Genomic DNA, 72089 nt, shown 5'->3' with positions numbered 1-72089 from the left:
AACGGATAGCTAAGACTACGTTTTAAAGGGCTTAAAAGTGACATTTCTTAGTGTTTGTTCAAAGTCAACTCATTACTTATAATAGAAATCCAAATTCAATTATTTATAGAGTTTTGGTTTAATGATTTTTAGAGCATATATTGATTTTGATAATTTTGGTAACATTTGAGAGAAATTTATAGGATTCTCCAGGTTTGATGCTTAGTTGTATCCTGTAGGTGCTTTTTTTGGAACCCTTTATAAAACTTTTTATTTTTATTTTTATTTTTTTATATAAAATAGATAGAAGACACAGAGAATGGAAAAGGAGAGAGTGGAAAGGCAAAACTTACAAATACCTTATTCAAGAAAAAGATTAATTCATGCCTATAAACTTACATCAAATTTGAATTAATATTCCCTAAAAGACAATGATATGTTTACACATTAATTTTTCATGTAAAGTGTTCGATTTTGTACACATATTTTTTCTACAATGTAAAGTGTACATGAACAATAAATGTAAAAACATAATTTTCATTCTCTAAATTCCCTAACCTCCTCTCTATCTCTAGTTCATGCTCTATATTGTTATAGGGTACCATCAGGTAAATGCCTCGGGACTTGGTATGTGACATTATTAGTAGGCTTTTTATTCTTGGCAGTTCCCACGGATCGGTAAGTTTCCAAATCCAAGAAGATAGTGGAGCTTGTGAAGCATGTGGAATGAGGCTGTGGTTGAATCATTCTTCTGTTGCGTGCTTGATAAATTCATAATTTCTTAAAGACATTTGACTTCTTGAGGAACGGGTTTAAAGCTTTTATGTAACGATGTTTACCAACCAATACTCTATTTTTCTTACATTTACTTTCATTGGGCAAGCGAAGCCCATTCCTTAAATTCATTGATATCCTTATAGTATATCCCTGGTTACCCACCAATCATCCTTGTTTTCTGTCCCTTGGAATTGGGGGCCTTTCATCCTTATTTCCATAACCGAGGCTTCAACAAGTGCATCAGGCAGTTTATCTTTGTTTCCCTTATTGTGAGGTGAAATAATAAATCAAAAAGTATAATTTTTAATTTTAGAAAGAATAATGATAATCACATAGTTTTTATTTTACACTTATTTTATACAAGGGCTACATATGTGAAAGGTGTTTGGTTGTGTTGTTTAAACAACGAAAACTGTTATTTAAACAACACAATCAAATACTTTTTCATCCACACGTATTTTCACAACACAACATGTATTTTCACAACACTTTTTTATGTATTTGCACAACACAACATGTATTTCTACAACACTTTTTCATCCACGTATATTTCCACAAAACTTAAACAACATTGCTAGAATAACATTATCAAACAGACATTATTTAAAACATGATTTCAAAATATAGTGCGTACGAAGTGTATTAGAGAATCTGTAATATGATTTTCCGCGTTAGAAAATGACTTGAGGGCTAAAGTAGTACCATCTCAATGTCTATTTCTACCCATTACTTTGTGTTAAGATTGATATGTTGGTGGGCCATGCTTATGATCTACATTTTCCCATACTATAAATGACCTACCCACTCTCAACCATATAAAATTCTCACTTCTTATTCCCATCCCTCCTTTAAATTCACCTTTTTTTTTTTCTTTTTTTTTTTTTTTTTTTTCTCACTTTGCTTTCTTCATTCTTCTTCATTTCCCCTTTTTTTTTTTCTTTTTTTTTTTTTTTTTTTCTCACTTTGCTTTCTTCATTCTTCTTCACTCACTCCTCAATCATAAGATGAATAATGGGCACAGAGAGGAAAACTCATTCTGCTATTTCCATCCCAATGAAGTTGCTATAGGGGTCTGCCCCTTATGCTTGAATGAGAGGCTTCTAGTCTTGGCCTCAAAACAAGGCCACCATTCCTCATCTAGAAGCACCCGTAGAGCCCAAAGTTCCATGTACAAGAAGCCACCCATCAATCTTCCGAAGATCTTTGCTCTTGGCTCTTTTCTCAGTCGTCTCGAATTCAGGCATTGGAAATCTGATAACCCTGATCATGATGCCTCAACCAGCCAAGAAGGTATTGCTTACTATTACTACTACTGCTATCATCATTGCTTTTCTTACTAGTATTATTGTCAAAATTTCCCTTTATTCATGTGGTCGCAAATATCCATCAATATAATGAAATTTTATAGCCTAAACACCTAGTTTCTGTGTGTCTGTATACCTTAAATTATTTTGTTGTATAATGACAAAATTATGGTCAAACTAGGAGTGGCAAACCTGGTATTAGTAGGAACTCTCTCTCTCTCTCTCTCTCTCTATTTGATTTCATGCTCTGTTGAAACCAGGTAATATATTATTATGTAAAGTAGTTGGGAAATCGGGGTAGTGATTGTGAACAACTTTGTGAAGGGTTATTATATCTGATTCTTGAAAGTACAACCTTTGAGACTTATAAAATAGCACAGTTGAAATTATTCATTTAGCCTCACAAACTAGGAGTTGCTGACAAAATTGTTAATAGGCTACGAAGTTTTATTGCTGTAAAATAAAAAATAAAAATAAAACTACATTTGCTTTGCTCTTGGATCATGAGCTCTTTCATTGATGTGATTATGTCATTTCCTATAGTCACTTCCTCTGTATATGAGTTAATATTTTTGATAGGAAAGAGTAAAAAAAAAAAAAAAAAAATTATGAATAGAAAATACCTCCCGAGCCTCTGCAGGAATTACATTTGGGTACAAAAATATACTGTGTATTTTTTCTGTTGGTTACCACATAGCAGACGAATTTTTGTTTTGTTTTGTTATTTATTTATTTTTTTGTTGTTTCTAAAATACACTTTATCTCTTCGAACTTTGGTATTGTAAAGTTATAAAAATTGCAATTAACTTTTAAACTTTCCAATTATTGTTACTTTGGTCTCTCAATTTTTGAAATGCTCATTTTGTCCTTCAAAATTCATTCTTTCCCTATGTTTAAAACAAAAGGCATTGCTTTGGGTAGCTAATGTTAAGTAGTTAATAGAACCTGAGAATTTGAGGGAGGGCCAAATTGATAGCAATTTGAAAATTCAAAGGTTAATTATAAGTTTTGAAACTTCTTAATTTAAAATGAGAAGCAAGTGAGCAACATCAATCTTAGAGAGACTAAAATCATTTGTTTATTTTTCAGTCTTGTTTTCTTTGGGACCTATTTTCACAGTCAAATTTAACTTTGGCAGATTCATTCATATCAATCAAGTTTGAACATAATGGCGTGGGTTCATGGGAGAAGAACACACTGTCCAAGGTCTCGCTAGAAAATTACAACATAGCATGGGATCAAAGCTTGAGCAAGGAGTCCAATAAGGAGACTAAGACTGTGATAGAGCATGGGAAACCGCGTGTCTCGCTTAGGTGGCGGAAGCGGATTGGACATCTATTCCAAGTCATCAGATGGAAGAGGTCCAACAAGGCCAACGTGGGCAGCAAGGTGGAGGGAGTCAAGGTGAGGAAGGGTTGGATAAGGACTCTGACAAAGAGAAAGACCATGGAATAAAAAGAAGCTGTATAGAAACTGACACATTGCTTTTCCACCTCTACCATACCATTCCAATCCAATTTGGTGGGTTTGGCTCAATGTTACTGTAAAGTTACATGTGTTTTGAGATTGTGCAAGTCAATACAGCTTTATCACTCTCAAAAAAAAAAAAAAAAAAAAAAAAAAATTCTTTTCATTTCATTTACTTTGGTATCTTGAGGGTCTTTTGTACTTTTATATCTTCTCTTTTTCATTTTTTTCAACGTGTACAGACTATATAATAGAAATGTTGAAATGTGCTTGGGTTTCACAATTGCATCACAAATGGTATATACCTTATACCTATTTATAAAAGCATTTTTATACTTCCTCTCCATATCAAACACTGCAAAATCCATGTTAGGAGCACATAGTGGGAAGCTATGGTGCAAGGGTCCCATATGCACAGTGCTAGCTTGTCATATAGTTGTCTTGGTGCTATAGCTTGTCATATCTCTTGTTCCTTCTCACAGAAACACTGCTCAAAATAAAAGTCTAAAGAGTAATCAAATGCTTTTAGCTTTCATAATTTTTGTCATGAATTAATAATGTTAATTTTGAATTCCGAATATACTACTGCTCACGTGTTAAGTCATAGAGCATGTGCAAATGGGTCGCTCGATTAGGCATTATTTGTTTGTTTAGTTATCCCCTTCGATGGGACAATTTGTCCCCATGTGTTAGCTCTAGCTAGCCAGGGGACCATTAATTTGCTTAGGACCGCAATGGAGGAAAGAAAAGCTTCATATGGAATGGACGAAAATGACACGACATGAATCTTCACCCAACTTCATCACCAAACTGTGCCAGATGAAGATGGTATAAATGTGGCTCTATTTGATTCATTGAATTACTTAGAAAACCTTGTTTTTTTTTTTTTTTTTTTTTTTTTTGAGCATTATGACTATTGCAAACTAGCAATAGTGCTTCGAAAAAAATTTGCATTTGTACTCTTACTCAATAATGTAAATCCAATTGGGACCTTCACGATCATGTGGCATTCGTCATGGAAAATGACGTACAACACTATTATCTTTCAATGGCAAAGGCCCTCAAAAAGAATGATGAGGATTGCACTTGTACCGACCTTAAACACTGAACCAAACAAGACAAATAAAAAGTTCAAGTAACCATGCAAATTAATCATTTATGAATTAATACAACATTGAGTTGAAAACTACTTCTCATCGTGGAAATTAATTTGAAGGGAACTTAAGAATAACATTGGTGATTTCATCTACAATATGACACAAATAGTTGTATATCAATTTTTTCTCTTATTCATTACGTGTACATCTTATCCCTATTGACATTAGTTTCTGTATTAGCTTCTTTTTGTGTGTGTGTGTGTGAGAGAGAGAGAGAGAGAGAGATGTGTGGTCGCAGGCACATGCAGGCCTAAGCAATATGATGTTACGTGTGATAAATCATAAAATACAGAAAGTAGGGATAGGAGGGAATGACTAGTGAGGATGGGGACCCCGCAACACTCTCATCCACCGACTATATGAAGTGAACAGAGTCTGAAAAATAAAGGGCAGCAGCTTTAGTTGCTTTGGTTCAAAGATAAAGGGTTTCTTTGGGAAGCATGAGTCAAACTGACCTTTTAGAGGCACGTTGTTTTGTCACATTTCATAAAGAAAGAGTGATCTTCCTATCCAAACAAGTAAAGCATCGATATATATTATAGCTTTTGAGACTTTGACAACTTGGTAGCCTTTAATAAAATCTTTTCCCTTCCCTTTCCTCATTTTTTTTAATCTACTTTCTCATCCTTTATTTTCTGGTTAGACATCCCATATGACATGATTCCTATCTTGTTTAGTCTATGGCCAATTTCTAATTATCCTATATTTTCCTTAGAATTAAGGGATTGTTTGTTTCATTGTGTCGGACCATGAATTGTGTCACTCTCCTCAAAATTAATAGATGATGAGGAAGACACGCTTAAATTTTTTATGTCATTCGACATTGTACCCCGTAGACCTATTTTTAGAGCGGTGTAGGAAGTCGATTTGTGATCCCCAATATATAATAAAATTCAACTAAAAACCTTTAAATGGAAAAATGTTTTCCTTTCAAGTATTTGGTTCCATTTCTGATAATGTTTTGAAAAACATTTTCTTGTGTCTGGCATGACTTAACATATAAAATTTTAAATTTTCTTTTTCAATTATTTTTTGGTTAACAATTTGTTAATATCGATACATAACAAATAACTTAAACTTAAAAAACTTAATTTTTTTACTCGGCATATATATATATATATATTGATTATACTTATACCTTGATTCTAAAAAAAAAAAAATTAAATACTTATACCTTAAAAACACATATAGTCACATTCATTATCCTCATTAAAAGATGAAGCATCATACAAGTTATAACATAACCATCCAAAACAATTAAAATTGTTATATAACACAAGCATATATAATACTACTCCGATTACTACATAGCCATGTATCCATAATACTACTACAATGACAATCCATGTTTTTATAAAAACATCCATGTTTCATAATATACATAAACCAAAAGACGATCACTAACATTGTTTCATAAAATATAACTATAAGTGCTAGTTATCATTAGCTTTGCTAAAAAAATTTCTCTCTAATCAAATTCTCAATTTAGCATTTCTAGCCAAAAAGATCATCCTGCCTTTTCATCATAACCCAAATGGTCAAAAGCAGTTGGAAGAATCTCCTCATAATTCATGACCTTCTCATATGGCTCATCTACATCAACGGGCTCTGCTTGAGAGCTTTAAGAGCTACTGCAACCTACTTAATTGAGTTGATCAGATTTCTCACTATAAGGACTATCTTCAATCACAGTTCCGTGGCTTCTTTTTCTATGACTTCTTCCTTTCGATAAAATTCAATTAAAAGTAGTGGTGGAGCTAGCTAGGATTTCAGTGTAGGAGGGCAAGATCCAAAGATAAATAACAAAAAAAAAAAAAAAAAAAGCCTACAAATTGATTGATATTAATAATAAAATTATAAACAACAATAATTGTCATACAAAATCTATTATTAGGAGGGCAAGATCCAAAGATAAATAACAAAAAAAAAAAAAAAAAAAGCCTACAAATTGATTGATATTAATAATAAAATTATAAACAACAATAATTGTCATACAAAATCTATTAAAATTTAAACAATCATAAAATAAATAAACAATTGTAAATAACTAGTTCATAGTTAGAACAAAATTAGGCTTTTATTAGAGGTTTTTATTATTATCAATTTTTAGAGTTTTTTATTTATTTTTATTTAAGTGTAGAGGCTTGCTAAAAGCTTTGCTAAGGTAAGGGGTGAATTTAAGTGTAGAGGCTTGTATGTTCTTAACAATACTTTAATAATTTTAGTGCTCAAGTTCTTGTGATTTTTTTATTATTGATTTGCCTATTTAGAAAAGTGTTTTATTCTGTAGAATTATTTGATTTAACATAAAGTTCATGCACGTTAAACGCTTAAGATTTTATGCAAATTAATTTACTAGTTTTGTTTTGCCTTTTCTCTTTTTCTGTCATTTTGTAAAAGAAAATGTCCAATTGTTTTTTTTTTTTTTAAATAAAAAATTCTAAATTACTGGCAAAATATATATTTAGTAAACATTATTTAAGACTGCCATTTTAAGTGTCCCAGTAGTTCTGCCGTAGCAAGATTAGTGTGAATCAAGATTAGTGTGAATGAGATTCATTTAACAACTTCCCAATGATGTGGTAACCTAGGCCAGAACTGAATACCAGTCCACCAAGGAAGAAAAGCGAGTAGCACTGCCAAGGGATAGAACAAGATGAGTTCCACCACTCAAGGCTGGTACAAAGCAAACGTTGATGGAGCTATTTTCACTTTTCAGGGAGATCGAAAAACAGGGCAGGGATAGGAGTCGTGGTTTGCGAAAGTGAAGGCTAGGTGCTGCACGGCAGCTTTGTTTGCAGTTGTTGAGGGTGTGCGGGAAGCGGAGGTTAATGTGCTAGGTTGGTGGGCATGTCTCAAAGTTTCTCTCCCCAAATGATTTTGATACAAATTTCGGGTATTGGGGAGAAGATCCGAGACCGAATTGACCAGATCAGATTCTGGAAAAAAAGACCCGCCGTCAATCGGCGGAGTAGTCGGGTCAGCCGGTAGTCGGTCCAGTTCCGGTCGGATTTACCAGGTGGATTGGGTTTGCAGTTGAGTTGGACACCCCTAACCACAATGTGGGAATCGAGTTTATTATACTTGATTTTACACAGCAAAATTGAGTTTCTTACTCTCGAGTTGATAGATTGCTAAATAGTTTTGAAACTGTGCTAACTAATGAAATTGTTTGAGTTTGTTTGAGTTTGAGTTTTATTTTGAAAAAAAGTCACAGTTTCCCTTCTCAAAGTTTCAAGTGTAGACGATGAAGAATAAAATTTCATACTCAAGCTTCCTCTACCTTGCTTGTGAATTTTTGTTATCTTCTGCTTCCTCTTCTTGTGTTTCTCCTCTTATCGTGTAGCTATGCATCTTTTAATTTATTGTCGGATCTTCCCATCCTTTTTTATAAGTTTTTATTGTTAGGGTGGTCAAAATTTTATTTTAAGGGTTCAAAAGATTTTTTTTTTTTTTTTAAATATTATATTTAATTTTTCATTTTTTTCAAGTCAGGGGGTTCATTTAAATCCCCTGTACGCAATCTCTGTAGTAGAGAGCTCATCATCAAATCCACCAACCTCAACATCATCAACAGACTTAAGAACCATTGATTTGAATTTGGAAGTTTTGGGTAGGTCAGACTCATAGGACTGAACAGATCCTACAAGCTTATCAACAGGGATGGAGTCCACATCCTTACTCTCAGTAATGGCAGCTACTTTGGGTCTAAAATCTTTAGTTAAAGATCTAAGAATCTTCCTAACAATTTTAGGTTGATCATAGATTTCACCCAAATTAAAAGCAGAATTAACAATATCATTCAATTTAATATAGAATTCATCAAAAGATTCATTATCAGACATTCTAATGCTTTCAAATCTAGAAGTTAATTGCTGCAGCTTGTAAATCTTAACTGCCTTTGTGCCTTCATGCACAGTCTGGAGGATTTTCCAAGCAGTGTGAGTAACCCCAATATTAGAGATTCTCTTAAATTCCTCTATGGAAACAGCATTAAAGATGACATTCATAGCTTTGCTATTGAAACCAGCTGCTTCTTTTTGAGAAGTTTGTTACTCACTCACAGGAGTAGTGGGCTTCTTCCATCCGTACCCAACAGAATTCCAAACTCTCTCATCAATGGATTTCAGGAATGCTTTCATCCTTACTTTCCAATAAGCATAGTTATTCCCATCAAAGTGAAGAGGAACAATGAGAGAGTGTCCATGCTCCATGACAACAGGGGTCAAGGATCAGCTCAGAGATCAAAAGATCTACAACAAGAGAACGACCTGCTCTGATACCACTTCTTAGAAATTTAGACCCCTTAACCCAACCAGATTAACCTAGTTAATTAGCCAAGTGATTAACTTAGTCAAATTATGTAATTCTAGTTTATCACAAACATACAATCATATCAAGAATATAAAGCAACGGAAATATAAATAACTCAATGATATAATCACCCAGGAAACCACACGGTAAAAACCTAGGGAGGATTTGACTTAGCTATCCTCAAGGTAAACCTGAATCCACTATTCGAAAGAATCGAAATTCATACAAAAGGACTTACAAGCTCCCCGCTTGACTTCCTAATGCTACCCATCAGTAGAACTTACTGACACGACCACGTGCAAGCTCCGAATCCACGGACTTCTTCTTTCTTGGATTCTCCAATCAGCTACAAGCACCCACGCTTGTTATTCTTTAAGCTCCAATGGCAGCAATCGAGTTGATCATCAAGATGTTGATACTATCTCTACCTTGAAAACCCTAAGCTTTGTGTAAAGGAAAGCTCCTCTAGATCTCACAAGAGATTTACACAAAATAGAAAAGTATGAGCAACAATACAACATGAGCGACTCTAAAAACGTGGCTAGGGTTTTGCCTTTTATACCTAGGGTAAAAACAGAAAACCCAAAACATTTAATGAGTTAAGGCTGAGTTGAAAAATTTTGCAGAAAAGTATTCTGCCCGAGATTCGATCGATCGAGTCTAACTTTCGATCAATCGAGGCAGGCTGAAATGCACCAATGCATCTGCAGCCTCTCGATTCCAACTTTACATAAAAAAATATAACTTTGAGCAAGCCTAAACAAGACTAACCATATTGTTTTGATTATGATTTACCAACATTACACATTAGAGTTCTAAATACATAAATTCCTAAATCTTTAGAACCTAACAGCTTTGTTTGGTTGTTGAGAAATGAAAGGAAAAAGAAGGAAAAAAGTGATTTCTGAGTTTTTTATTTTTTATTTTTAAGTTGACAACTTTTAACTTTCTCTCTTTCTTTCTTCGATGGCCTGTTTGGCTGTTGAGAAATGAATTTTGTGAAGGAAAAATGAAAGGAAAGAATAGGAAAAGTGATTTTTAAACTTTTTAATTTTTGTTTTTAAAGTTTTTAACATGTTATTTATTTATTTGGATCATATTGGGTTAAATGGGCGGGTTACTAATTAAATGGGTTAGACGGGTAATGGATAATTAACTTATATATAAACGGGTCATAAATGGATAAATGGATAATTACATACCCAACCCATTTATAACCCAATCCATTTATGACCCAACCTGCCCATTTGCCACCCCTATTCCTCACAAAGGGAGACATAGTAACTAGGCTTGAGTGACTGTTTACCATAGACATAGGTGTTTGAAAAGTCCAATAATCATGTACAAGAAACAACTTTTGTCTAGTGCCGGAAGGTCAAGGAATTTGGTGACCTAATAATGACAGGGGAATTAGTGATCGAGGTTGAGTTTCTAATCAAGAAATTTGAAATAATGACATTCATTGGTTGAAAAATGATTCTAAAATGAGGGCGAATATATGGAATTAAAATTTATTGATTTTAATTCATCCTTATTGGTGTAATGAAAGTCAATTAAAATTTTAGGTCTCATTGATTCAATTGAAAGTTTATTGATCATTACCATGCATGCATTGGAAAAATCCTACAAAATAATTGTAGAATTACTAATTATCAAACCAATCGATTTCTTTTAATAAAAAATAAAAAATAATTGCATTGATAGTATGGAAAACCTTATCCAAATTAGAATCATCCAAGTCCAAAGAAGAGTATGTTCTTATAAAAAATTGTGGATTTATATCCTTTAAGTTAAACAATTAGAAATAAAATCAGATAAGGTGTAAGAAATCAGAAACTTAGAAGACTAGTTTAGAGTTCATTGGAACTTTGACTAAGCCTTAAAGGAATGAGTTGGCTCTTCTATATATCAATTGACACTCGGAGAGGCCAAATTAGTACTCAATTTTCCCACCTTCAAACGATATTCATTTTCTTGCTTTTTCTTGTGGAATTTCCCCTAACCATTCTTTTTTTTTGGTTAAATACATCAATTTTTATTTTTTTTTAATTTTTTTTTCACTTTAAATGAGGTTTCCCAAGTTTTTAGAACTCCAAAATTTTTTCACAAAAAAGGGGAAAATTTAACAAAATTGCTCCCTCTCCCCCTTTTCCTTCCATCATTTAACTACTTATTAGAAAATTCTTTTATTCCCCATGGCCCTCCTCTAAAACCATGAAATTTCTTTTAAACAATGTAGCACGGTACAAAACATAGTCCTTCTGACCTGAGGGGGTATATCATATTTTAGGAATACACACCAGCTCTTTCACATGAGACCCACACTCACTGCCAAAGGAGAAAAAAAAGTAAGAAAAGCATTAAAGCTACTACCATATACAATTATTGGGCATTTTAAACAAAACAATGAACTTGGGNGCTTTGTTTGCAGTTGTTGAGGGTGTGCGGGAAGCGGAGGTTAATGTGCTAGGTTGGTGGGCATGTCTCAAAGTTTCTCTCCCCAAATGATTTTGATACAAATTTCGGGTATTGGGGAGAAGATCCGAGACCGAATTGACCAGATCAGATTCTGGAAAAAAAGACCCGCCGTCAATCGGCGGAGTAGTCGGGTCAGCCGGTAGTCGGTCCAGTTCCGGTCGGATTTACCAGGTGGATTGGGTTTGCAGTTGAGTTGGACACCCCTAACCACAATGTGGGAATCGAGTTTATTATACTTGATTTTACACAGCAAAATTGAGTTTCTTACTCTCGAGTTGATAGATTGCTAAATAGTTTTGAAACTGTGCTAACTAATGAAATTGTTTGAGTTTGTTTGAGTTTGAGTTTTATTTTGAAAAAAAGTCACAGTTTCCCTTCTCAAAGTTTCAAGTGTAGACGATGAAGAATAAAATTTCATACTCAAGCTTCCTCTACCTTGCTTGTGAATTTTTGTTATCTTCTGCTTCCTCTTCTTGTGTTTCTCCTCTTATCGTGTAGCTATGCATCTTTTAATTTATTGTCGGATCTTCCCATCCTTTTTTATAAGTTTTTATTGTTAGGGTGGTCAAAATTTTATTTTAAGGGTTCAAAAGATTTTTTTTTTTTTTAAATATTATATTTAATTTTTCATTTTTTTCAAGTCAGGGGGTTCATTTAAATCCCCTGCCTTTAACGTGGCACCGCAACTGGCTTCGCACAACTAACTGTTGCATGCAGTTTTGGTTGTGGCGTGTTAGTGTAATTAAAAAAAAAAAAAAAAAGTGATAAAAGGATTACAGGGAGACTTGCACATGTTTTCTTAAGGAGGGAATCATGATAAAAAAGAAGAGTAATGCTAAAAAAGAAGAGTAATGCTGTCGCCATAAACTATTTTACGACTTTTTTTTATTAATTGTAGTTGTTGCCAATTTCTACTAGTTCTTATATGGTCCACCATTAATATCACTTTTCACTTACCAATAATTACTTATTACATCTTCAATTTGTAAAACACGAGTAGTTTGTAGCTTTAATATTTTCCAAAAAAGAATATTGAAAACCGCATTATTAAAATGTGTGAAGTGTGAACAACGAAGTTGTAAGACTAAGACTGTCGTATGCTGCACATACATCCATTTAACAATGGTCTTAGATAATTGGGATGAGAAATCATTTTTGAAGATCCAATTGGTAATACTATCTTTAGTGACATGGATGGATGGTCGATGTTTCCTGCTTTGTGTTTGTTAGGATATAGATAGAACTAGACATCCCATTAAAGAAAGGGGGAAGGCTTTACTTATTGGCCATGAAATCAGAGTGTGAATTATGGTGGCTTTGGAATGTTTGGGATGTAAAATATTTTTTTCCTTGGCTTCCTTTTCTGTAGGATGACACTATGAATCGATACTCCTTTGGGCAGCGGTTATTTTTATCCACTCTTCTTTGGTTGGCTCATAGCTCAAATCAAATTCAACGAAGTAAATTAAGGTCGATTTTGATGGGCTCAGAGATTCCTAAGTAGATTATTCTTAGTCCTCTTCCTGAGGCATATGTTGAATTCATCATGTTTTTAACCATCGTGATGCTTGACATGGGGGTATGAGGTTGAGCTACTATCAGTTGGTGAATTGTATTGTATGTATGATGGGAGGGAGTGAAAGGTGCACTAAGGTATCAACTCCTACATTGGGGGTTGATGGATCTTTATAGACAACCAAAAGGTTCTTTTTCCATCACTATTATTATCTAATGCCCCTAACAACCTTTTGATGTAGCAAGGAGGGGACTGCCCTAATATGTGTATCCAGGGTCTACCTGGAGAAGGTTACAAAGCTACCTCCCTGACCAAGTCTTGAAAGATTGCCTTAATATGGTCAGCCCAATTTCTACATCCAGGTTAATTTATTTCTCCAAAAACCTCTCCTTCAGTTCCATCGAATTCTGGAACAATCATAGTACTTGAACTAAGGTGTGCACAATCTACCTTCAGTCTTGATCAATAAGTACTTGAGCTACTATCATATCTTTGGATTTGATAGTAAGTGGAGGGCATGGATGTGTCTTATCCCTTCAGGTGAAAGTTCTTCATCAAAGAAGATGATGTGATTGGTGGCAATTTATGGAACTTGTAGATTTTCCAAGCATACGTTTCATTTAAAAATTTTAGCAAAGTATTATGAGGCGTCTTTGATGTCAAGATGAAAAGAGTATTTGAGATCTAGGCAGGCAGGTTGTTCAGTCTTTGGACGAGGTTGTATTCACTTTGCATTACTTTTAAGAAGTTTGTAAACTGTTGTTCGGTGACAAGCTATTTCAACATCCCTGGTAGAGCTTATATTCTCCTTTTCTAGATCTCTATTTCATCGGATACAAAGATCGTCCCACCACTAGTTACTCCCTACATTCTATATCAAAGGTTTCCAAATTTAATTTCCTATTTTAAGGACAAGATTTTTAGGTAGTAATTCCAAGGGACTTCCCTTGTCATATGGACTGGGAATCAAGATGGTGGTTGGAATAGTACTTCTGATGCTTGTGAGATATGCAATTCCTGCCTGTAGTAGAGGACGGGTTTCCTTTGTTGGGTATTCTATTTTGAAAATTTTTTTTTTTTTTTTTTTTTTTTTTTTTTTTTTTTTTTTTTTTTTTTTTTCTCAAACGGATTCACAGAATAGTGTTCTAGCAATAGAAGAGTACTATTTAGTTATGACCTATAGATTTATACCTATGGGTTAGTATTAATCCAATGTTACCAATTAACGAAAAATTTGAAGACACATGACTTAGCATCTATATATATCTAAAAGTTGAAACGTAGCATTTATTATTGTTATGCTCTTTTTAAGCCATATCAGCGGCCACATCATTAGTACCACTAACTTTCTTTTTTTCTTTTTCTTTTCATTCCTTTTGTAAATTAACATTTTCCCAATCACGTCAAAAAAAAAAAAAAAAAAAACTTCATCTCTTAATTAACGTTTCCTAACTTTTCAACTTTTCATTTATTATTCCATCAGACCCAATTTGATAATAATTCAAACTTCCTTCAACCTTATAACTCTCCATCTTCCCAATTAAGTAGTTATGAAAACTATTCAATTGCCATTCTATTAGAATTCCAAAAAAAAAAAAAAAACTACTGATTTTTTGTCTATATATATTTGCAATTGCTCTACCTCACTCCTGCAATTTTGGAAAGTCCCTCTAAAGTGAAGGTTTTTTACCCCCCATATTCTTCAAGTTTTCTGAATTAATTTTGTTAGTGATGTACCATCGAAGATCTCGGGTGCCAACAACATTGGTTTCCATAAACCAACCAAAAAAATCTCAAAGCCATGGTGAAGAATACATTAAAAGAATCGCAATGCGGTCTTACTGCTATAGTTTATGTGGTTGTTAATCATGGATGGATTTTTTTTCCCCCATTGATGTTATACCTCTTATGTGAATTTGTGTGATGCATTCTCCATTATGGATAAATGATTCTCTTTGTATATGCGTAGCATAAATCAATTCTATTGTACGTACATATTAGTTCTGGCATGAATGTAGATACATAACTTAGCACAAGATATGTTACTTTTCTTTTTTGTACTATAACAAATTTAAATATTATTATGGGATGCCTTTGTTGTAAGACTTTTGCCAAAGTTGTAGAATTTGATGTCAATGGAAAGAAAATGAAATCAAAGGACATGTATAAAACTATATAAGGTAGCAATAGACAACCAAAAAAAAGACTAGGGTGAAAGATTATCCAAGTTTGGACAAAGCTTCAAAATCCACGAAGACCAATTGAATGTGAGAAATTGCAAAAAGATGTATCCTTGGCTATATGAAGAAATTGAATTTGGATAAAATATGAAGAAGACCAATTGAATTGAATTGAGTTTTCTATCACAAGTCCTCTCTCTCTCTCCCTCTTATTGTATTGATTTAATTTTTGTTCGAGCTAATACTTAGTTAAAAAGTCATCTCTCTCCTTCTTATTGTTTTGATTTAATTTTTGTTTGAGCGAATACTTAGTTAAAAAGTTTAGCTGTATTCTAGATATTCAAGAGGAGAAAATTCTAAAAGGAAAATCAAGTTGTTAAAGAAAATAACATAATCCAAAATCTAAAACTAAAAACCCAAATTAGGAAAATAAAATGCACTATAACATAATTTAAAGGAATATGAACCACCTAAAAAATGGATAAATATCAATCAAATACACCAAAAAATAATAGAATGATATATTTGTATTTGTAGAGATATTGAGATGAAAAATAATTTTAGAAATTATTTAATTTTTGTAAAGTACTACGTTTACAACGTTTTCACAACAAGTCATAGTTGGTAAGTTGTTATTAGTTCTAATTTAAACCTATCACTAAAATTACTTTTTTGCAAATCAATAACAATCAATGACAACCTACTAGGCATGATTTGTTGTGAAATTATTGTCAATATAAAATTTCTCTTAATTTTTTGGTAAAGCAAATTATTTTCAATAAATTTAGGAGAACAAATTATTTTTATATCAAAACTTGTGTCAAGTGCAGTGCGGATACATCTCTCTTCCTTTATGAATTAGAAATTTCATTATGAAACAACAACACTTCCTACAAATATAGCTTGAAAAGAAAATAAAAGAAAATGATAACACGATAATAAGGATAGACTCAAGCCTTGTATGATTCTTTAATATACTAAATAATTATCGCCTATCATCAAGTACCGATATTTTATCTTGGCTATTTATGCAGTCGTAACATGCAAAATCACTATTAGCACCACTGAGACAAACATCATCTGGTCTACTAAGTAAGTACTCAGTCTCTTCTAAACCCATATTGCCTTTAACATTCTCCATTACTTTCAAGCCCTCAAGTTCCAATGCCACTTCTTTCATAGTAGGCCTCTCCTCTCCCTTCAATCTTAAGCATTTGTTCACTAACATCGAAACCTCCTTAAGTTACTCAGCATTTCCCTCTTTCACCACTTGCTGGTCAAGAATTTCAAACAAACGGTTGTCTTTCATTGCTAAGATAAAATGCATGGCTAAATTTCTATCTTCTTTGGGCCTGCCAAAAGAAAGTGCATTCCCTCCAGTTAGTAATTCTGCAAAAAGAACTCCAAAACTATAAACATCACTCTTTTTAGTTAACTGGCTTGATTGAAAGTATTCTGGATCCAAGTATCTAAGTGTCCCTTGCACCAATGTGGTTAATTGAGTTTGATCTTGCGAAACAAGCCTTGAAGATCTAAAATGGGATACCTTAGTAGTGTGATTATATATCATCTAAGAGCATATTAGTGCTCTTGATATCTCTATGAATGATTGGAGTGGGAGCAGCAAAATGCATATAAGAAAGCACCCCTGCAATCTCTATAGCTATTTGCAAACGTAGGTGCCATTAAAGTGTGGAAGAATTGTCCGTGTGGTGTTATTGGTTGAAAAGGGTACCATTGGAAACAAATTTGATGATGTCAAAAATCATCAGTTAGTCGCACAATACTCACGTGCTCGAAACAAGATCTGCAAAACAAAAACAAAGAAAACCCTAGGAGAGTACCGGTGTGGTACCGGCCAAAGATCCTCCGAAGGTTAAGTCGGAGAACTTTTCTCAACTCTAAAGTACTAGAGTTAGGATAAATTATGCGTATCTTGTTTTCTGAAAGCCTTTGGGTTTTATAGTGAAGTAGAACCAACCTTCCTTTCTTGCGTGGGAAGTCTTTTCCTTACGGAGAAGATCATCATTAATGGGCGTATATTACGGGATCCTTCCCATGTTAAGATTCTATTCATATTGGGACTTTATCAACTAGGGTTAATCGTAGGACGCAATTTGTTTTCATTTAGGATTACTTGGAGGTCACTCAAACCTTATGGATGCCATGTGGCTTTGAGATCCGTCTGCCTTACGTTTGCGCATCTTGATCTGTCCACTATTTAGCCAACTAGTCAAGCACTGTCAGGTTTATTTCAATGGACCCGTCGTCCCTAATTTTACCCTCTTCAGTTGCCCCCTCACTCTTTGGGTTCGTGATCTCTGAGTGGACAGACACATGGAGTGATGGTTCAACTTGCCTTATGAGAAACACCCCCATCCTGACAGGTTGGCCTAGGGTCAATGTCGTAGGGACATGTGGTCCATCTCTTGGAACGAAGCGTCCCTTCGTCTTCTGTGTTGTTCCCTCTATATAAACCTACCTTTTAACCCTCATTTCTTACGTTCCATAGAAATCTTACAATCAGAGCGCTACCATGACCACTGATAAACGAGCATTCTGCTCACCTTGTGCATCTGTCATCAACACCTTTTTGCTGGTCATTTTCAACTGGTAAGTACTCTTCTCCTTCCATTAAATTTTTCATCTTTTACACTTTGTACTCCCGTCGTCTATTAGATCTGTTAGTGTCTTAGGGTTTACTGGCATGTGTAGGTGACAGATGTCTAGTGCGTCAAGTAACCAATCATGTGTCCGCAATGGAGCGGGCTACGATGAAGTGTTTCCGTCAGGTCAGAAAGACCCCGACACTTCAAGTGAAGAAAGGAACCCATCGGCCGCCTCTCTTCTTCAAGGGATGAGGATTTGGAGACAGATGGGTCAGAGGGTGGCTCTGATGACAGTGTAGTTGGCGATGAACCCTCAGTCCAATCCGTCATAGGTCTTGATGGACTTAAGGAATTCATAATGCTACCCTTATGGACGGTTAATGATTTTATTTCAACAATCAAAGAACCTCACTTCAAGACACTTAGGAAGAAATACTAGATGCCCGTCAACAGACCCATTCGTCTACCTTATAAGTCAGAGAAATGTTACTACGAGGATGTTAAGGGTGTTGGGGTCTATGAGCAGATGCTGAAGGTAGGGCTTAAATTCCCTCTAAGTTCACTTCACCGTCGCCTCCTTTAGTACCTAGGTGTAGTCGTCATCCAAATCTCCCTGAACGCCTGGAGGGTATTCCTTGGCGTGGAGGTCTTATATGGGGCCATGTCTGACAGAGCATGAAGATTGACGGTGGAAGAATTCTTCAATTGCTACCATCGGGCTGAGATTGCTCAGTCAAAGGGCATGTACAACTTTGTGCCAAAGAGCCCATTGTTGAGGCTTGTGTGTGAAACTCTTGACTCTATCAGAAACTGGAAGAGTCGGTATTTTTTTCTTGGAAGGGGAAGAGTGGATGTGTCGGCCTGGCAACAATGAATATATGCCCATCGATACAACACGGGGCATAATGCCTCCGTCTTGTATGAGTCCGTCTATATTCAAGTTCTTAATTGTTTATGTTAGACGTTACTCTAACTGTTTTCTTTCTTTTCCTTTTATAGTTTAGGACCATCCACAAGTCTTAATAGAGCAGTGGAGTTTTTTGGGAAAAATTTTCAGTAAAACCAAGTTAGAGGAGAGGACGTGGGCTAAGTTGGTCACCCTTGACACCTTCTTTTGGTATTGTGACGAACTAGAGCCCACAACAGCCACCTGTCGCTACGATTTGCAAATTCGCTAGCATAAGCCTATCACCCAGTATTCTCCATTTTTTTTTTAATATTTCAAAACTCCTGGCATCCATCCCCTTTGTGTAGAAATGGACGTCGCCAGGAGAAGGGCTTATATCAAGTAGCATGTTGCTTTGAAGAAGCAATAGGAGGGTCAGACCCCTAAGGGGACGAGTTCGGCCAACTTGTCTATTAAAAGGAAACAGCTAGAGAAAACTGGCCGTCTTCCAAAGAAACCCAAAGTTCTCCCTAAACTTGTTGTGGGTTTTCAAGCTGAGGCCAAGAAAACCGTTATTCAGCCTGGCCTAGGAAAGGGCAAAGGATTCATGACTGGTTTTGTCCCTATCGCAGAAAAACCACCCATCTCCCTTTGTGAGGACTCAAAGTACGCGTTGGAGCAGCTCTCGTCCATCATCACAGCCAATGATTATGAGGACTTGAGCAACCATGCAATTAAGGCCATAGGGGAGATAGAGCTTTTTTGTATTGCTCAAGTAACTACGTCCGTCCTCCTTTTTTCTTTTTCCTTTTTTCTTCCCTTCCACTTGCCTTGTTACTAATCCTTCTTCCTTCAGGTAATGTTAATGATGAAGGGGTTATGGGGCACTGCCTAAACCACAAGACGACGTTGGACTGCATAAGGGCGAAGGCAAGGTCGAAGGTTGACGAGCTGAGGGCTTGGAAGACAATCCAGGAGAAGAAACTTACTCTATCAGAGGAAGCTAGGGGTGAGTTGGAGAAGCAAACGGAACTGTTGAAGCAAGGTCTTGGAGGACAAGGAAAAAGAAATCAGTGACACTTAGAACCAACTCCGTCAGGTGAAGGAGGAAGTGATACGTGAGTATTGTGACTCCGATGCCCTTCTAGTAGAGCTCGAAGGCTCCTTTGCTGAAGGCTTCGATGACACCCTCCGTCAAGTCAAGACTTCTTATCCTGACCTGGACGTATCTCATGTCACTATTAACCAGGACCAGACCTCAGTTCAACCCGTCCAATCCGAGAGCACGGACGAGTTGTTTACTGATGATGCCCCAGTCGACGACCCTCGTGGTGACGGAGGAAATGCTGCTGAAAGCCAAATCAAACCCATTGTGGACAGTGCCCGTCACTCTGATGTTGTTCAAGTGGAGGAGGAGAAAGAAGAAAATACCCCGTTCAGTAGTAGTTTTTTTTTTTTTTTTTTATGCAAAGATTTTGAATAAAAATTAATGTTTAATTTAATTGTTGCCTTCTGTATCTAAACTTCTCCCTTTATGGGCTTTACCAATATTTCATCACTTATTTTGTTTTATTTGTCTACTCTAATGCCTTTTTATGAATCCGTTCAGTTTATGGCCATGTATGAATATAACTCTTCTTTAGGATGAATCCGTCCTCTCGTGGTTAACTCAACGTGTTGCCAAAACTGTCCACTGTATGTACCTTATAATTATCAATGAATCTGTCCTCTTATGGGCTTTTAATTAAAATCCTCTCGGATGAACCCGTCCTCTTATGGACTTATTTTTGATCCAACGTGTCATTGTATCGGTTCCACTTTGTGGATTTTTGATTATCCTCCGGGATGAACTCGTCCTCTTATGGACTTTTATTTTTAATCTAATGTGTTGTTGAATCCATCCACTTGGTGGACTAATGATCATCCTCCTGGATGAACCCGTCCTTTTATGGACTTATTTTTTATCTAACGTGTTGTTGAATTCATCCATTTGGTGGACTTTAATGATCATCTTCCCAGATGAACCCGTCCTTTTATGGACTTATTTTTTATTCAATGAGTTGTTGAATTCGTCCACTTTGTGGACTAATGATCATCCTCCTATATGAACCCATCCTCTTATGGACTTTTATTTTTAATCCAACGTGTTGTTGAATCCGTCCACTTTGTGGACTTTAATGATCATTCTCCCGAATGAACCTGTCCTCTTATGGACTTATTTTTTATTCAACGTGTTGTTGAATCTATCCACTTTGTGGACTTTAATGATCGTCCTCCTGGATGAACCCATCCTCTGATGGACTTATTTTTGGTTCAACGTGTTGTTGAATCTATCCACTTTGTGGACTTTAATGCATATGTAGACATGTAGATTTATACAAGATATTTCTAAATAACTCCTCTTATTGTGTGATAAACATGCGCGTTAAAAATTGTTCCAAAAAAAACTTGCCCTTTGGGCTTCAATGAAACTATAAATAATAAAATCTCTAGGTGGTAGGTTCCCTTCCTATGCCATGATGCAACTCTGTATGATCCTTCTTTATTAGGTCCTAGCTTTCCCTGGGAGGTATCTTTTGTGGGGCGCATCACCTTTCTTAGGACAAGATCTCCAACTTGGAAGTCCCTGTGTCTGACCTTGGAGTTGTAATGCTTGGCCATGAGATTTTGGTATTGTGTTAACCTTTGTTCAGCTGTCGCTCGTACTTCGTCCACTAGGTTAAGCTATAGGCGCATTGCTTCATCATTCTTGCTTTCGTCATGGTTCTCTACTCTGTAACTTGTAAGTCCTACTTCAGCTGGGATGACCGCCTTGCTTCCGTATGCTAATCAAAATGGGGTTTCTCTTGTAGGCGTTCTTGCCATTGTCTTGTACGCCCACAAAACACTTGGTAGTTCATCCAGCCATATACCCTTTGCCCCCCTCGAGCCGAGTCTTAATGATTTTGAGCAAGGATTGGTTTGTGACTTCAACTTATCCATTGGCCTACTAGTGGGCAGGTGACAAGTAGTGGTTCTTGATCTCTAGTTGTGAGCAAAAGTCTTTGAATGCGTCGTTGTCGAACTGCTTCCTGTTGTCCGAGACTAGCACCCTAGGTATACTATACCTGCAAATGATATTTTTCCATACGAAACTCTGTATATTCTTTTCCGTGATAGTCACTAGGGCTTCTGCTTCTACCCATTTGGTGAAGCAGTCAATACCGACTACAAGGAACTTCAGTTGTTTGACTACTGTTGGGAAAGGGCCCATGATATCCAACCCCCACTGAGCAAACGGACATGGGCATCCCTTTGCATGGTTGGCCAATAGTACCCAGCCTGGATTAATTTATGAACCAACGATTGTGATCCAGAGTGGTTTCTACAGACTCCTTCGTGGACTTCTCTTATAACATAGTCTGCCTCCTGAGGGACGAGGCACCTTAAGTACGGTTGGGAGAAACCCCTCTTATATAGAACATTCTTAATCAAAATGAAGCGAGCTGCTTGAACCTTTAACTTCCTCGCAGCCTCAACCTTCAACTTCCTCGCAGCCTCCTTGTCATCTAATAGCAGGCTGTTTTTTAGGTAGGAGGCTATTGGCATTGTCTAATAGTTCGCGGATCCTATCTCCTGCACACTAGTATCATTTATCAGTGATGATATTTGAACGAAAGACAATACCTGACCAGGGATGACCATGTGTTTTCTCCTGATCATCCTCACTCAGCTTGATCTGGTTGTAACCAAAGAAGACGTCCATGAAACTTAGCAGTTGGTGTCTTATGGTTGAGTCTACCAGGATGTCAATCTGTGGGAGAGGATAGCTGTCCTTGGGGTAGGCCCTGTTTAGGTCTATGAAATCTACCCATATCCTCCACTTCCTGTCTTGACCATTATCATATTTACCAGCCAATCGGAGTAGTATACTTCTCTATGAAGTTTGCTTCCTGTAATTTCTTAACCTCCTCAGCTATGGCTTTGTCCCATTCTTATGCAAACACCCGTTTTTTTCTACCAGATAGGAGAGAATGAGGGTGACACATTCAACTTGTGGACTATGACTGATGGATCAATTCCTGGCATGTCCTCATGATTCCAGGCAATTACATCCTGGTTTTCCCTTAGGAATGTTATGAGTGCTCGATGTATGTGTTGGCTGGCCAAAGTACCTATTCTTGTTGTCCATTCAGGCCTGGAAACATCGAGTGGTACTTCTTCCAACCCTTTCACTAGTTCTGCTACCATTCGCTGCTCTTCTATGCATATGGTCTGCAACTGGTCATCCATTTCCAACATGGCTATGTAATATTCGCATGCTGCCACTTGATCACCCCTTACCTCTCCTACTCCGTACTCGGTTGGAAACTTGATCATTAGATGGTAGGTCGAGGTCACAGCTTTCCACGAATTCAAAGTAGGACAACCCAATATGGCGTTATATGCAGATGAACAATTGACCACTAAGAAGGTGACATCCTTGGTGATCTCCTGAGGGTAATCTTCGACCGCCACTAGCAGGGTGACTACTCCTAAGAGATACACCCTTGTTCCTCAAAACCATATGAGTGGTGCGTTGGTCGGAATCAACCGTTCTCTCTTTATTCTCATTTACTAGAATGCAAGATAGTATAGGATATCAGCAGAGCTTCCATTGTCCACAAGGACCTGGTGGGTGTTATAATCTCCTACATGTATGTTGACTATGAGTGCATCATCATGTGGGTGATGGAGACGTCAGACATCTTCCTTTGTGAATCCAATTACGGGGTTGTCGATTCATGCCATCTTTGGGGTGCACCCCGTCAACTGGACATTCTAAACCATCTGTAGGTATGTTTTACGTGCCTTTTTGGAAGAACTAGAAGCCACACTACTCCCTACGAATGTCCTTATGTCTCCTAAGGGTGGCTTAGGGCGCTTGTTTTCTTTTCGGGCAGGTTGCCCTTAGGGTTATTCTGTCCTTTCCTTACCGATAAACCTTTGCAACTTCCCTTATCTGATGAGAGCTTCTATCTGCTGCTTCAAATCATAGCACTCGGATGTGTCATGGCCGTGATCACGGTGGAAGCGACAGTATTTATCTCTAAATCGTTTGGTGGGGTCCCCCTTCAGCTTGCTAGGGAATGTTAGTGCCCCTTCGTTTTTTACTTGCATTAGGATTTGATCAATCGGTGTTTTTAGGGGGGTGAAGTTAGTAAATCTTTCGGTGGGAGGTTTGGAGCGTCTGTCCTCTCTTTTGTCTCCTATCTTGGCCATCTTTTGCCCTTTGTCGTTCCGGGTTTCCTCCTGTCTCTTTCTCTTTTTAGGCTTTTCTTCGCGAGCCAACGACGCGTCTTCCGCATTCATATACTTAGCAGCCTTGTAGAGCACATCTGACATGGTTTTTGGGTCATTCTTATATAAGGAAAACAGAAACTTACCCTTTCGCAGCATATTCGTGAATGCGGCCACGAGTATCTTGTCGTCGGCCTCATCGATCGAGAGTGTCTCTTTGTTAAAATAAGCTATGTAAGACCTCAGCGTCTCGTCATCCCGTTGCTTAATGTTCATTAGGCATGCAGTGGACTTCTTATATCTATGCCCCCTGATAAAATGAGAGGCAAATTGGGCGCTTAATTCCTTGAAAGTACTAATGGAGTTGGGCGTTATCTTGCTGAACCAAATCCTTGCAAGTCCCTTTAGCGTAATGGGGAAGGCTCTGTACATGATCTCGTCTAGCACCCCTTGAAGGTGCATCAGGGTCTTGAAAGACTCCAAGTGGTGTAAAAGGTCCTTAGATCTGCCGTAACTCTTTACCTGTGGCATACGAAACTTTGGTGGAAGCAGGAAGGACGAGACAGATGCGGTGAGGGGCGAGTGAGTTCAGTGGACCAAGTCGTCGAGATCACTGGACACCCGTCCCCTGAGGGCATTCATCATGAGGTCCATCTGTTCCTTCATCATCTGCATCTCTGTAACTATGTGTGGGGGAGCCATATCTGTGCCGGAAGGACGGCTGGTATCCTGTTGCTCTTGTCTACTTGGGGCATTACTACCTTCTGGCCCTTCTTGGTTCCTCCTTTCAGCACTAGTTCCTTCTTGATCTTCCTCTTGGGTGTTCAGTGTTGCGTTTTTCTGCGCAACTGTTCCTCTAGGTCATGATTTTGCTTGGTGAGGTGTTCCATTGCTGCTGCGAGGGTTTGAACTTGTCTCTCTAGGGCAGTGGCATCCCCCTAATTGTTGTTGGTGGTTGCCATTGAACAAGTAAATACCATGCAACTTTTTGTCTGGGAAGCAGTTAGTATGGCTTATCTTCGCAGTGTTCCCACAGACAGCGCCAACTGATGATGCCGAAAATCGTTTGTTAGTCGCACAATACTCACGTGCTCAAAACAAGATCTGCAAAACAAAAGCAAAGAGAACCCTAGGAGAGTACCAATGTAGTACCGGCCAAAGACCCTCCAAAGGTTAAGTCAGAGAACTTTTCTCAACTCTAGAGTACCAAAGTTGGGGTGAATTATATGTATCTTGTTTTCTAAGAGCCTTTGGGTTTTATAGTGAGGTAGAATCGACCTTCCTTTCTTGCGTGGGAAGTCTTTTCCTTATGGAGAAGATCATCATTAATGGGTGTATATTATGAGATCCTTCCCATGTTAGGATTCTATTCATATTAGGACTTTATTGACTAGGGTTAATTGTATGACGCAAGTTGTTTCCATTTAGGATTTCTTGGAGGTCACTCAAACCTTATGGATACCATATGGCCTTGAGATCCGTCTGCTTACGTTTGCGCATCTTGGATCTGTCCACTATTTAGCCAACTGGTCAAGCACCGTCAGGTTTATTTCAATGGACCTGTCATCCCTAATTTTACCCTCTTCAAAATTCATATACCAACATAGGAACCTTAGTCTCCAAACAACATGCTAATAGTTTTACCACATTCCTATGGTTCACTTGGGAAAGCACAATCACTTCATTAATGAATTGTTCAATTTGACTACGATCTATTGTTCTAGACTTCTTAATGGCAACTATTCTATTCTCTGATAATATTCCTTTGTACACAGTTCCTTGGCTTCCCTGGCCTAGGATTCTATTTTCATGGTAATTGTTTGTTGCCTTAGCGAGTTCTTTAGCTGTAAATATTCGAGTTGTTTCCACACCTTTGTGCCTAGAAAGTTGTTGCGTAGTCGAAAGCCACCATTTTGTTCAAAAAACTTCTGTTTGAGTTTGATGTGCATTCTTTTCCGGAGTCCCATATTTAAGAAATGCCCAAAAGTAATATTAAGAGGCTAACACTTATATACCTACACATACATGTAATGAATTGAAGCTCCTCAACCAGAAAACTTAAGTTTCTATGAATGTCATTTTAAATAGAGATACTATGTTCATAATATTTTCACAACACTTTCATAGCAAATTCTTAATGGCAGGTTGTTACTAGCTATAATTGGTGAGTAAAAAGTAATTTAAGTAGTGGGTTCAAATTAGAATCAGTAACAACTTAGCACATATAATTTGTTGAGAAAATGTTATAGATGTAACACTTGTCTTTTAAATAACAAAAGATCGAGAAAAAAAAAAAATCGATATTCCAAGGAGCATTCAAAATGTTGGCTTTTTATATGCGTTGATCCCAGTTATTTTATAAGGAATGTAAAATCACTACATAGTAAGTTGTGATTGGTGGAACAAAAAATGATACAAATGATCTATATTCTATTTCCACGGACATCACAACCATAGAAAAAAAAATGCAAATTTATATATGTAACGTATTTTTATGAGAAGATATAAAAATGATTATGAAGCGATCAATGTTTCTTACCTAGCGCAATCCAATTCATCAAGGGAAAACTCTGAGACTTTGGTATCGGTTTGCAGCCCAATCCATCAATGTTTTTGCCATCATCTTCAAATCATGACCGACAGGAACACCTATAAGAACTATTTATATTGATGCATGTTGAATTTTTGTCGCAAAGGTTGGTGTTTAGCTTGCATTCATTAATACCTGTAAAAGTATGTAGAAATAGATTTTAATCAGGATAAAAAAAAAGTCAGCAATCCATTGAAAAAAGACAATGGTATTCTATAGTCAATATAACATTGTATATTGAAATTGGTATTGTAACCTTGGCAGCCATTTGGAAGGTAAGGGTTGCCTTCGAAGCCCTTAGAACAATTGCACCAATACCCTGGACCATTGTCTGAATCATGACAATCACTGTTATTTTTGCATGCGAACTTTTGAGGATGATCTTTTTTAGCTTTCTTTACAAGTTTGATTCCCTATTGCCCAATTGAGCACCACCTGGGTCTCTCATGTCTTTTTGTAAATTTTTTCAGATCTTTTGAAGAAAAATTTTAAGTTTCTTCTATATTTTTATTCTTTATCAAATGAGTTATCCATTAAGTCATTTGTAATTTTGTTTTATGTTTTGGGATGTTGATATTGTGTAGAAATAAAACTTATGTATTTTTTTTATTTACCTTCGTGTTATTTTGCTTTAGATAGCAATCTTAGGATTTGTATAATATTAAAATTATTGAATATGTATTAATAAGTTTAATTGAGTTCATTTTTTATATAAGTGGTGAATTCAAAATAATGCATTTTACATTAAGTAATGTGTTACATAACTTTCCAAATGGCAAATACATGTTGTTTTCTTTATAAAAAAAAAAAATAATAATGTGAAAAATATGGGTCAACCTGACCCAACTTGCAACCCGATTGACCTGAACCCTTTTTAACCCACTTAAAATCACCTGTTTTTGACCCATAACCCGTTTGACCCCCAACTCGATTGACTTGACCTCTTTGCCATGTCTAAAAATACACTCGAAACATAAAAATTGACCAAAATACTCGTTAAACCTAAAAATTGATCGAAATACTCCTGAAACCTAAAAATGACCAAAATACCCCCGAAACCTAAAAATTGACCAAAATACCCCTGAAATCTAAAAACTGATTAAAATACTCCTGAAATGTTTAAAAAAAAAAAAGAACCAAAATACCCCCCTTAAACCTAAGAAAATGACCAAAATATCCCCGAAATCTGAAAAAATGACTGAAATACCCCCGAAACCAAAAAAATAACAAAATACCCCCGAGACCTAAAAAATGACTGAAATGTCCCCAAAACTTAAAAAATGACCAAAATACCAATGAAACCTAAAAATGACCAAAATACCCCCCCTAAACTTAAAAAATGACCAAAATACCAAACGAAACTTAAAAAATGTCCGAAATACCCCCGAAGCCTAAAATTTTTTCAAAATAACCCTGAAGCCTAAAAATTGACAAAAATAACCCAGAAGCCTAAAAATTGACAAAAATAACCCCTGAAACCTAAGAAATGACCAAAATACCCCAAGCCTAAAAATTGACCAAAATAACCCTAAAACCTAAAAAGGACCAAAATACCCCCCCCCCAAAAACTGTAGAATGGCCAAAATGCCCCCGAAACAAAAAAGACCAAAATACCCCTAAAACCAAAGAAAATGTCAAAAATACCCTCAAACCTATAAAATGACAAAAATACCCCCAAACCTTTAAAATGACCCAAATAAACCCAAATCCTTTAAAATGACCACAAATAACCCGAAAACCTCTAAAATTCTCAAAAATATCTTGAAACCTCTAAAACGACCAAAATAGCTCTAAACCTATAGAAAGACCAATATACCCCTCAAAATATCACTAATCTTATAAGATGAACAAAATGCACCCGAAGCCTCTAAAATTACCAAAACAAGGGTTTGGGGTATTTTGGATATTCCAAGGGTATTTTTGTCAAATTAAAGGTTCTAAGAGTATTTTAGTCATTTCGTAGGTTTCGAGGGAATGTCACTAATTTTTTAGGTTTTAGACTTATTTCGTTAATTTTTAGATTTTGGGGCTATTTGGTAATTTTTCCAGTTTTGGAGTTCTTTTAGTCCTTTTTTTAGGTTTTGGGGATATTTCATTGTCATTCTTTAGGTTTTCGGGGTATTTTAGTCAGTTTTTACTTTTTTGGTTTATGGGGTATTTTGGTAATTTTTTTATGTTTAGGGAGTATTTTGGTCATTTTTTAGGTTTAGGGTGTATTTTTTTCGTCTTAGGGGTTTAAGGGGCATTTTTTTTTTTTTTCATTTTATAGGTTTTTTGGTATTTTGGTCATTTTTTAGATTTCAGGTGTATTTTGGTCATTTTTAGCTTTAGGGGTTATTTTGGTCATTTTCAGGTTTCGGGGGTATTTAGGTCAATTTTTAGGTTTTCGGGATATTTTGATTAATTTTTATGTTTTGAGGGTATTTTGATCTTTTTTTTTTTTAGGTTTGGGGGGTATTTTGCTCAATTTTTAGGTTTGGGGGTAGTTTGGTCATTTTTAGGTTTATGGGGTATTTCGGTCATTTTTTAGGTTTAAGGGGGTATTTTGGTCATTTTTTTAGGTTTCAAGGATATTTCATTCATTTTTTTTAAGGTTTAGGTGATATTTCGATTTTGGGGGTATTTCAGTCATTTTTTAGGTTTAGGGGAGATGTGTTTTGGTAATTTTTATGTTTTGGGGGGTAATTTGGTAATTTTTTGGTTTCTGGGGCATTTTGGTAATTTTTAGGTTTATGGGAGTATTTCGGTCCTTTTTTTAGTTTTTAGGGGTATTTTGATCATTTTTAGGTTTATGTAGTATTTTGGTCATTTTTTAAATTTCAGGGTATTTTGGTTATTTTTTAGGTTTAGGGGTATTTTGGTCAATTTTTAGGTTTTGGGGGTATTTCGGTCATTTTTTAGGTTCCAGGGGTATTTTGGGCATTTTTAGGTTTTGGGGGTATTTTGGTATTTTTATAAGTTTTAGGGGTATTTTGGTCATTTTTTTAAGTTGGGGGGGTATTTTGGTAATTTTAAGTAGTTTTGGGTATTTTAGAGTTAGGTGATTTGTAGAAATGATATTTGGATCATAATTGGATCTAGTTGGGTATGCAATTAAAACCAAATAAAAAATAATGTTAATTGAGTTTAATTGGGTTAGTACCCATTTAACCTATTTAATAATTGGGTGAGTTTAGGTCTCATTTAAGTGAGTGAATTTAGGTGGGCAAATAAATTTGGGTTGATTTTGCCATCCTGGCACTAATAAAATTTATTTTTTCTTGTAATATGGTCATTTGCACATGCTCATGTGTTAAAGTCATTGAGCATGTGCAAATGGGTCATTCGATTAGGCATTATTTGTTTATTTAGTTATCCCTTCAATGGGACAATTTGTCCCCACGTGTTAGCTCTAGCTAGCTATGGGACCATTAATTTGCTCTAGCTAGCTATGGGACCATTAATTTGCCTAGGACCGCAGTGGATGCAGGAAAAGCTTCATTTGTGTTAGGTCACAATCTGAATGACCCCTTGTGATTAACCCTAATTAATTAATTAATTAGCCAAGTTATTAATTAATCAATTTAACATGCAAATACGTGGAAGCACAAACAAATCACCAAATACTAATTATGCAGCGGAAAAAATAAATGACACGGTGATTTGTTTACGAATGGGGAAAACCCTAACGGCAAAAACCCCACCGGGTGATTTTCAGGTCACCACTCCCGAAACTCCACTATTATCAAATCAAGCGGTTACAAGAAAGGAATCCCAAGTACCTTACCAACCTACAGTTGAACCCTTACCCCAATACCCAATTGGACTTGATCTGTAGTGACAGTCTCCACCTTTGATGCACGGCTCCCAAGTACGTGACTAACCAATGCGCGGATCCAAGTACGCGACTTCAGAACACCAACTTGAGGAAGAATGGTTGGCTGCAAAGTTCTTCAGTTCATCCATGTGATGAATAGCAGGAAGATGCTTGGTCACAAAACCCTATGGTGCAAATACACAGCAACTTCTTGATGGAAGATGAACTAGGTCAAGAACCTTGTCTGTTGAGCACAATTTGCATAAACAGAGATTGCTCAATGATAATACAACTTGTGTCACCCAAAACGGCTCTTAAAATAATCCTTTTATATGTTTAGGGTTAGAAGAAAAGAAAGCCCAAAAACATATTCACGGATCCCAAGAAAATCAGATTGGAATTCTGACTTTTTAATTCTCGACAGATAGCAGGTGTCGAGGTAGCTATCGAGAGGTGTCGAGCTTTAAAAACTTTGCACTTCAACTTGCTTTCTCTTGGACAGACTTGATGACTTCAACACTTGACCTTGAAACATTGTTTCTTGAAGTATTAAAAACACCTAGAACTACCCAATTACAAGCAGAGTGCGTTTTGTCAAAGGATTAGCCAATTTACATAACTAAGTGACATATGTTCTTAAACAAGTTAAAACATATATGTCCTAACAATCTCCCCCTTTGGCAATCCGTGACAAAACCACAACAAACAAATGAGCATATGAGAGAAGTCATAAATCACTCAACTCATATTCACTTGTTGAATACAATAAAATCTATCCTAACACAAACTCTTGAAAAACTTTGCAAGAAGAGAGCTTATGATAAGTAGACTTTGACAACCTGTATTTCTGAAACACTTTAAACAAAACTCATCAAGGCATCTTGTGTGAAACAGAAATAAATAGATTGCATACAAGTATAAAGAACATGTGTATAAAGATAGAAAAGAAACAACACATGAAGAGAGAGGTGAAAGAAACATACATCAACATATATAAGAGATAAGATAAGTACAATGTATGTAAAAATGGTCAAAGGACCTCATATACAAGACCAATGTATCTAAGAGATAAGAAAAAAATACATATAGCCTCACTACATCCCCCAAAAAAATGACAACACTCCCCCTATCAAAAATGTCCTATACTAACTCTCCCCCTAAGATGACTACTCTCATAGCCCAAAACTACTCCCCCTTTTTGTCACGAGTGACAAAGGGTAGAGTGTCATGTAGACATCTCATCGGCAGAGCTAGCATCCCCATCATCATCATCATCATCATCCTCATCATCCTCAGAATCTGACGCTGCTGGAGTAGATGGTGAAGGAGTAGCCTCTGGAGCAAATCCACCCATGATCGCCTGCCGTCGTGCAATACGACCCACACGAACATTCACCTGATACAACTCAGCAGAGAGTGTATCAAGACGAGTGTCCATGCGCTGCAGCTGCGCCATAATATCACCAAGGGATACATCGCTCGAAGAGGAAGAAGGAGCAGATGTAGATGGAGCGGATCTGGATGGCGCTGAACGGGAGGGAGGAGTGGCACCTGGCTGTCTCGACCTGAACTGCGCCTCACTACGTTTTACGGTAGCGGCATCTATGGCAGATATGTGTGTGAAGTGGTCGGACACAGGAAAGGGAACAGAAAAATGGCGTAGAATCCGCGTGATAGCAGAAGGAAAGATGAGCTTATCACGGGACGCCGAATCAAGATAGACCTCTATGATAGATCGAATGAAGTGAGAAGGGAAGTCTATGGTAAGATGCTCAAGCAAAGAAAGCAAAAATCGAGCACGAGGCTCTGTGATAGAGTTATAGTGAGAAAGAGGATGGAGAACAAAAGTCATCACCATGTTAATGAATCTAGGACCTTTAGCAAAAGGCCTACATGATGTGAACTGATGCTCACCCCAATCAGCAGGGCGCTCACAAAAAGCAGAGATGAGCTCATCTTTGGACACAGTCCTCAGACGCTCACAAGAGGGGTAATCTGGAAACTCTATCCTAGGTACTCTAAGCACATCCGCAACAAGTTGCGGTGTGACAGGAATGCGCATACCTCGAACGCGAGTAACAAAATGAGGTACTGAAAGATCAATCCCGTGCATGTTGGAGTAGAACTCCTGTATCAGCACGAGAGGGCAAGTGACCGGGATGTCACACAGTGACCCCCATCCCCTACTGTTAATGACAGAGGGAAGGTCAGTATCGGCGAAGTCCGCCAGAATAACGTGGCGTTCTGAATGAACACCTCGTTTAGAAAAGTTCTCCGAAAATGCCTTATGAGCATCTCCATCACGGAACCGAATGTTAAAGGGAGTAGTATCTGAAGAAGTAGAAGCTCCAGAACGCAGAGGGTTCCGAGCAGGAGTAGATTTACGTTTGGGTGCCATAGACACGACTAACGTAAAAGAATGAGAAAAAGATAGAGAGGGAGACAATCAGAAAAGTCCCAACACAGTTCAAATATATCAAATATGTTGAACAACAAGTACGTATGCATGGGAATGCATGAGCATGTGACATGCAAAAAAAAAAAAACATCATGGGCTCAGCCCAATCCAATCCTAGCAGCACACAATCATAAAGCACACATCTAAATGCATGTAAATATCATTATAATGCAAATGAAATGCAATGTATGACATTTTGAAATCATCTAAGTGCAAACCCAACCCAAAATTTGAAGAAAAACTCAACAATTTTGAAAAACCCCAAATTTTTATGAAAAATCCCAAAAATTAGGTTTTCAAACATGAAATGCATGAAAAAGGAAGGGAAAAGTGATCTTACCAAGAGATTGAAGCAAGGAATGAGCAAGATCCAAGTGGGGTTGAAGATTGAGTGAGAAAATCAAGTCTGGAAGATGAAAAGCCACGGACAGATCGAGTGAGATCGAGAGAAATGAGGAAAAATCGCGATCTGCACTTAAATAGGCACCTCAGTAATTCTCGACAGCTGAGGTGTCGAGAGGTATCGAGGAAGCTGTCGAGGAAGGTATCGAGGAAAATGCCTTCGACAGATGCAGGTATCGAGAGGTATCGAGGATCAAGGCCAAATGCAGAATCAAGAAGCTCGATCGATCGACAAGGTATCGAGAAGCTGTCGAGAGGACAGAAGAAATCTCGATCGATCCACAAGGTATCGAGACAGGTGTCGAGAAAGAAGACTCAAACAGCATAAGTGAATCTCGATCGATCCATCAGGTGTCGAGAATCTATCGAGGGGACAGAGACTTTCTCGATCGATCCATCAGGTGTCGAAGAGGTGTCGAGATTGCGATAAGAAACAACTTGAGAAGCTCGACAGATGACAGGTATCGAGGAGGTGTCGAGGGAGGTGTCGAGCCAGCAGTAAAAACCAGTTTTTCAAGAAAGGAAAAACACAGACATGAATGCAATCCAACACACATCTCAACCAAAGATCCACTCAACATATAAACCTCTCAAAAACATCTCTCAACAAGAAAATAAGCACAAGGATCATGCAAAACACACACACACACTAAACAAGTCTAACCAATTTTATATTTCAAAAACAAGTTATGACAGTTTAGTGAGCATACATTAGCACATGTAAAACCTTTGTGATGGCCAAATCACATTGTACCTGCACATGTATCAAAAGTAGCAAAGAATATTGCGTGTTGTGTGTGAAAAACATCGCAAGATTGCATATGTGTATAGATGTTATGACGATCTGAGATATGAGAAAATAACTTTTAACTCACACACAATCATAACTGTTTGATGGGGACTATCACCTTCGAGGTACATCCTATAACTCCCACATCTCCTAGAATACACGCTTGCAACCATATTTAAAGCATTTTTAATCTTTTTGCTTTTTATTTTCTTTGCATGTTTTCTTTTATTTTAGCATATCATACATGGGTATATAAAAGAGAGAAAAGAAATACCCAAGATGTTAAGCATTTGACATCGCACTTTTGCTATGCCGAAGCATACGAATGTCTTTGACACTGCACTTTTGCTATGCCGAAGCATACAGGTGTCATATTATGATTGGCGGGCAACAGTGGTGAGATGGTTATTTATGCCTTTCTCTTAGGATTTTCTAGTCCTACCCGTCAAAAAGAGTGATATGAGTGTTAAGTTTTAAGAGATAACCTAATCTTACTCATCACAAACAAGAGCCACAAAGCTCACTTGCTTAGTTGTGCATAGAGATGCTCATCTAAGCTACAAGAGATACAAAGTTTAGAAAACTTTGTTTCATTGGCCATCCAAGGTACACAAGTACCAAAGTACACAGAACACACACTGTTTTTGTATTTTTCTGATTTTTCAATTTTTTTTATCAAAAACAAAATAAACAAAACTGAAAGTAAACACACAAAACATGTTAACAAAGCAAAGCAAAAACTAGACTGACTCAGCAGAAAAGCAAAACACACAAGCAATGCAACAAACAGAAAAACAAGAAGGGAAAAGAAAGTGATGAAATCACTTAAAGTCCTTTTTCTTCCACACCTTGGAAGAGCCTTTCCTTTGATTGAAACCTTGAACCGGTGGTGAGGGGGAAGAATTTAACCCGTTCAAGTTCGAAAGGAACATGAGGGCTTTCAGAAGATCTCCAAGAGGAGCAAGAGAGGATTGAAGCTGATTGTGGCTTCCAGATGCTATCATGCCATTGCTCTGTTGAGTGGCTAACCACTTATAGCAATTTGGTCTAGTATGACCGGCAGCTCCACAATGATGACAGAGATGCTGCTTCTTTTGTTTAGGCTTTTGAGAGTTAGCCTTCTTAGCTCTAGGGTTTTTAGCATCTTTCTTGTCTAGCTTAGGGGGTGCTCCTAAGACAGATTTTCCCTTGTCTAAGTTCTCACTAGCTAATTCAGTTTTAACATCAATGTTCTCAATTTCAATGTTATTAGCAGGAGGAACAAAAACAGTATTGCTAGTAGAAGCAGAATTAGAGAAAGAGATACCATACCCCAAACCAGTTCGATCCGAAGCAGGTTTCTGATTGCTAAGCATCTCATCAAGCTTTGCACTTGAGGTCCTCTCCAGTTGAGCTCTGACTTGAAACAGCTCCGCTTCAAGCTTCTTGGTCTTCTCAGCCAAAAAGTTGTTCTCAAATCTCAGTGCTCCAATAGTTTGATTCGCCTCATCAAACTTCGTGGACAGCTCTTCACGATCGAGTTCCACATCACTGAGCTTCTTGGTGGCCAGCCTATATAATTTCTCATGCTTTTCAGAGAGCTTGTAAAGCTTCTCATAGGCTGAATGGATATCATCTTGATCATCCATCTTCTCAAATTTGGACTCCACCAATTCTTCTTCTTCATCCACTTCTTCAACAATCCCTTCAGTAGGATTGACTGTGGCAGTGAAGGCATTTAAAATTCCGTCATCTTCATTGTCGGAATCATCTTCAGGCTCAGTGTCACTTAGGGTTACAGCAAGGGCCTTGCTTTTCCCAATGCTCTTGAGATATGTAGGACACTCATGTTTCATGTGTCCGAACCCATGACACCCAAAGCATTTTGGTCCTGCGGGAACAGTATACTGACCGCCCTCCTTAGTATCCTTCTTCCCTTTGTCTTGGCTTTTGAACTGAGAAGAACTGAACTGCCTGCGGTCCTTGTTGAAGCTCCTTCCATTGGCATTCTTCATGAACTTTTTGAACTGCCGAGTGATGTAGGACTTCATCTTGGAATCTTCATCATCAGAAGACTCATCTGTATCACTGCTCTTTGCCTTCAAGGCCATGCTTTTGCCTTTGTTGGACTTGCCAATCCTGGATAACCCTATCTCATAGGTCTGCAAGTTTCCAACCAGCTCAGTCAAAGGAATCTTGTCTATATCCTTTGATTCCTCAATTGCCGTAATCTTGGCATGAAATCTCTCAGGTAGAGATCTGAGCACCTTCCTTACAATCTTGGGTTCAGGGATGGTTTCCCCAAGATTGAAGGCTGAGTTCACTATGTCCTTGAGCTTGGCATAGAACTCATCAAACGACTCATCCTCCTCCATCTTAATTTCCTCAAAGCTTGTAGTGAGCCTCTGAAGCTTTGAGTCTTTGACAGCCTTTGTGCCTTCATAGGTTGTCTGGAGGATGGTCCAAGCCTCCTTAGCAGTTTCAGTTGAGGATATCTTCTTGAACTCCTCATTGGTGACTGCGCTAAAAAGGGCATTCAGCGCTCTGCTGTTGAAGTTGGCCGCCTTGATCTTAGCATCATCCCACTCGGCCGGTTGTTCTGTTGGCTTAGTCCAGCCAATCTCTACAGCTTGCCACACTTTTTCATCTAAAGACTGCAAGAAAGCTCTCATGCGTACTTTCCAGTATGCATAGTTAGTGCCATCAAATAAAGGAGGTATGATTAAAGATTGTCCTCTATCCATGACAAACAGGGGTCAATGGATCAACACAGCAAAGATTAAACCCTAATCAGAGTGTGCCTGCTCTGATACCACTTGTTAGGTCACAATCTGAATGACCCCTTGTGATTAACCCTAATTAATTAATTAATTAGCCAAGTTATTAATTAATCAATTTAACATGCAAATACGTGGAAGCACAAACAAATCACCAAATACTAAATATGCAGCGGAAAAAATAAATGACACGGTGATTTGTTTACGAATGGGGAAAACCCTAACGGCAAAAACCCCACCGGGTGATTTTCAGGTCACCACTCCCGAAACTCCACTATTATCAAATCAAGCGGTTACAAGAAAGGAATCCCAAGTACCTTACCAACCTACAGTTGAACCCTTACCCCAATACCCAATTGGACTTGATCTGTAGTGACAGTCTCCACCTTTGATGCACGGCTCCCAAGTACGTGACTAACCAATGCGCGGATCCAAGTACGCGACTTCAGAACACCAACTTGAGAAAGAATGGTTGGCTGCAAAGTTCTTCAGTTCATCCACGTGATGAATAGCAGGAAGATGCTTGGTCACAAAACCCTATGGTGCAAATACACAGCAACTTCTTGATGGAAGATGAACTAGGTCAAGAACCTTGTCTGTTGAGCACAATTTGCATAAACAGAGATTGCTCAATGATAATACAACTTGTGTCTACCAAAACGGCTCTTAAAATAATCCTTTTATATGTTTAGGGTTAGAAGAAAAGAAAGCCCAAAAACATATTCACGGATCCCAAGAAAATCAGATTGGAATTCTGACTTTTTAATTCTCGACAGATAGCAGGTGTCGAGGTAGCTATCGAGAGGTGTCGAGCTTTAAAAATTCTGCACTTCAACTTGCTTTCTCTTGGACAGACTTGATGACTTCAACACTTGAGCTTGAAACATTGTTTCTTGAAATATTAAAAACACCTAGAACTACCCAATTACAAGCAGAGTGCGTTTTGTCAAAGGATTAGCCAATTTACATAACTAAGTGACATATGTTCTTAAACACATTAAAACATATATGTCCTAACAATTTGGAATGGATGAAAATGACAGGACATGAAATCTTCACCCAACTTCATCATGACCAACAGCTGGCGCAAGTGTGTGTGTGTGTTTTTTTTTTTAAAGATAATTTCAACTTATGGCATCTATTCTAGATGATAACTCTTTATTATTATAGTGATCATAGAGGGGTGTAGGGTGGTTCCTCGCCAATGTGGCATTTTCTCTACGTAATTTTACATAAAAAAAAAAAAAAAAAAAAAAACTTTCCATATAGATGTTTCTGGAACCTTACATGCGCGCACAGATTTTTGAAGTAGGCGTACACATGCTTACTGCATGTACGCACATACTTAGGGTTTCCTATATATTTTTTTCACCAAAACATCCTTCAAAGCTAAAGATTAAGAAGATTGGGCCCTAAACCAGCCATGGTCCTCCGAGTGATGTCGTCATTGTGGAATAGGGGCTCAAGTCATAAGCGGTACAAAATGAGATGTCTATACACACGCACATATATTCTAGGTCCTCTTTACCTAGTTTTTCACGTAGATTTCATTCTTGCGTTCTATTTTTGCATTTTTTTTTTCTGTAAATGGATAAAAATGATATTTTCTTTCTCGCTCCATCAATAATATATTGGAAGGGAATAAGAACTACTTATCTTTGTCTCAAGCTATTCCCAACTTTCTTAATGGTTGCATGCTCTAGCAATATTGTGTTGGTGCACTTACTATTCCTGTCAAGGGAGTAGCTGAAGAAGATACTGCCTTCATCACTCACATGATTCTCACTTGGTTCCAAAATGCCTCGATTTCTTCCATCTCTAACCTGCTTGGCAGTTTTACGCAAAATCTGCATGGGATATGTTGGCCCAATGATACTCCATTTCTCACAAATCCAAGAAATATCAATTAGTGGTTGAGTTGCATTAGCTTAAGCAAGAACCAGGGCAAGCTATCAATGACTTCTATAATCAGCTTCATTTTATTTAGGTCAATTTAATTGACCTTTCTGATCCAGTTTGGGCATGCTCATATTATGTTGAGCAATGTGCTACTATTTGAGATGAATTTCGTCTCTATGAATTCTTGATGTCACTTCACGATGTCCTTATGAGCCCATCCAAGGTTAACTTCTTAATCGCATTCCTCCTCCCTCTCTTGATATTGTTGTAAATGATTTGGTTGGAGAAGAAGCTCGTTTTGCAACCCTTTAAGCCCAAAATAAGCTTAATGTTTTGGCTATTGCTCCTTCTGCTCTTCACACGGAGCAAACTCCGCAGTCAAGGTTTGATGCATCTAGCTCCAGCAATTGTTGCATACACTCTAACAAAAAGTTCTACAACTATTGCAACTATCCTGGCCACACTATTGAGACTTGCTACTATCACAACAAATCTATTGCTACTGTTGCTAATACTAAGTCTACCCAGCTAATGTCTTTTGTCTTTGTTGAGTCCTAATCTTCTAGATCCACTATTAACCATAATATGGGGTACCGTGCCCCTGCATAAGTTCTTGAAGTATTTCCCATGCAATTGACCTTTTTGCCTGAATTTGGGTCCTCCCAACACATTGTAATAAAATTTTAACTAAAAAAATTTGAATGGGAAAATGTTTTCTTTTTAAGTATTTGGTTCCATTCCAGATAATGTTTTGAAAAACATTTTCTTGTGTTTGGCATGACCTAAAATATAAAATTTTACATTTTCTTTTTCAAATATTTTTTTGGTTAACAACTTCCAAAAATACTTGTTTTATGAGATTTACCAAAAATACTTGTTAATATTGATACATAACAAATAACTTAGCCTTAAAAAGCTTAATTTTTTTACACGACATATATATATTGATCATACTTATACCTTGATTCTTAAAAAAAATAAAATAAAATAAAAGATAAACAAATAAATAAATAAATGCTTATATCTTAAAAACATATATTTTCACATTCATTATCCTCATTAAAAGATTTTTTTTTTTTTGGAGAATGAAGACTACTATTTTATTAAAAAATCAGCCAAGATCAGCAAAGAGTACATCATAGAGCTGTGGTGGAATATCCTCCACCCACACCGACAAACCTCTAACATGTCTAGCATGTTTAGCTAGGTTATGTGCTACTCTATTACCACTTCTGTGAATATGGTTGAAAGCAATACATTTACTGGTAACTATAGTGGATTTAGTAGATTCAAGAAGATGACCATAAGTTGTCAGTGAAGCTTCTGTGCTTTGGAGAGTGTTTATAACTGCTTCTGAATCCCCTTCGATCATAAACTCGTTAAGACCAAGTTCCTGTGCGAAGGTTATCGCTCTTGCAACAGCCATGGCTTCCACAATGACAGGAGAAAACGGCAAGGAAGCTTGTTCTGACAGTGAAGCAATGGCATTCCCATGGCAGTAGTGAATAACCACACCTATACCAGCCTTGCCTAACTCTAGAAAAACAGCACCATCGAAGTTCAATTTTACACAATTTGCCGGAGGAGGTCGCCATTAAGTACAGTTCTAAGGTCTTGTAGTTGCTGCATGATTGATGAGGGACTGTTGGCTTTGTTGGAAAGTTGTAAAGGCCTACGACCCTTGTTGAAGGACCTAGTTTTTGGGGAAGACGTTTGAGCTTACTCGGAGTTGATTTCGCCGGTGCCGTATCGTCCATAACACCATAGCCATGAGGTCCACGTTCTTCCTTTTCTCATGAGCCAAGTTGATCAGGTCCGTGATGTTTGAAGCACTAAGTTGACTTTGATCTTCAAAGCCTGGAGTGCTTTCCCAAATTTCATCCAACATGGAGCAATTCCATACTGCATGGATAGTTGTTTCGGCCTCTAACCCACATTGTTCACATCTGTCCTTATTTAGAATCTTCCTTTTCAATAGTTTGTGCTTAGTTGGAATGGCTTCTTTACAAACCCTCCACATGAAATTTTGCACTTTGCTAGGAATATTGAGCCCCCAAATCAGCTTCCAAACTCCATTTTGTTGCTGCGAATTACCTGCAAGAACAAACATAGAGTTTAGTTTGGCTAGGAACTTGGAACCGGAGTTTACCCTATAGCTACCTGAGGGGTTGAAAGGCCAAATGATTTTGTCCTCTACTAGGGTATGGCTCAAAGGGATGTTGAGAACCAATGTAGCTTCTTCCGGTGACAATAAATCGTGCACTAAATTCACATCCCATGTTCTTGTACTGGGGTTGATGAGATCAGAAACTCTACTGTCTTCAAAGCCTGGTACAATATTTGAAAGAACTCGTGGGTGCTCCTGTGATGGTAACCATGCATCGTTCCAAATACTAATAGCCTCTCCACACCCAACCCTCCATCTTGCACCTTTTAGTAGGACATCTCTTCCTTCTAAAATGCTATGCCAAGTGTGTGAGCCAGAACTAGAGTCTTGAGCTTCCTAAATACTACAGTTTGGAAAGAACTTCATTTTGAAAACTCTATAGAATAGGGAATCCTTATTATGAAGTAATCTCCATGCTTGCTTAGCCAAGAGTGCATCATTAACATTGGCTAGATCCTTGAAACCCATTCCAACTTCTTTTTTTGGAAGACAAAGTGTGTCCCATTTCACCCAATGAATTGTCCTCCGTTCTCCTTTCTGTCCCCACCAAAACATTTGTATTAGGCTCTTAATTTCTGAAACAAAGTCCTACTGGGAGTTTGAAGCAGCTCATGGTGAAGGTTGGAATAGCCTGGACAACTGCTTTAATTAAAATCTCCCTTCCAGCTTGTGAACGAAGTCTTTCCTTTATATAATTAAAGCTTGCTTTTTTGTTTCTACCTACCAATGAAGGTAACTCCAAGTACTTTTCATATTGAATAATTTCTGGAAGACCTAATGCCAACTTAATTTGATTTCTAGAATCAACCTTTATAGATTTACTGAAGAAGATTGTTGTCTTGCTACACTTAATCTGTTGACCTGAGCATTTCCCATACACATCCAATATGTCTAAAACTCAATGGCATTCCTCAATGGTGTCCCTACAAAACAACAAGCTATCATCTGCAAACAAAAGATGAGTTAGTTGTGGACTATACAAAGAGAGTAACCCTTTATATGTCCTTGGCGAGCTACATTATTGAGAAGCCCATTAAGACCTTCAGGACAAAGTAGGAATAAAAAAGGAGAGAGGGGATCGCCTTGTCTGATGCCTCTTGTTGGTGTGATCATGCCCTTGGGTTCCCAATTCACCAGTATTGAATAGGTCACCGTCTTGACACATAACATCATGAGGCCAATCCAGTGATCTGTAAATCCCATTTTTTCCATGACTGATTGTAAATATGTCCACTCTACTCTGTCATACGCTTTGCTTATGTCAAGTTTGATGGCCATATATCCTTCCTTCCCTGTGTGTCTCTACATACTATGTAAAGACTTAAAAGCTACTAGAACATTGTCAGAAATGAGATGACTTTTAATGAAAGCACTTTGATTCTCAGTGATAATGTTAGGCAAAATTTTCTTAAGTCTATTAGCTAGAACTTTTGAGAAAATTTTATACAAAACATTACACAAACTGATTGGTCTAAATTCAGATGCAAATTCAAGATTTTTCTTTTTTGGAATGAGTGTAATAAAAGTGTAATTGAGATGTTCAGGTAGAGTGGCAGAATTAAGATAATGCAACACAGTATTAGAAATGTCATTGCCAATTAAATATGGAGGAGAGCTTGGAGTTCACCTCCTCAGTAATCACAGTCTAAATTGAGTCAGTAGCTAAGGCACAGAATTGCTGGTTTACTGAACTGAGGAGGTTCTGATAGTACTGCACTAGACATTCAGCTATCCCCTCATTATCCTCAACCACACAGCCATTGGAGTCCTTCAAGTTCCAGATTAGGTTTTTCCTCTTCCTTTGTGAAGCTTGGCTATGAAAGAATTTTGAGTTTCTGTCTCCAAATTTTGCCCACATGATTTTGGATCTTTGGAACCAGAATCTATTTTCCTTATCAACCAACTCAGCTATTTCCTTCTTCAGTTCTCTGACTTGTAGATAACTTCCGAATCTCATGGCTACTTTTTTAGCCTCTTTTAATTCCTTTCTCTTACAACTTAACACCATTCTAACATTGCCAAAACAATTCTTATTCCATACTCTTAATTCTTTACCACATTTATCAATTTTACGAATGACGTGATCATGAACATCTCCTTTCTCTCTTGGTAGCCACACAGCTTCTACAATATCTGAGCAACCACGATCCGAGAGCCACATTTCTTCAAACCTGAATGGTTTAGAGAATGAAGGAATATCCAAACCTATGAAGGAACTAAGGAAAAACCTATAAAGGAACTAAGGCTTCAAGGATTCAAAGCTTCAGAGGCTCACTACAAGCTTTGAAAAGATCAAAATGGAGGAGGATGAGTCGTTCGATGAGTTCTATGCTAATCTCAAGGACATAGTGAACTCGGCTTTTAATCTTAGGGAAACCATTCTTAAACCCAAGATTTTGAGAAATGTGCTAAGATCTCTACCCGAGAGATTCCATGCCAAGATTACTACCATTGAGGAATCAAAGGATATTGACAAAATTCCTTTAACAAAGTTGGTTGGTAATCTGCAGACCTATGAGTTAGGTTTAACAAGGATCAGGAAATCGAGCAAGAGCATGGCATTGAAGGCTAAGAGCAGTGATACTAATAAGTCTTTTAATGATGAAGAATCTAAGATAAAGTCCTACATCACCAGGCAATTCAAGAAGTTCATGAAGAATGCCAATGCAAAGGGCTTCGACAAGGACCATAGACAGTCCAGTTCTTCTCAGTCTAAGAGCCAAAACAAAGGGAAGACACATGCTAGGGATGGTGGTCAATACATTGTTCCTAAAGAAGTTGCTATGTTTTGTACACCATAGGGTTTTATGACCAAGCAACTTTATGATCTTCATCGTGTGAAGAACTGAAGAACTTTGCAACCGACATCCTTCTCAAGTTGGTGATCAAGTAGCATATTAGGATCCGTGCAAATGGCTAGTCACGTATTGAGAGCCGTGCATTGAAAAAGAGAGATTGTCACTATAGAACAAGTCTAATTGGGTATTGGGGTAAGGGTTTAATTGTAGGTTGGTATAAGGTACTGGGATTCCTTTACTTGTAACTACTTGTTTCGATAATAGTGGATTCTCAAGAGTGGTGACCTTAAAATCACCCAGTGGGGTTTTTGCCTTATATGTTTTCCCCATTCCTAAACAAATCACCTTGTCATTCTATTTTCCGTTGCATACTTAGTTTAATTGGTGATTTGTTTTTGCTGCCACATACAATTGCATGTTAATTTGATTAATTAATAAATTTGGCTAATTAATCAATTAATTAATACAAGGGGTCAATGCGTTTTTGGCCTATTAAGTCGTATCAAAGCAGGCATAATCTGATTAGGATTAATATTTGCTGTGAGATCCATTGACCCCTATTTGTCATGGATAGATGACAGTCTCTTATTATACCTCCTTTATTTTATGGCACTAATTATACATACTGGAAAGTACGCATGAGAGCTTTCTTGCAGTCTTTAGATGAGAATGTGTGGCAAGCTGTAGAGATTGGCTAGACTAAGCCAACGGAAGCGCCGATCGATTGGGATGATGCTAAGATCAAGGCAGCAAACTTCAACAGCAGGGCATTGAATGCTCTATTCAGTGCAGTCACGAATGAGGAATTCAAGAAGATATCCTCTACTAAAACTGCTAAGGAAGCATGAACCATTCTCCAGACAACCTATGAAGGAACTAAGGAACAACCTATGAAGGAACTAAGGCTGTCAAGGATTCAAAGCTTCAAAGGCTCACTACAAGCTTTGAAAAGATCAAGATGGAGGAGGATGAGTCGTTTGATGAGTTCTATGCTAAGCTCAAGGACATAGTGAGCTCGGCTTTTAATCTTGGAAAAACCATTCCTGAACCCAAGATTATGAGAAAGGTGCTCAGATCTCTAACTGAGAGATTCCATGCCAAGATCACTGTCATTAAGGAATCAAAGGATATTGACAAAATTCCTTTGACAGAGTTGGTTGGTAATCTGCAGACCTATGAATTGGGTTTGACAAGGATCGAGAAATCAAGCAAGAGCAAGAGCATGGCATTGAAGGCTAAAAGTAGTGATACTGATGAGTCTTCTAATGATGAAGATTCTAAGATAAAGTCCTACATCACCAAGCAATTCAAGAAGTTCATGAAGAATGCCAATGCAAAGAGCTTCGACAAGGACCGTAGACAGTCCAGTTCTTCTCAATCTAAGAGACAAAACAAAGAGAAAAAGGATGCTAGTGATGGTGGTCAGTACACTGTTCTTGAAAAAGCTACTGTGTTTTGTACACTATAGGATTTTGTGACCAAGCAACTTCATGATCTTTATCGTGTGATGAACTGAAGAACTTTGCAGCCAACATCCTTCTCAAGTTGGTGATCAAGTCGCGTACTGGGATTCGCGCAATTGGTTAGTCACGTATTGGAAGCCATGCATTGAAAATAAGAGATTGTCATTACAGAATAAGTCCAATTGGGTATTAGGGTAAGGGTTCAATTGTAGGTTGGTATAAGGTACTGGGATTCCTTTACTTGTAATCATTTGTTTTGATAATAGTGGATTCTCAGAAGTGGTGACCTTAAAATCACCCGGTGGGGTTTTTGCCGTGTATGTTTTCCCCATTCGTAAACAAATCACCTTGTCATTTTATTTTCTGTTGCATACTTAGTTTAATTGGTTATTTGTTTTTGCTGCCACGTGCAATTGCATGTTAATTTGATTAATTAATAAACTTGGCTAATTAATCAATTAATTCATTACAAGGGATCAATGCGTTTTTGGCCTATCAAGGTGCCCTAAAAAGTACACCTAAAATCTCTCTTTTTTGAGAGGCTCTAATTTCCCAGTCTCACACACTCGCAATTGGATCTCACGACTGACTCGTGAGTGGTGACGCACCAGAATGTAGCACACGTGTGGAGAATGCAGGAAGTTGAAAGGTCAGGATAGTCGAATCACTACAGTACAAAAAAGTACAGTCTGACCATTCTATTAACTGGCGATTGGAACTCGCAACTCATCCTAGTCGTGAGTGACTTGCCAGTGCACCCTATTTTGCTGAAAACTAACTTTTCACATTCCATCACATACCCTACTATAAATACTCTTATACCCATGAAATGTAGAGAGCTTCTAAAGAGAATTTTGCGAGAAAAACCCTAGAGAAAAACAAGATTAATTCATCCACAATCTTATACATTTGATTCTCCAAATTCTTCTACTCTCTCCCTCTTCATTGTCATACCCATGAGAGGATCTTAAGCCAAATCTTTACCTCACCAAATTCATACCAAATTCAAGAGAGAACCAATTCATATTGGTTGATGCAATGGACTAATTACAGGATCCGGTAAGTTAGAGAAGACAATGTTAGGTGTAACCTTGTTAAAGCAAAAAGCTTGGAGGGCTTCGGTGCATTAGGTAAATTAGGCTTGGAGGATCTATTGCTATTCATGTATCCCAACTAATTTTCTAGTGGATCATTTTATCGCTAGAATGGAGGCGGAGAGATTTTTTACCGAGTTCTTCGGTTTCCTCTTCGATAACACATGCTGGTGTTATCTTGTGTTTACTTCTCTATATCCCTTACTCTTTACTTTTAATTACTGCTAAGTTGTGATTAAAATATGGCTTAGAGTACTTTGCATATTTGGGTATAGCTTATATTTCATATTCCGCACATATATTGTTTGAATATAAGCTTGTTTTGGATAATTTGATTTTGGGGGTCTAAACATTCACAAGTGTTTTACACACTAAGTGAGCTTTCACACTCTAACAATCACAAATTGAATTTCTTCTTTGCAAGTTGGGTATCATGAATATCGACCCCAACTCCTTGGGAAGTGTTGAGAAAGACTAACCCAATATAGAAATTTGTTGAAACTTATCAAGAACATTGCAACTATCAAGCTTGTAGTTCAAAAGAAATAAAGAAAGAAGACATAGAAGCAGTGTCATTTTATGCTAAAATCCCAAACTTAGACACAATCTGATAGAAAATAGGAGTATCTTAGAGAGTTCAAAAATCTGTATATGGATATTTTAGTACGAAAAATGATAAAATCCAAACAGAAAATCACTTGTTTACTACATCTGATAATTTAATCCAATTGCAGGCATATTATGACACAAAGTGTGCTAACTGTAGGGACACTCGTAAACCAATTACTACTTGGTAAATCACTAGTTTACTAGAATTTCCTCAACAACAACAACAACAACAACAACAACAACAACAATAAAAAAAAAAAAAAAAAAAAAAAAAAAAAAAAAAAAAAAAAAAAAAAAAAAAAAACCAAAAGAAGGAAAAAGAAAAGAAAGATAAGAACCTTGCTTACTAGAAGACCAAGAAACAAACAAGCGTTTCTCATTCATCAACAATGGCAAAATCTAGATCAATGGCGACAAACTTTTTGTGAGGTCACTAGCTAAAACATCTTAACAGACCTTAATACAAATTGTACGGGGGTATTTCAGTCATTTTTTAGGTTTCGAGAGTATTTCGGTCATTTTTAGGTTTAAGGGGTATTTTGGTCTATTTTGGTTTTAGGAGTATTTTGGTCATTTTTAGGTTTAGGAGGTATTTTAGTCCTTTTTTAGGTTTAGGGGGGGTATTTTGGTCATTTTTAGTGGTTTTGGGATATTTTAGAGTTGGGTCTAATTGGTTACCTAGTTAAAACCCAATAAACGTTAATGTTAATTGGGTTTAATTAGGTTAATACCCATTTAACCTAATTAATAATTGGGTGGATTTAGATCTCATTTTAAGTGAGTGAGTTTGAGTGGGCAAATGAGTTTAGGTTGATTTTGCCATGCCACCCCTATTTTTTTATAAGAAAAGAAAAATGCAAATGATTTATTTTACAATCTTCTATATTTCTAATAAAAGTAGTATTAAAACTTTTCTAAAATAACATATTAACAAATGCCTTAACAACATCCATTAACAAGAACCATATATAACCCATGATTCTACCTTGGCGCTTTGGTTGTTCTATCATTTTAATGTGGATAAAGCAGGACAATCAATGAGAAAATGAGTGGCTATGGATATTCATGGGCCTACCGCCTACTTAGTAGTGCGAACTCTATTAATATACTATGTTTTTTATTTGACCAATTTTCTTTTTATTTGGGCAATATTTAATAGAACAAAACACAATACTTTCTATCATTAACAGTTTAACACTAACATTATAACTAAACGACCTCACTTACTCAACTTTTGCTTATAAAGAAAGGACAAGGTTTTTATGCAATAGTAACTATGAGAATCTAATTCCAAAATTCTTAGTTTATAAGAAATAAATTTACTAAAAAGAAATGAGGTACATACCCATGAAATCAATCATGAGCCGGCCATCGGAGGCCCTTGCAGCAGATTTGTGAAAATAGGTTTCCCCATAAGGTGGTGTTATCTAACCTAATACTATATATAATAGCAGAAGCTTTTATGAGGTGTTGACACGTTAGGAAAAAAGACCACTATTAAATGCAGACACGTGTAGATTTAATTCTTTAGAATTTCTCTCGGTGCATTGGAGAGGCTCACCTTCAGACACCCACCCGTTTATCCAAAAGAAAAAAAAAATAGAAAGAGAAAACGCAAGCCCTATAAGATGCCAGCCGCTTATCACAAAAAAAAAAAAAAAAAAAAAAAAAAAAAAAAAAAAACGCAAACCCTAAAATACAAAGAAGTCTGGGACACGGAGAGAAACAGAGAAAGAGGCGATGCGGCCTGGTACACAGAGATGAAATTGAGAATAGAGAAAGAGGCAGAGTTTAGCAAGAGAGAGATATATCTCTGGCCAGCACCACCGTCGGACTCTGACCACCAAAAATATTGCTTCCCTCAACCGGCGGTACTCTGTTACAGGGTGAGTTCTCTTTTTTTGCTTTCTTTGATCTTTGATTTTTTTTTTTTTAAAGGAAAACCAAAATCTTGCGATAATTATGATTTATGTTTATTGCAGTTTGGGTTCCTCGCCAGACTTAGACTACCGGAAGTACCGGCACTGGTATATTGTTTTTTTTTTTTTTTCCCTATTTTTAAGATTTGGGTATGAAACGTTACTTTTGATTGAGTTTTTTTTTGTTGGATAGGTTTAAATTTGATTCTTTTTTATTTGGGTTTTTGGATTCTCTATCAAAATGTTTTTTTTTTTCAATTTTAAATATGATTTAGGCTTTTGGAAGCCTTGATTTTGGTTTAGGGTTACGTTTTTGGTCCAGCATCACCCATCTCCGGCTCCATTCAATCACAGCCTTAACGATGATTTTGGTTTAGGGTTATATTTCTCTGCTCTGTTCGTTGTCTGCTTCAGAAGGTACACACAGTCACGAACAAAGAGAAATAGAGTCAGAGAGATACATACCGCAGATAAGGGCATGGAGGCTAGACTGAATTTGGTGAAAGGGTGGGTTTTCTCCAGCAGCTCATGACACAAAGGCCGCACCTAGGTTGTTTTGTTTCAATCAATTTGGGTTCTTTCCTTTTTATTTACAATCCTGTTTCCTTTTCTTTTTTCTTTTTTTTTAATTCTATTTTCTTATATTTGAATCTCTTGACTTCCCTCTACCTCTCCTTCAAACCCTTTTTTCTTTCCCTCTGCCCAATAATTGATTAGATGCACTTCAGTCCCCACACGTTATGTCCTCCTCCACGACCATTGCCTTGATTGTAATTTTATTTATTTTACTTTCTTTTTAAATCATTTACGTTGCGGCTTTCTACTCTATATACTTTTAAGTGCCTAAATTTTGGTGAGGTTGTATTTGTGGGTGTTTTTCCCTTTGGTTTGCCTTTGGACTTTGGAATTGAAAAATTTGTAACTTTTTGCAATAATCAGTTTTTTATGTTATAATCTATTTCACATTCTATAGTACTGTTAACATCTTTAAAATACTTTGGTTTTGATATTGCAGGGACATTCTCACAACTTTGGAGATTGGTACCTCTCTCCTTGCTCATCAGATATGTACTGAGTAACCTGCTTCACAGTGAGCATAAAGCAGATTGCCCAACTGAAGATTTTTGGCAAAAACAAGTTTGAAGAGAAGCCAGTAAACATTGTTATAAGGGAAGCAGACAATCCACCAGTGTCAGAATTTGAGTCACCGAAGTTAAAAATTGCTGGAAAGTTGCACCTTTTCAAACCAAATACAGGATTCACTGTCGAAGCAAACAACAAAAGCATACAAAAGAAAGGGAGAGAAATTGTGAACTTGAGAATGGTAGGAGACTCCATATTGGATAAAGAGCAAATAATATTGAAACCAAGAACGAAAGTTTGGTGTTTATATATATTGCAAGGGAAAGTGCACTACCCTATCCTATATGGCTATATCTATTCCTCGTTGTCAAAGGCCTACTTTTCATCTTTGAATTCTGGTGATGATGAATATTATGTAACTTACTAGTTTAAAATTCTAGAAAGTCTATCCAAAAGGTCCATATCTGTCGGTTCATGTTTATTTTGAAGTAGAGATTACTAAAATGTTATTGATGATGTCAATAATCGTTAGTTGAATTCTTCATCCAGACATAATAGATGACCAAATTCCACTTGCAAAATATGAAAGACTTCTCGAATAATATAGTCGAACCATCTAAATTTTTGTGCTTGTTATTTTGTTATTGATTTGAATCCCAATGTGCAATTTACACAACAAAAAGTTTAATTTTTTTCAAAATTTTAGTGTTTTTTGTTTGTGCTCGTTAATTTGTTATTGATTTGAATCCAAATGTGCTATTTACGCAACAAAGTTTAATTTTTTCAAACAAGTGGGTAGAGGAAGATTGGCGCTAAACTTTTTGCCATTTAAATCTTTGAACTTTACTCCTATATATACTTTACACATCTTTTATGTACCTGGACAGAATCTTTGGCTTATAAATCATCTGAATCTGATAAGAGTTACAAAAGTTCGAACATTTGTTTTGGTCATGATTGGAACTTTACCACCCAACAAACACGATTTGATTGACACAAGCTAGGATGTTTGACCACAAAGCGAAGTGAAATAACCAGAAATGGGTGGTGGAAATAATTCCAAATCAAATTAAATAAAAGATCTAGGGAAGAAATTGTGAGCTTTTAATTGTGTGCCGATAACTATTCAATTTCAAACCAAAAGACTTGGGTAGAGTTCCGTGTTTGGGGCTCCAACGTACAAAAACTTAAGAGATGAAACCATTGACTACTTGTATCATACAGATTAATCTCTACAAATTTGGTGCACGGTTAACATCACCATTAAAAATCATGTCAATTTGCAATCAAATTTTTTATAAAGAAATCTTTAATAGAAAATTGCGGTCTTATATAAAATTGACTCAACTAGTAAAAATTGATGTCCTTAAAAAAACAAGGATTTTGACTCAAAGCAGGAGAGGAGAGAAGGATAGTAAAAAAAAAGAATATTATTTAGTATTTGGTGCTTTTTCACCGTAATTTTTTAAAGGTTCATATTTATAGGTCTAATTAAATATCATATCGAGTACAAAATATCCCCTGCAAGCAATTAGGTTCTTAATTAACTGTCTTCGAAAGTATGATAAGCTTTACACGGGTTATGCATGTGGCCGAAATGAGCTGCTCAACCTGTCACATGCATAGTATAATATATGCATATTATATTATATGTCAGGTTATAAATTGACCTTAGTTAATTAATTCAATTAACCGAGTAAATTAATTAGATCAAATTATATGTAAATTATCCAAGATTTCTCACGTGATTTCAACTGCGGGGCTAAAACCAAAGCTGATGTTCCACTAATTTTCACATCCCACGTGCACACATGTACAGGCAAACACCAATAATACTGATGCCCCAGCAAACTCAAATCAATCATTCAACCTCTAGAAAATATCACACCACTTTCTTAATTTAGCTGTAGAAAACTTCTTACACAAAATTTTCTCAACCAAAACCCCTTTCAGTTTTGGCAAACAAATGGAAAAAAATTCTGCCACATCTTATTTCTGATCAGCAGAGTGCTTTCATGATAGACCGCTTAATCTCTGATAATGTTATGGTTGCTTTCGAGACATTACATTATATGAGGAATCACTCCTCGGGTAATACAGGGTACATGGCTTTGAAGTTAGACATGAGCAAGGCCTATGATAGGGTGAAATGGCAGTATATGGAAAAGTTGATGGGAAAAATGGGTTTTGCAGAAGACTGGGTAAAGCTGATGATGATGTGCATCTCTACCGCCACCTACTCGGTCTTGATTAATGGGGAACCTCAAGGGCATATTACACCTACTCGAGGACTTAGACAAGGCGACCCCCTCTCCCCATATTTATTCTTATTGTATACGGAGGGCTTCCATGGGCTGTTAAAAAAAGCAGAAACAATGGGTCACATAAAGGGGGTTTCTATTCGCCAGAATGGCCCAAGACTAACCCATCTTCTCTTTGCAGATGATAGTCTTCTTTTTTGCAGGGCAAAAGAAAGCGAGTGTCAGAAGTTATTGGAGGTTTTAGCCACGTATGAAAATGCCTCTGGGCAACAGATAAATAGAGACAAAACAACTCTCTTCTTTGGCAAATCAACTTCTCAAGATATGCAAGATACAATTAAAATGGCTCTTAGAGTACAGGTGGTTCAACAATATGAAAAATATTTAGGACTGCCTTCTTTCATTGGTCAAAAAAAGAAAGAGAGTTTTGATAACATCAAGCAAAGGGTGTGGAAAAAGTTGCAAGGGTGGGAGGGTAAATTATTATCCCAAGCCGGTAGGGAAATTTTAATCAAGGCAGTGGCCCAAGCACTACCCACGTATGCGATGTCATGCTTCAAATAACCAATTGGTTTGTGCCATGATATTGAGGCTCTGGTCCGAAAATTTTTTGGGGGACAAAGAGGGGAAGGCCGAAAGGTTCACTGGACAAAATGGGAAGAACTTTGTAAACCGAAGATACAAGGGGGAATGGGGTTTAAAGACCTTTCAAGGTTCAATGATGCCCTCCTGGCAAAACAAGCTTGGCACCTCTTACATGATAAATCCTCCTTATTTTATAAAGTTTTTAAGGCCAAGTTTTTTCCACATTGTACAATTATGGAGGCCACAAACCCAAGTTCAGCCTCATATACGTGGAAAAGCATCATTAAGGGCAGAGATGTGATACAACGAGGCGCGGTTGGAGAATTGGGGATGGCAGATCGGTGTCAATTTGGGGTGATTGCTGGCTTCTGGTGAAACACTCCCCAAAAATTGTATCCCCCTGTATAGGAGCTTTGACAAATGCAAAAGTCAGCTCCCTTATTGACAGTGACCGCAGATCATGGAAGGAAGAAGCGTTGAGTGCAAACTTGTTTAGTTTTGAATCTGAGATAATTAAAAAAATTCCCTTATGCCAGACGGTCCAAAAAACACACTCACGTGGCCTTTCACTCCAACCGAGGAATACACAGTGAAGTTTGGTTATAATGTTATGGTTGCTTTCGAGACATTACATTATATGAGGAATCACTCCTCGGGTAATACAGGGTACATGGCTTTGAAGTTAGACATGAGCAAGGCCTATGATAGGGTGGAATGGCAATATATGGAAAAGTTGATGGGAAAAATGGGTTTTACAGAAGACTGGGTAAAGCTGATGATGATGTGCATCTCTACCGCCACCTACTCGGTCTTGATTAATGGGGAACCTCAAGGGCATATTACACCTACTCGAGGACTTAGACAAGGCGACCCCCTCTCCCCATATTTATTCTTATTGTATACGGAGGGCTTCCATGGGCTGTTAAAAAAAGCAGAAACAATGGGTCACATAAAGGGGGTTTCTATTTGCCGGAATGGCCCAAGACTAACCCATCTTCTCTTTGCAGATGATAGTCTTCTTTTTTGCAGGGCAAAAGAAAGCGAGTGTTAAAAGTTATTGGAGGTTTTAGCCACGTATGAAAATGCCTCTGGGCAACAGATAAATAGAGACAAAACAACTCTCTTCTTTAGAAAATCAACTTCTCAAGATATGCAAGATACAATTAAAATGGCTCTTGGAGTACAGGTGGTTCAACAATATGAAAAATATTTAGAACTGCCTTCTTTCATTGGTCAAAAAAAGAAAGAGAGTTTGATAACATCAAGCAAAGGGTGTGGAAAAAGTTGCAAGGGTGGGAGGGTAAATTATTATCCCAAGCCGGTAGGGAAATTTTAATCAAGGCAGTGGCCCAAGCACTACCCACGTATGCGATGTCATGCTTCAAATAACCAATTGGTTTGTGCCATGATATTGAGACTCTGGTCCGAAAAATATTTTGGGAACAAAGAGGGGAAGGCCGAAAGGTTCACTGGACAAAATGGGAAGAACTTTGTAAACCGAAGATACAAGGGAGAATGGGGTTTAAAGACCTTTCAAGGTTCAATGATGCCCTCCTGGCAAAACAAACTTGGCGCCTCTTACATGATAAATCCTCCTTATTTTATAAAGTTTTTAAGGCCAAGTTTTTTCCACATTGTACAATTATGGAGGCCACAAACCCAAGTTCAGCCTCACATGCGTGGAAAAGCATCATTAAGGGCAGAGATGTGATACAACGAGGCGCGGTTTGGAGAATTGGGGATGGCAGATCGGTGTCAATTTGGGGTGATCGCTGTCTTCCGGTGAAACACTCCCCAAAAATTGTATCCCCCTGTACAGGAGCTTTGACAAATGCAAAAGTCAGCTCCCTTATTGACAGTGACCGCAGATCATGGAAGGAAGAAGCTTTGAGTGCAAACTTGTTTAGTTTTGAATCTGAGATAATTAAAAAAATTCCCTTATGCCACACGGTCCAAACAAACACACTCACGTGGCCTTTCACTCCAACCGAGGAATACACAGTGAAGTTTGGTTATACCTTCCTGCAAAAAGAGTTTCAGAACTCCCAACCTGGCCAATCCGATCTTGATTACTTGAAGCCACTATGGAAAGCTATCTAGAGTTTGCAAGTTCCGAGTAAGGTAAAAAATTTTGTTTGGCGCGCGTCAAAAAATTCTTTACCTACAAAGACGAACCTGATGAAGCGGAAAATAATCAATAAAGATCGATGTGAGCACTGCAAAGAACAAAAGGAAGATGTGATCCATGCTTTGTACCAATGCCCGAAACTACAAGACCTGTGGAGTAAAACTAAACACTGGAATCACAGTAGCCTCAAACAGGCTACGTCCTTTATTGATCTAATAGGTTGTGTTTTTGCATATAACAGGAACCCGGAATTATTCTCCATGGTGGCGTCGGCAATTTGGAATCGGAGAAATAATCTTTGCCTTGGAAAAGTTGCTACCTCACTTGACGAACTGCTTTCTCAGTCACTGGATCGAATACGGGACTTCAAGCTCAATAACTCCTCCTTCGCTACCACAGTAGGTCGTCCACCTACCAGATGGCAAGCTACGGATCAAAACACCTACAAAGTGAACTTCGACGGCACCCTGTTTACAGAAGCAAACACTGCAAGTATGGGAGTGGTTATACGCAATGAGGAGGGTCAAGTTATGGTCTCCCTCTCGCAAAAACCACACTCCCTTTTACAGCTATTGAAGTGGAAGCTATGGCAGCAAGGAGGGCCTTAGAACTCACACTGGAGACTGGATTTTAGCAGATCATATTGGAAGGTGACTTGCAGATTCTCCTCTCAGCCTTGGAAAATAACTCTCACACTATCAAATTTTGGGCACTTGATAACAGACATTCAATACCTTGCCTCTTGTTTTTCAAAAATACAATACTCTCATGTTCGTAGGCATTGTAATACTGTAGCTCACTTTTTAGCGAGAAGGGCAGTTTCTTTATCTCAAATGCAAGTTTGGATGGAGGATGTACCACCAGATCATGTACTTCAGGCCGACTTAAATGGCCTCCTTTAATATTAAAGGTTTCGACCTTCTTTCTCAAAAAAAAAAAAAAAAAAAAAAAAAAAAAAAAAAAAAAAAAAAAAAAAAAAAAAAAAACCCTTTCAGTTCAAACAACAATTTTCTTATAAAACAGTTTTGGAAACTATTATGTACAACTACATAGATAAGAAAGGCAAAACACCAACCAATTACAGAAGGAAGACACCTTTAGATGAATTCTTGCCTTTTTGGTGTTGCAGGTGTTTCCTTGATGGGAAAAAGAGCATATAAAACAAGCTTGCTCGAGTACATCACGTGTAAATTTGAGTGGCAGATTACTCAGAAGATGAGGGCTGTAAGGCTCGGATTTTAACATTATATTTTCTACAACTTGAGACTTCATTGCCTGAGGAAGAATCTGATACAAGTCGCTGGGATGATGTAAAATCATTGTAAGCAATTCCAATATCGTTACCACACTTGCGGCAAAGAAGTTCTCCGACGGAACAAGCCCCAAGAGTTCTTAGAAAAGTAGGGTATACACTGGATTTCATCAACCTGAGTAAATCTGCTCTCATCAATGTTAAAGAAAGAAATGATCCCTCTCTTTATAGATTTTTCATATTTAGAACCAATGGTTGAGGTGTACCGATTGCAAGAGCTTAGGTTCAGCTCATACCCACAAGAACCACAGCTGCATAAAAGTGACTGTAATGTCATTGCCATGTAAAGAAGCATCTTTTTTTTTATAAGGTGTAAAGAAGCATCTTTACATTTATTTTGCATATACAACCAATAAAACAAAGACAAAAGACACCAAAACTACAGGAAAATCAACAGAAGGCTTTTTATCATAAATTAAGTGTTATTAAAAATAAGGTGATCAAAAATTCAAAAACTGATCAAACCTGCAGAATCTCATAGAGACAATAGATAAAGTTACCATAACCTCAGGAAAAGTGATATTTATTTTGTAGGATAGGTCAATTGTATTACTAGAAACCTCCCTAAAATGTTTGTTCTATTTGTCTTTTTTCTTTTTTCATGTAGTAGTGACAAAAGTGAGTGATTAAGTTGATAAGCATTGATGCTGTCCAACATGATGAATCAATTATGTTAACTCTCAATTCTCACACACCCAAGATCCTAACAAGCGGTGTAGGCCTCAAGATTTTAATCCTAATAATGAAACTTCTTAGAGAATGAGTTTGATGGAATTTAACCCAAGGTGAAGATTTATTAAAAATTGCCTCGAACTCCCATTTAAATTTATTATTAAAAAGATTTTTCTTTGAGTAAAAGAAAATATTTTCCTTGTGAAAAAAGTAGCTTGTTTTTCCTTAAAATTTGGCTCAAACTCCTATTTCATTGACTTCAACATAAGTTGGTCTTCTTCATTATAAGGGTAGTGTTATATTTCTTATGAGGTTTAAAGATGCATGCATTAGCATCCGATGTTTGTGTTTGGAAGCTGAAAGTCAAAAGATGCCCATGGATAAGTTTTTTTTTTTTTTAGATACATTTCAAGTGGAAAGGAGAAATTCAAACTCTAGACATCTCCATTGGAAACACCAAGAAATCCTATTTGACCTAAATACATATGGTGAGTAGATTGTGAGTTAAGAATTTGTTGATCCATGTTGGTGAGGGTTTATGTTTGAGCTTGTGAAGCTCTAAGAGTACAATTTTTGAGGATTGATCAAGGATTTTAATTCTTAATTCATGTCGTTGATAATGGATTTCGGCATAAATTTTTAATTTTATTATTTATGTAGTGTATTTCTGTTACATCAATTGAGAACACCTAATTTCAATAAAAACGAATAAAATGCATTCAAATGCAATAACCAAATATATTTCTTAGCCCTTTCCCTCTCTCTTGTGTGTGTTTGTTTCTCAACAAAATATATATATATATATATATATTTCTTAGCATCCTACCATATTAATGGTCGAAAATCACAGCAGTGTCTATGATCAAATTCAGCCCAATTTTACAAAAGATAGATGTCACCTCACCTCACCTCACCTGATGAAAAGTCAGTTTCAACAACAGAGGTTTTTCCATTTTGTTAAATAGTAACCAATCAAACAAGTTTTTAATCTACACAAAATAGGCTTAATTTATAAATATAAAGTTTTTTTGTTTGGTTGAGAATGAAGTGTATATTTTTATAAAAGTGAAATTATCATTTTGATCTCTATATTTTGTGGTCATTTTCAAAAGTCAGCTTAACAAATTTTGAGCAAAAGTGGAAACTTTTTTATATTTAAATATTAATTAAAAAATATTTTTTATTTTTTATTTAAAATCTAATTTTCTAACTTTTTGAGATACAAAATTACTACTTAAATTTTTATATTCAAGTTATACTAACATTTCTTTTTTGTTGATATTATAGTTAATCCAGTTAATCTTTCATTAGTTTCATGTGAGATATTCGACCTTAAATAGAATTTTACTACTTTTAATTTGAAAAACTTCTTTCTACATTTGCAATTATAACAAGTATTGTTAGTAATGAGTAAGCGAAATATGCATTTGGAAAAAAATCAAGTCTTTTTATATAATAAGTACATTAATTGGAGTATTTTACATCTATTTGCAAAATTTCTTTTAAAACTTTTAGATCTAAGTCCCAATGGAGCAAACTTTGTCGCTCAATGAGGTGATGGAGACCCATTCCAAATCCCTCATCCTACCGTCGACTAATTGGATAAACTGATATACTTAACCATAATTACCAAGCCAAAAAAACAAACACCAAGCCAAGGAAATTCATGACATTTGATGGTTCAATCCAATTGCAAGCATATAATGACACAACTTTAGCTAAATACCGGGACACTCGTAAATCAATTACTGGATAAAGCATACTACTTGGTAAATCACTTGTTTCCTAGAAAACCAAGAAAAAAAAATCTCTCATTCATTAGCTTAGCTGTGGTAGAATTTAGATCAATGGCAACAACTTTTTTGTGAGGTCATCTAGCTAAAACCTATGATGCACGGACACTTCATTTGAGGAGTGTCAAAACTTTCTAACAAAATGTCCTATGTCTGAAACTATTTAGGGATATGCCTCTATTTTAAAACTCAATTTTTAGAAAATTGAGTTTTAAACGTAAAACTCAATTTTTGGACAATCGAGTTATAGCGAACTTGGACTTAGGGAAAAAAAAAATTCTAGAACTTGAGTTCCATGAACTCGAGTTCCATTCAAAGAACTTGAGTTCAAGGAACTCAAGCTCCACTTGAATATTTTCAAGGAACTCGATTCTTCGAATGGAACTTGATTTCCACAATTTTTTTTTTTTAATTTTCAATTCGCTATCACGAATATCGACACCAACTCCAGGGGAAGTGTTGAGGAAGACTAACCCAATATAGAAATTTGTTGAAACTTATCAAGAACATTGCAACTATCAAGCTTGTAGTTCAAAAGAAATAAGAAAGAAGACATAGAAGCGGTGTTGTTTTATGCTAAAGACCCAAATTTAGACATGATTTGATAGAAAATAAGGGGTATTTTAGAGAGTTTAAGAATATGTATAAGAATATTTTAGTACAAAAAATGATAAAATCCAAATAGGAAATTCTATTATTATGACCAAAAAAAAAACACCGGGCCAAAGAATTTCATGACATTTGATAGTTAATCCAATTGCATGCATGTTATGACACAGAGTGGGCTAATTGTAGGGACACTCGTAAACCAATTACTACTTGGTAAAAATCACTTGTTTACTAGAATTTCCTCAAAAAAAAAAATGAAGAGAGATAAAAACCTTGCTTTCTAGAAGACCAAGAAACAAACAACCATTTCTTATTCATCAACAATGGCAAATTTTAGATCAATGGAGACAACTTTTTTGAGAGGTAACCAGCTAAAACATATTAACAGATCTTAATACGAATTGTACTACGAAAACAAGGTTGCCATTTGAAGAGGGAAAAATGTATGGCGACAGATCCTAGTATAGTGGGTCGAGCTGTTCACTGTTCATGGGCTATAAAATAGACGAGCCTATTGTGTGCAAGACCCGTTGAGGACAGATCCGTGATGAATAGATGGAGTATAGACGGATTGATTGGCCATGGGTTAGATAGAAACCCTAAATAGGAATACTTGCGACACACACCATAGAATCCTAAGGGAAACATAATCCTAATGCGAGGAGGATTCCAGAGGTTACGTATATTGATGAAGATCTTCTCTATATGGAAAAGATTTGTCCATCACGTTTAGGATTCCTATATGGAAAGGAATTCGACTCCGAGGAAAAGAGGTCAACATTTGACTACTATAAAGGCTCCAATACCCTCACAAATCAAGGTACGCATAATTACGACCTCTCTAGCACTCTAGAGTTTTAAAAGGCTCTAACTTGACCTTCAGAGGGTATTTGACCTTCCCTTTTCTTTATGCAGGTGTCGTTTCGAGTGTGCAAGCATCGTGTGACTCACTGGTGATATTTTTAACATCATCAGTTGGCGCCGTCTGTGGGAAACGAAACAACGTTTTTTGGTTTGTAAGCCATAGTAAACACTTTCCAGAAAAAAGAGTTGCATGGTGCTGACTCACTCAATGGCAACAACGAACAACGTTCAGGGAGACGAAACTTGCGCAACGGCCCTCGAAAGGCAGGTACAGACCTTGGCCGCCGCCGTAAAGCGCCTTACTAAGCAGAACCATGATCTGGAGGAACAGTTACGCCAGAAAAATGCAGATCACGACACTCAAGAGCAGGACCAAGAAGGCACCAGTGCTGATAGAAGAGAGCGAGAAGGGCCAGAGGGCAGTAATGCTCCGAGTAGACCGGAACGTCAAAATTTGAGCATGCCATCCCTCACGGATACAACTCAACCACACATTGCCACGGAGATACAGGCAATAAAGGAACAAATGGAGGTCATGATGAATGCCCTCAAAGGATGGGTATCCAGCGATCTTGACGATCTAGTAAATCGCACCGACTCGCCATTCACTGCAGCTGTCAATTCCTTCCCCTTACCATATAAATTTCGCATGCCGCATATAGACAGTTATGACGGAGTGAAAGACCCTCTAGATCACCTAGAGACCTTCAAGACCTTGATACACCTTCAAGGGATAGCGGATGAAATCATGTGTAGGGCCTTCCCTACAATGCTGAAGGGCCCCGCAAGGGTATGGTTCAGCCGATTAACGCTGAACTCCATCAGCACTTTCAAGGAGCTAAGCACTCAGTTCACTACACACTTTATTGGGGGACACAGATATAAGAAGTCCACGGCATGCTTGATGAGCATCAGGAAGAGGGAGGACGAGACACTGAGATCCTACATAACCCGCTTCAATAAGGAAGCGCTTTCGATCGATGAAGCCGACGACAAGTATTGGCAGCAGCCTTCACAAACGAGTTGCGAAAGAGTACGCTTTTTTTCTCACTATACAAAAACGACCCGAAGACCATGTCAAAAGTACTTTACAGGGCCACTAAGTACATGAACGCGGAAGACACACTACTGGCTCGGGAGGAAAAACTGAGGAAGAGAGAGCAACAGGGAGATGCACGACAGGACTAAGGGCAGAAGAGACCAAGGACGGGAGACAGAAGGGACGAAAGGCGCCCTAAACCCTAGGGAGGAAGGTTCACAAGCTTCACACCACTGAACACCCCAATAGACCAAGTCCTAATGCAAATCAAGGATGAGGGGGCACTGACATTTCCAGGGAAGCTGAAGAGCGATCCAAACAAGCGACCTAGAGACAAGTATTGCCGCTTCCACCATGATCATGGTCACGACACGGCTGATTGCTACGACTTAAAACAACAAATTGAAGCCCTTATTAGACAAGGGAAGTTGCAAAAATTCGTCAGCAAGGAGAGAGTGGATCCAAATCCTCAAGAGCAGGCCCCCCGACAGGATAATGAGCGTCCTAGACCCCCCATCTGAGACATAAGGATAATTATAGGGGGAACCGCAACTACTGGCTCCTCCAAGAAAGCTCGAAAGATGTACCTTAGGATGGTTCAAAATGTCCAGCTAACGGGCTCCATACCTCAGATAGCACGGAGGGAAAGCCCCATCATTAGGTTCTCTGAAGAAGATGCAAGAAGACTTCACCACCCACACGACGACGCACTAGTTGTCAGCATACGTGTGGGGGACTACAATGTTCGTCGAGTGTTAATCGACAACGGCAGCTCGGCTGACATCCTATACTATCCAGCATTCCAACAAATGGGGATTGACAAAACGCGATTGATACCAACGAATGCTCCGCTAGCCGGTTTTGGAGGAACAAGGGTATTCCCGTTAGGCTCGATCACGTTCTCGATGACGGTGGGTGATTATCCATGGCAGATCACGAAGGACGTAGCATTCCTTGTGGTTGATTGTTCATCCGCTTACAATGGTATTCTCGGACGACCTACACTTAACTCGTGGAAAGTGACAACATCGACATACCACCTAATGATCAAGTTCCCTACAGATTATAGGATTAGGGAGTTGCGAGGAGACCAAATGACCGCCTGTGAATGCTACATTGCCATGCTAGAAATGGAAAATCACCAGCAGACTATGTGTATAGAAGAGCAACAAACCATAGCGGAGCCGATTGAAGAATTGGAAGAGATGGTACTCGATGAATCAAGGCCTGAACGGACGACTAGGATGGGGACGTCGACTAGCCAGCAAAAACGTCAAGCCCTCGCAGCATTCCTCAAGATGAACCAAGACTTATTCGCGTGGAGCCACGAGGACATGCCCGGGATTGATCCCTCCGTCATGGTTCACAAGCTTAACGTGAACCCAGCATCCTTACCCATCCGACAGAAAAAGCGAGTGTTCGCCTAGGAACGAGACAAAGCGATAGTGGAAGAGGTCAGGAAATTACTGGAAGCGGATTTTATTCAAGAAGTATATTACCCAGACTGGTTGGCAAACGTAGTCATGGTCAAGAAGGCTAACGGGAAGTGGCGAATATGTGTCTATTTCACAGACCTCAACAGGGCGTGCCTGAAGGATAGATACCCCCTCCCTTGGATAGATACTCTGGTAGACTCAACGGCCAGACACCAACTCCTAAGCTTCATGGACACCTTTTCAGGCTACAATCAAATCAAGATGAAGGAAGCTAATCAAGAGAAAACTTCCTTTGTCACCAGCCAAGGACTTTTTTGTTATAAGGTGATGCCATTCGGACTCAAGAACGCGGGGGCAATGTACCAGAGACTAATGAACAAAATGTTCATGCACCAGATTGGGAGGAACGTACAAGTGTACGTTGATGACATGTTAGCCTGCGCAAAAATGACCACCTAGATGACCTCCAAGAGACATTCGACACCCTTCGGTCTACAACATGAAGCTGAATCCAAGCAAGTGCGTGTTTGGAGTAACGGCGGGGAAATTCTTGGGATTCATGGTATCCCAAAGAGGTATAGAGGTCAACCCGGAGAAGATATGGGCTATCATGGAGTTAGAACCACCGAGGATGGTGAAAGAGGTGCAAAGCTTGAATGGCAAACTTGCAGCCTTAAACAGGTTCATCTCTAAAGCAACAGACAGATGTCTACCATTCTTCCGCACCCTGAGAAAATCGTTCAAGTGGACAGACGAGTGCCAAATGGCATTTGAAGACCTGAAGAAATACCTTGCCTCACCACCATTGCTCAGCCCATCCAAACCAGGGGAAGAACTCTACCTCTACATAGCGGTTTCGCAAGTGGCGGTCAACGTGGCCTTCGTAAGAGAAGAGGAAGGATTTCAACAACCCGTCTATTTCATAAGTAGGGGTTTTCGGGGGGCAGAAAAGAGGTACCCCAGATGGAGAAGTTGGCCTTCGCACTGGTAACCGCAACCCGGAAACTCAAGCCGTACTTCCAGGCACATACCATCATAGTCTTGACGGATCAACCTCTAAAAAGAGCCATGAGCAGCCCTGAGGCTACCGGACGAATGGCTCTGTAGGCAATAAAGCTAAGCGAGTTTGATATACAGTACCACCCGTGAACTGTAATAAAGGGGCAAGCTGTGGCAGACTTCATCGCTGAATATACTCAATTAGAAGGTAAGAAGGTAGACACCCCCAGACAATGGAGCATCCACACAGATGAATCTTCAAACAGGCAAGTTGGAGGTGCCGGTGTGGTGATCCAAACCCCTGACGGAGATAAAATCGAGTGCATGATTTGACTGGACTTCCCAACAACCAACAACGAGACCAAATATGAAGCATTGGTGGCGGGATTAGACCTCACAAAGGCAGCAGGTGCTGAAAACATGGTCCTACATTGCGATTCCCAAGTAATAACAAGTCAGATTAATGGTGTCTACGAGTGCAAAAATGAAAGGATGAAGAAGTACCTGGAAAAAGTCAAGAATCGGATCGACAGCCTCGAAGTCAGATTCGTTCAAATCCCTAAAGGAGGAGAACGATTGTGCCGACCGTCTGGCAAAAGCAGCCTCTGCAGAATTTATGCTAGTCCCCGATCAGGTATTATCGTTTGTCCAAGTTTCCTCAATTATTGATGACGAAACAAAAGTGCAGGAGGTGAATCCTGAGAATAATTGGACTACACTGTTAATAGCATACTTGAAGACGGGCACACTACCAGACGGAAAAGACACAACCAGGAAACTGAAAGTCCAAGCCTCGCAATTTGTGCTCAATGATGTCTTATACAAAATGGGATTCTCACGACCGTACCTGAGATGTTTGGGTCATGAGGAAGCAGACTACATAATGAGAGAAGTCCATGAGGGTATCTGTGGAAACCATTCAGGAGCACGGTCTTTAGTGCACAAATTGATCCGAGCAGGGTACTATTGGCCTACAATGCAAAATGACGAACAAGCTTACGTTAAGACTTGCAACAAATGTCAGAGATTCAGTAATCTGATCAGGCAACCAACTGAGGAGCTGACACCCATGACGGCACCTTGGCCATTCGCCCAATGGGGACTAGACATCATGGGCCTCTTCCCAACAGTAACAAGGAAGCTAAAATTTTTGGTAGTTGGTATCGACTACTTTACTAAGTGGGTGGAAGCAGAAGCCCTAGCTACTATCACGGAGAAGAACATCCGCAGTTTTGTATGGAGAAATATCATATGCAGGTACAGGATACCCAGAGTGCTTGTCTCCGACAATGGAAAGCAGTTTGACAACAGTGCATTCAGGGACTTCTGTTCGGAGCTGGGTATTAAGAATCACTACTCGTCGCCCACACACCCACAGGCCAATGCGCAAGTCGAAGTCACGAACCGGTCCTTACTCAAGATCATCAAGACCCGGCTCGAGGGGGCTAAGGGAATATGGCTTGATGAACTACTAAGCGTCTTATGGGCATATCGTACTACAGCAAGAACACCAACTGGAGAAACACCGTTTAAACTAGCATACGGAAGTGAGGCTGTCATTCTTGCGGAGGTAGGACTTACGAGCTATCAAGAGGAAAACTACAATAAGGAAAAGAACGAAGAGGCTTTGTGGCTTCAGCTAGACCTGGTGGACGAAGTCCGGGCTACAGCAGAGCAGAGGTCGGCACGATACCAGAACCTCATGGCAAAATACTACAACTCCAATGTCAGACATAAAGACTTTCAAATCAGAGATCTTGTGCTACAGAAGGTAATGTGAGCTGCTAGAGATCCTTCACAAGGAAAGCTCGGCCCCAACTGGGAAGGACCATATAGGATCTCATCATGGCAAAGGAAAGGGACCTACCACCTTGAAACTCTAGATGGACGGAAGCTGCAGTACGCATGGAACACGGAGCACCTACGGAGATACTACCAGTAGAGACGACATGAAGAGCACCGACGCTTCCCAGTTTCCAGTTTATTATTGAGTTTTATTAGTTTTTACGTCGAACAATTTTTTCTATTATTTAGTTTTGCTATCGCTAGTCTTTATTTCGAACAATTCTTTCTACAAGTGCCTTTTTAAGCCCAAGGGGGTAGGTACTTTTTTACATGGTTTTCTTTCAATAAGAAAAATATTCTGACAAGATTGTGTTTTTTCTACTTAATTTACCAAAGTCCAATACCGGACGGGTATAAACTAAGTCCACAAAGTGGACGGACCATCCCAAGGGGACGAATTTACAAAGTCCAATATTGGACGAGTATAAATTAAGTCCACAAAGTGGACGGACCATCCGAAGGGGATGAATTTACAAAGTCCAATATTGGACGGGTATAAACTAACTCCACAAAGTGGACGAACCATCCCAAGGGGATGAATTTACAAAATCCAATATTGGACGGGTATAAACTAAGTCCACAAAGTGGACGGACCATCCCAATCGGATGAATTTACAAAGTCCAATATTGGATGGGTATAAACTAAGTCCACAAACTGGACGGACCATCCCAAGAGGATGAATTTACAAAATCCAATATTGGACGGGTATAAACTAAGTCCACAAAGTGGACAGGCCATCCCAATGGGATGAATTTACAAAGTCCAATGTTGGTCGGGTATAAACTGAGTCCACAAAATGGACGAATCATCTCAAGAGGATGACAACTCTAGGTCCAAAAATGGACGGGCATAGGTCCATTAGAGGGACAGGTCATCCCCCCAAAGTCTAAAAATGGACGAATATAACTAAGTCCACGAGATGGGCGAATCATCCCAAGAGGATGAAAAGTAATAAGTCCAAAAGAGGACGGGTATAACTAAATCCACAATGTGGACGGATCATCCCAAAAGGATGAAAACCCAAAGTTCAAAAATGGAAGGAAATAAATAAAGATCCACCAAGTGGATGGATCATCCCATGAGGATGAAAACACTATGTCCAAAAGTAGACGAGTAACTATTTCCACAATATGGATGGATCATCCCAAAAAGGATGAAAAATTCCAAGTCCACATGGTGGACGAATATAAATAAGATCCACAAAGTGGACGGAATATAAAATGGACGGATATACCCATAAAGTGGACGGAATTCTACGAACGAAGTATCAAACAAGTAAACAGATCGAGTCAAAATAGAAACAAGGTCAGGTAAAAAAAATAAATAATAATAATAATAATAATAATAATAATAATAATATAACGACGGAGTCACGATACTCCTGTAATTAGGGCGTCGGAGTCACGATACTCCTGTAATTAGGGCGTCGGAGTCACGATACTCCTGTATCGCGACCTCCTTAGCTTGACGGATTTCCTTGTCTTTTTCCTCGAGAGCTTTCTTCAAGTCCTCCATCAGCTTGATACATTCATCCCTAGCTATTTCAGCCATTTTAAGTTTCTGCTCTTGGACAACCTTCCAGGTTTTCAACTCGAGTAACTCGTCCTCCGTCACCTTAGACTTCTCATGAACACGGCCTAAGGTCGTCTCAAGGTTTAGACACCGTCCCATCATCCCCTTCATCATAATCATGGCATGGAAGGAAACATAAGTTAAATTTAATAATAATAATAAAAAATAAATAAAAAAAAAAAGGGGACAGGACGGACAATATGACGACAAATGAGTTACCTGAGCGATGCTAAAAAGGGTTGTCTCTACCATCGCCTCCGTCAAGTGGCTACCTAAGTCCTCATAGTCCTCAGTTGTTATGATGGACGAGAGCCTCTCAAGGGTGTACTTGGAGTCTTCGTGGAGTAGAACGGATGGCTTCTTCTTGCTTGAGGACGAACCGATCATTAGGCCCTTACCGGCCCCATGTTTCACAGAGGTGACCGTCTTAGCCCCTCTGATCATCAAGCTAACGACAGGCTCCAAAGGAACCTTGGGCTTTTGGGGTGCACGGTCACCCTTTGACGGTTGCTTCCTTTTAATTGATTGCTTGCTAGAGCCCGTTCCCATTGGGTCCGCACCAGCTTCTTTGTTTTTGGCAGCTTGTAATCTGATAGCTGCTCTCCTTTTAGCGTCGTCCATCTCTGAAGAGGTAGACAGGTGTCAAAAAAAAAAAACCAATTTGAATAAGGAAGAACGATGGACTTACATTGACAGGTGAGCTCTTCGTACTTAATTGCCACTGAAGTTGGCTTAGGCCCGTCATAGTACCAATGGATGGTGTTGAGGTTAACGAGTTTGGCCCAAGTTCATTCCTCTGGTTTAGACTTAGCAAAAATTTTCTCAAGAACACTGAATTCCTCGAGAGTGACTTGTGGGCGTCATCGGACTGTACAAAAAAAGATGGACGTTCAAAACACAATGAGTATTAAATAAACTTAGAATGATTGTTATACGACGGGTTCATACCGGACGGGTTTAATACACCCCAAATCTTGTCGATGGGCATGTGATCCGTTTCCCCTGGATGACACATCCAACCGTCGCCCTCAATGAAAAAATAACGGCTCTTCCAGTCTCTATTAGAGTCTAGGGTTTCATAAATCACTTTCAAGACAGGGCTTCTAGGAACAAAACTATATATCCCCCTTGATTTGTCTATCTCGTCTGGACAATAGTAGTGGAGGAATTTTCGTATCGTCAACCTTCTTCTACCGTCTGTCATTGCTCCGTACAGGACCTCCATTGCTATGAAGACTCTCCAGGCATTTGGGGATATCTAGTTGACGGATAAGCCTAGGTATTTAAGGAGTTCACAGTGCAAGGAGCTTAGAGGAAAGCTGAGGCCTACCTTGAGCATCTATTCGTACACTCCGATGCCGTCTACTCCTTCATAATAACATTTTTCTAACTTATAGGGCAGACATATGGGGATGTAGTCTGGAATTTGGTAATGGGCCCTAAGGGTATTAAAATGTGGTTCCTTGATGGTGGATGTAAAGGCATTCACCGTCCATTCTGGAAGCATGATGAACTCCCTAAGTCCATCAGCTCCCACGACGGGTCTAACTATTTGATCTTCATCATCAGCAGAACCCTCCTCTATCTCGACCATCTCCATATCCTCATTTGTTGAGGACGGGGAAGATGAAGACGGACTCCTCTCCTCGCTTACATCGTCTTGGTCTTTGTGACCTGACGGGTATACCTCTTCGTAGTTCGCCCCGTCATGGACGACCGACTGATTACTTAACGCACTAGACATGGCCTACATGTAATGACAAAACCTAAAACTCTGACGGGTTTGGAAAGAGTGACGGGGGCATAAAGTCTAAGAAAAAATATATAATGCCAGAAGATAAAAGAGAATTAAAAAAGAAGATGGATAAAAGATTACTTACCAAGTTAAGGAATGAACAAACGAAAGTGCAGACGACGGGTGCAGGAGCTGAACGGATAGGTCTCTGACAGATGTGACGGACGTGCTCTGTCAATGTATTTCAGCAAAAAGTAGAAAAATGAGAGGAGGAGAGGGTGATATTTATAGAAGAGGTGCATGGAAGACGAAGCAACACCTCGTTCTAAGACAACAGCCATTAAGAGAGTGATACACGTCACAGGTCATAAATGAGTTCCTGATAACCTGTCAGGGTACGGACATAAGCTCACGGAGTTATGTATCATGGTCGTTGGCTTGAGACTTTGAACCATCACCCCATGGGTCCGTCATATAGACCCATGGGGTGAAGGGGCAACTGAAGAGGGAAAATGTATGGCGACAGATCCTAGTATAATGGGTCGGGCTGTTCACTGTTCATGGACTGTAAAATAGACAAGCCTATTGTGTGCAAGACCCGTTGAGGACGGATCTGTGATGAACGGATGGAGTATAGACGGATTGATTGGCCATGGGTTAGACAAAAACCCTAAATAGGAATACTTGTGGCACACACCATAGAATCCTAAGGGAAACAAAATCCTAATGCGAGGAGGATTCCAGAGGTTACGTATATTGATGAAGATCTTCTCTATATGAAAAAGACTTGTCCATCACGTTTAGGATTCCTATATGGAAAGGACTTCGACTCCGAGGAAAAAAGGTCAACATTTGACTACTATAAAGGCCCCAATACCCTCACAAATCAAGTTACGCATAATTACGCCCTCCCTAGCACTCTGAAGTTGTAAAAGGCTCTAACTTGACCTTCGGAGGGTATTTGGCCGGTACCACACCGGTGCTCTCTGTTAGGTCTTCTCTTTTCTTTATGCATGTGTCGTTTCGAGTGTGCAAGTATCGTGTGACTCACTGATGATATTTTCAGCATCATCACCATTCATATAGCCTCACATCCAATCTTCCAAAACAATCAAAATGAAGAAGAAGAAAAAACCAAAGTTCATTTAAATGTGATCATTTATTCATTCTAGTTTATATGCTTATGATTGGTGGCTTGAATAAGTTTATACATGGGTGCATAGCATGATGTCTTAACTATGTAAGACTTTGAGTTGTACTCCGTGTAAGACATGTAAAGCAACCCTAGCTTACTTCTATTTTATGCTAATTAATGTATGGGCCGTGTTAACGGGTGCTTATAAGGCAATTATTAATAAACCATATTAGGAAAGTTTTGACACCACTTTCATGAGAAATATAAAAAGCTGTTAAAAAAAATTGTATTATCATTTTTCCATAAAATATTTCTAAAAATAATTCCTCAACCAATGCCCTTAGGACATCTGTTAACATTTCCCTTAATATGTATACACTAGTTATGCGGCTACATGTGAAGCAACCCTAGCCGCAAAAGTAAAATAGGGTTTTCTCTATTCCCTATTATTTTGGTAGAGTTTTAAGCTATGACTTTATTCTAAAGATTTTCAAGTTTTTCTAATCACTTGCTTCTTGTGAGTGTGGGCTCTTTGGGAGTATTTGGAGTTTGGGTTTCGTTAGAGTGTTTTGGTACTACTTTTTGTAATCTCGTTTTGTTGGTGAAACTTTCTTCTCAACACTATCCAGGCATTTAGGCTAAGGTTGAACCACGTAAATTTTTATTCTCATATGATTGTTTCTTTTCTTTCTATTTCTATTTTGCATAAACTCATTGTTATTTGGTTATACACACAACAAATAGATATTTATACCTCCGCTATTCTCAACAAATTGATATTAAAGCTTCCGCTTTTGCAACATATATAACAAGAGTAAGTACATAGCAGGCTATTTCATAATTAAGCCAATATCTATATGGGAGACGATAATTAAAGAGTACATAATAACTTGCAGTACAAGATTATTTTGATTTATATATAGGTGCTTGTGCAGCTATGCCTATGAATCTAATTGTTGTGACAAGCCATTTTTAAGGGTATTGGTGGATCTGAAAAGGCTCCGGTTGAAATTTGGTCAAAAACAAACTTGTTTGCAGCCTCTGTATAGTGAATCCCATCCCAATTTACTCTAACTGAGGGGCGTTCACATGAACCAACAAATATCTGGCTTCCATTGACTGTGATTGTTCCTCCACAACCAACACTACTACTATAATTGTACATGCCACCATAGCCACAACAAGCAACGAGAGGAAGCTCAAATCCTGATATTTTCAAGCAACAATGGGAAATTTTTTGACGATTCAATAGTTGAAGGATGAGCAATTTTCATAAAATTTTATGCCACTTAAGAATAATTCATTTTAAATAAATGTTTGAAAAAAAAAAAAAGATGAAAAATGCTAATAAGCATCTCAATATTTCTTTGAAAATATTCAATAGTTGAAGGATGAGCGATTTAAATCTTGGATGTTGCCATTGAAAACATGAAGATGTCTCTGTCCCTAATTACTAATAATTTTTGGTTATATAATTTTCGATGTAAAAAACTATGGGGCTTACCATATTCCTTTGGTTTAGTAAATAGAGAGTACTTGACAGAGTAGACGTCCACATATGTGATTGCAGCTAATGGAAGATCCTTCCTGAGTTGAACTATGGCCTCCTTCAAATCGTGGTTGAAATATTGAGCTACATCATTATAAGACTTTGCGCAACCATAGCTGTCCCTCTGAGCTGATGGAAAATTGGCCAAAATATAGGGAAGGCAGCCAATTGGTCCCGTGTTATGGATCCAAAATGATCTAGCTCCCAAATTATATATATTCTACATCATAACATCACTTGATTAGCATTAAAAGAAGACTTTAGTTAATAAATGGAAAGGAATGAAAAGAATAATTTTAGAATATTCTTTCTTTCCCTTGTTTGGGAGTTTCAATGGAGGGAATATAAAGTTCATTTCCTTGTTTAGGAGTTTAAATAGGAGGGAATGAAATGGGTAAGAGAGAACACTCATTCCTCTTTATTCACTTAAAATCACAAATTTTCATTTCCTCTAAAATTGGGAGGAATGGGAGCGAATGGAATTAGATTTAATAATTTTTTTACTAAAACTCCCAAAATACCCATATATATTCAACAATTTTTTTTAAAAAAAAATAGGGGACTAATAGTAATATTGTCATAAAATATTTCCACTCCATTCCCTCCATGTTGCTCCCAAACAAAATTACTTACATTCCGTTCATTTTCATTTCTTTCCATTCCTTTATTTTAAAACATCCAATCAAAGTTACTTAATTCTATTTCATTCCATTCTTTTCCATTCATTTCCCTTACTTAAATAAATTCTATTCCATTCCATTCTCTTATAATCATTCCATTCCATTTCCTTATGAACTCCCAAAT

At 37.9% G+C, this 72089-nt stretch overlaps 6 protein-coding genes and 1 long non-coding RNA gene across 7 annotated transcripts in view; 3 read left to right on the top strand and 4 right to left on the bottom strand.

The window, feature by feature from the left end:
• The first annotated feature begins 1688 nt into the window (after nt 1-1688).
• LOC112007153 (uncharacterized) lies at nt 1689-3862 on the top strand. The gene is made up of 2 exons (XM_024039455.2): nt 1689-2046; nt 3199-3862. The coding sequence occupies exons 1-2, from the start codon at nt 1761-1763 to the stop codon at nt 3513-3515; spliced, it is 603 nt and encodes a 200-aa protein (XP_023895223.1). The 5' UTR covers nt 1689-1760; the 3' UTR covers nt 3516-3862.
• A 19782-nt stretch (nt 3863-23644) lies between these two features.
• On the bottom strand, nt 23645-24388 carry LOC112007133 (uncharacterized). The gene has a single exon (XM_024039434.1). The coding sequence runs from the start codon at nt 24386-24388 to the stop codon at nt 23645-23647; it is 744 nt and encodes a 247-aa protein (XP_023895202.1).
• Nucleotides 24389-42429: 18041 nt separating this feature from the next.
• On the bottom strand, nt 42430-42945 carry LOC112007132 (uncharacterized). Its single transcript, XM_024039433.1, has one exon. It carries the CDS (start codon nt 42943-42945, stop codon nt 42430-42432), a length of 516 nt encoding a protein of 171 aa, XP_023895201.1.
• A 5364-nt stretch (nt 42946-48309) lies between these two features.
• On the top strand, nt 48310-50287 carry LOC112007146 (uncharacterized). Its single transcript, XR_002882436.2, has 3 exons — nt 48310-48634; nt 48731-48775; nt 49683-50287. It is a non-coding gene; the product is annotated as an uncharacterized LOC112007146 (long non-coding RNA).
• Nucleotides 50288-54907: 4620 nt separating this feature from the next.
• Nucleotides 54908-56313, bottom strand: LOC136069140 (uncharacterized protein At4g08330, chloroplastic-like). The gene is given in 2 exon segments (XM_065777346.1): nt 54908-56085; nt 56087-56313. Coding segments are annotated over 2 exon segments (384 nt in total). The 3' UTR covers nt 54908-55928.
• Nucleotides 56314-61594: 5281 nt separating this feature from the next.
• On the top strand, nt 61595-62440 carry LOC136069139 (uncharacterized). Its single transcript, XM_065777345.1, has one exon. It carries the CDS (start codon nt 61595-61597, stop codon nt 62438-62440), a length of 846 nt encoding a protein of 281 aa, XP_065633417.1.
• An 8069-nt stretch (nt 62441-70509) lies between these two features.
• Nucleotides 70510-72089, bottom strand: part of LOC112007143 (esterase) — a 7067-nt gene continuing 5487 nt past the window's right edge. Inside the window, exons 4-5 of the mRNA XM_024039443.2 lie at nt 71241-71505; nt 70510-70942 (exon numbers count right to left, since the gene is read on the bottom strand). Coding sequence (XP_023895211.1) covers nt 70686-70942; nt 71241-71505 — 522 coding nt within the window. The 3' untranslated portion in view covers nt 70510-70685. The remainder of the gene's footprint in view (nt 70943-71240; nt 71506-72089) is intronic.

Source organism: Quercus suber, unplaced genomic scaffold, assembly GCF_002906115.3.
Source record: "Quercus suber isolate HL8 unplaced genomic scaffold, Cork oak 2.0 scaffold_153, whole genome shotgun sequence".
Taxonomy (NCBI): domain Eukaryota; kingdom Viridiplantae; phylum Streptophyta; class Magnoliopsida; order Fagales; family Fagaceae; genus Quercus; species Quercus suber.
This window is presented reverse-complemented; position numbering and strand designations above follow the sequence as displayed.

Bases quoted from the DNA above. Each gene is read 5' to 3' on its own strand.
- LOC112007132 (XM_024039433.1), bottom strand. From the start codon at position 42,945: ATGTGGCTCTCGGATCGTGGTTGCTCAGATATTGTAGAAGCTGTGTGG.
- LOC112007133 (XM_024039434.1), bottom strand. From the start codon at position 24,388: ATGCACCTTCAAGGGGTGCTAGACGAGATCATGTACAGAGCCTTCCCC.
- LOC112007153 (XM_024039455.2), top strand. From the start codon at position 1,761: ATGAATAATGGGCACAGAGAGGAAAACTCATTCTGCTATTTCCATCCC. The intron at 2,047-3,198 runs GTATTGCTTACT...TAACTTTGGCAG, and splicing joins TGCCTCAACCAGCCAAGAAG to ATTCATTCATATCAATCAAG.
- LOC136069139 (XM_065777345.1), top strand. From the start codon at position 61,595: ATGTACCTTAGGATGGTTCAAAATGTCCAGCTAACGGGCTCCATACCT.